The 72,089-nt window shown below is 41.9% G+C and overlaps 1 protein-coding gene and 1 pseudogene across 2 annotated transcripts; one reads left to right on the plus strand and one right to left on the minus strand.

Moving 5' to 3' along the window:
• The first annotated feature begins 3,386 nt into the window (after window positions 1-3,386).
• On the plus strand, window positions 3,387-24,453 carry LOC135587042 (phosphatidylinositol N-acetylglucosaminyltransferase subunit C-like; annotated as a pseudogene).
• Window positions 24,454-25,906: 1,453 nt separating this feature from the next.
• On the minus strand, window positions 25,907-29,095 carry LOC135677246 (uncharacterized). 2 transcript variants are annotated; one of them, XM_065189347.1, is made up of 3 exons: window positions 28,586-29,095; window positions 27,441-27,596; window positions 25,907-27,098 (listed from the first exon to the last, which is right to left on the minus strand). In XM_065189347.1, exons 1-3 carry the CDS (start codon window positions 28,698-28,700, stop codon window positions 26,200-26,202), a joined length of 1,170 nt encoding a protein of 389 aa, XP_065045419.1. In that variant the 5' UTR covers window positions 28,701-29,095; the 3' UTR covers window positions 25,907-26,199. The 2 variants fall into 2 exon arrangements, with proteins under 2 accessions (XP_065045419.1, XP_065045429.1); XM_065189357.1 differs by lacking the exon at window positions 27,441-27,596 and having other exon boundaries at window positions 28,586-29,091.
• Window positions 29,096-72,089: the final 42,994 nt, after the last annotated feature.

A 72,089-nucleotide genomic window follows, 5' to 3' on the forward strand; every position in this document is an offset into this window, starting at 1 on the left:
ATTACAATGGTTCATTGGAAGAGAAGACTTTTGAAAACCAAATTCGAATATGTGCCATAAATCGAGATTCAATGAAAACAAGAAAACTCTCATTCGAGTTTTCCAATATATGTAGTCCGTCCCATTGAAAAAGGGAGGGAGAATGAGAGAGTGACCCTCTTGAAAGCCAAAAAGAGCCATTTCAATTTGGGTGTTAAACCAAATATGAAAAATGAGGCTCTGATATAAATTGTTAGGATCAAGAGGTTGGCACTAAGAGGGGGGGTGAATTAGTATAGCGGTAAAATCACGTCTTCAAAACTTTTCGTTTCGATTAAAACCGATTCCGATGAAAATCGATTTCGGAAACTTAACTTTGAAAGTGTACGTTTATGAAGTGAATGCAGTAGGCAAGTAAAGATTCAGTTTGCAGTATGTAAATGGCAGGAACTAAATGCAAACCAGAGAATACGCCAATTTTATAGTGGTTCGGTTGTCGTGACCTATATCCACTCCACCGATTCCTCTTCCATTGAGGCCACCGGCATCCACTATCGATCTTCCTTTAATAGGTGAAGATCAACCTCCTTCTTACACCCCTCTTCTCCTTTTACTAGGTTTAGGAGACAACCCTTACAAGCACTCACTCGTCTCTTACAAAATTCTAACACTTAGACTAGAGGAGGATTCTCACAAGAGATTTCTACAGCGTTTTTCTACTTTTAAACTCTTTGTGCTTGTATGCTTTAACCAGGGATGAGAGGGGTATATATAGGCTTCAAGTTGATTCAAACTTAGAGCCTAAAACTTTCTCATCCCAGGTTCCCCGGGCATGGGCGGTACCACCGCCCAATGTCAGTCTGACACTAACATTGCCCTAGGAGGTACCACCGCCCAGGTTTGGCGGTACCATCGCCTAGGGGGCAGTGATGGGTGGTACCACCGCTTAGACTGGCAGTACCACTGCCTGGCACCCTGCTAGGGGCGGTACAACCGCCCAGACTGGTGGTACCATCGCCTGACATAGTCTTGAAGACTATGCCATGATGGTGAGACTTATTGGGGCACTGTTTGGGCCTCTCATTGGGCCCAACATAGTCCTTACATGGGCCTAGCTGGCCCCTAATTGGGTTGGCCTAAATCCAAATCCAATTACGTGCTAACTATGATTCCTAAGACATTTATTAAGCTAAATAAGTCCTTACATCTTGGTTTCTTCCGGCAAGCTTCCGGCGAACTTCAGATGATCTCTCGATAATGTTCCGGTGGACTCTCGGTAAGCTCTTGGACTTCACGTCAATCTTCTTAGTGAGTTCCGATGAGCTTCTTTGGCAAGCTCCGAGACTTCTTGGCTGGTTCCGCTAGAACTTCTGACGAACGTCCGGACTTCCGACGAACTCCTGAACTCCCAATGAAATCACGTCCTTGACTCCGAGACTTCATTTTGCTTCATGCCTTACTATCGTAGTTAATCTAGCACATGTAAAAACATACTTCAATCTAGACAATTAATACTAAGCATTAATCATGTTGTCCGGCATGTCATTGGTCCCTCGACGCTTCGTCCGATTCTTCGGCGCATCGTCCTCTCTTGTGGCCTATTACCTAATCGGCCAGTTGACTCCGCAACTCTGATATCCTTGGCATAATATCTGTTCTTCTTGGCCCGATGCCCGAATCCATGGCCCGAAGCCTTCTATCGATACGTCGACCGATCCTCCGGCCCGACGTCTAATCTTCTGACATGTTTTCCCTCGGCACAACATGATTCTTCCTGCTTTAATTGTCTCATCCTGATTGAAGCATCCTGCGTCACTCAAAACATAGATTAAATTATAAACACTTATCAATTGGTTTTATCATCAAAATACGAGATTCAATAATCTTCATTAGTTCCCACACCTTCATGATCGGAGTCCAACTCTTCTGCTTCTGGTTCCTCTCCAATTCGCTCAATCATCAAAAGTTACCCTTGGTTGGGAATAGATGAGGAGGGTGGCTTGTTGATCACCTATTTATTGACACCTTTGTTTCGATGGTATTCTAAGCTAATTTTTTTCTCATGCAGGCATGCAAATGAAATCATAGCTATCATGGTTCGGGGTTGACGAGTCTTAACTTCACACTGAATCTCTAGATTAAGCCATTCAATAAATATACCCAAAAGTTATCGTTCCGGCCAATCTCTAGCTTGATTTCACAATATTTCAAACTTGCTCTGATATTCCAACACTATAGAAGTCTGACGAATTTTGATGAGCTGTCCACCAACATTCTCATATTCTGATGGGCTAAAGCGAACAATAAGCCCTCTTTTGAATTGCTCCTATGAAGGAACTCCGTGAAAAGTTTCATACTAATTGTACCATTGGATTGTATCTCTATTGAGCTGGATTGAGGCTATTTCTACCTTAAATTCTTTTGGGGTTATGTGAAAATGAAAAAAATTTTCTATCCTAAAGATCCAACTGGTCAGATTTCCATCTTTCCGTCTCAAATATTTCACCTTCATGTGTGAGTAGTTTGTCATAATCTTGGAGCCATTTTCCTATATTTTCATATTTGTGCAATGTAGAACTTGAGCCCCCATTTTGTTGAAATTTATTGAGGCTCTTCAATAGGCTCTTTTTGAAATCATTAAGTGTTTCTTGCTGTCGATTCTCAATTCTGATTTCCAATGCTTCCATTTGTGTTTTCACTAAGTTATCGGTGTTCATTGCGTAAGACTACAAATCTATAATCTCAACTCTTGTTTTTGATGCCGGTCAAGGGTATTGGCATTGTCGATGCAAAGTTGCCAAGGAGGTGGACGCAGAGGGCAGTGCTGCGGTCGCTGCGTTGGAAGAAGAGTTGCTGCCCTATTTCTGTCGCTGCGTGGGGTGAGAGCGCTGAGGGCTGGAAGGCGACTGCGTCAGTGTGGCTACAGCTACTACGACCCAACAGGGCGATCACTAAGCAGTCGGGTTGAGGCTGCGATGATGGCAACCTGAAGCGATGGTTGCGATGATTGTGTGGCTAGGGGCAGTGTTGCTGCGGTGGCTACGATGGCGCGGATGGAAGGCAGCGTTGTTCTGTCTCTAGTGCACTACTGAAGGAGGTGCTGGTGACGCCGAGGGATCACGTGCGGTTGAGGAAATGGTGGTGGCTACGACGGTCGTGGTTGCCTTGTTTTGATCGCTGCAAGAAGGGATGGTCGAGTGACTATGGCTGCGACCTAAGGGGGGGCAGTGATGGTGGTGCGGTTGGGGCAATGTCGCCGACGGTAGAAGTGACAAGGGGGTGATCCGTTGGCTATGAAGTAGCGGCCATGGCCCTTCTCGCTCGAGCGAGATGGGGCAGCAAGGAGGCGAAGGCCGCTAGCCGGGGAGCAGCGGCAGCGGTGGTCAAGCGGTCGGGAAGCAGTGGCGATGGTGGAGTTGCCTTCCAGCGGCGCTGGGGAAGAAGGGAAGCAGCGGTATAGCGGGCTGAAGCAAAGGTGCGACGAGCTGAAGCAGGGGTGCGGGCTACCAGGAAGCAGGGGCGGCGGTGTGCTGGAGAGGGGAAGGTTGGTGGCCGGGGAGCAGCGACGGCGGTGGTTGAGTGGCCGGGAAGCAGTGGCGGTGGTGGAGAAGGAGAAGGAGGCCGAGGGTCACGGCTGCGATCGGCGAGGGCTGCGACAACAGAGAAAGCTCTGTTTCTGCAACTACTGCAAGGAGGGGCTGCAGCAACTGGTAGCTACAGCTGCGAGCAAGATCATTGAAGGTGAGGAGCAGAAAAGGAGCGCCGAGGCCAGGTGCTACCAGCGGGTGGTCGTTGGCCAGAAATAGCGCTGGCAGCCCTTTCTTGGTTGCCCTATTTTGGTCGCCGCAAGGAGGGGAGGTCGAGCGGCTGCGGCTGTGACCCAAGGGGAGGCGGGCGACGGTGGAGAAGGAGGCAATGGTGGTGGCGCGATTGGGAGCAGCGTCACCAATGATCACCGAGGAGGGGAGGTCGAGCGATTGCGGCTGCGACCCTAGGGTAGTCGGGCGGCAGTGGAGAAGGAGGCAGCGGTGGTGGCTCGGGTGGGAGGTGACTGAATGAACGATCGGCGGTGAGCGGTCGGGGCGCAACAGTAGCAGTGGAGTCACCTTGCAGCGGCAGGTGGCAGTGAGCTAGCCGGAAGCAGGGGTGCGTGGCTGCGGCTTCTTCTTCCCTAATTTTTTTTTTTTTAGAACGCAACGAGAACAGCGACAATGCCAAGGATTACTGCTCGCCTTGCAGTGGCGGCAGTGGTGGAGAAGGAAAGCAGCAGGGGTGCGGTTGACGACTGCCGACCTCTTCTCTCTCTTTCTTTCTTTCTTTCTTTCTTTCTTTCTTTCTTTTCTGAGATTACGATAGCGAGAACTTGAAGAATCACCACTCTGATACCAAATGATAAGATTCTAGAGTTTTATCATCAAAGAAAGAAAATAAAAGGGGAGAAAAGGGAATGATCGCTTCGAGGGGATCGGCCTCCTTGATCACTTTGAGGGGATCAGCCTCCTTGATCGCTTCGAGGGGATCGGCCTCCTAGGGTTTGTCATAACAAATTGGAATAATATTTTATTGATTGATTGATTGATTGATTCCTTAAAAGAAAGGGTTATATCACTATTTATAGAGTTCCACCTAGGGTCTACTAGGACTTGGACTCTTAATAATAAATAAATATTAAATATATCTCTACCTGACTCTAACTAAACCAAACAGAATCAATAAACAACTGAACTAAACAGACTCAATAAACATTATTCAAAAGCTTATAAAAAGAGTTGTAACATCTATATGTTGAGAAAAGTGTTCAAGATTAACTACAATAGCAATAAAACATAAAGCAGGTGTTATGCCAAAGTTAAGATCGAGATCTCGTTGGGAGTTCAAGAGTTCATCGAAAGTTCAGACATTTGATAGAAATTCTGCCAGAACCAACTGAGAATTCTAGGAGCTTACCAAAGAAGCTCGTCATAACTTGCCAAGAAGATCATCGTAAAGTCTAAGAGCTTGCCGGGAGTCCACCAGAACATTGTCGAGAGTTCGTCGGAAGTTCGCCGGAAGATCGTTGGAAGCTCGCTGGAAGAGCAATTGATGTACCGCAATAAGAGTGTTTTGATTATGTCTTAATTATTGTAGTTAGACCATAAATTAAGTTAGGATTGGGAGGTATTCCCACTAACTTAGTTAGGGGCCAATTGGGCCCTTAATAGGGCTGAATTGGGTCGGATTGAACAGCCCATTTAGCATCTAAAATCATGGTCGACGGTGGCATTGCTTGGGAGACCCAGTCTCCTAGGTGGCCTGACCGATGGTACCACCCAGACTGAGCACTGGTACCGTTGGCAATCAATGCTGCCAATGGTGGTACCGCCCTTGTCAGGCGATGGTACCACTAGAGCTCGGTCTCCGAGCTCTATAAGGCGGTCGTACCACCCAGTGTCAGACTGCAGGCGATGGTATTGCCTAGTAATGGCGGTGGTACCACCAGTACTCCAAAATCCATGGATATGACACTTTTTGGCTCCAATTTTGAAGCCATTGGGGCCTATAAAAATCTCGCCCTTTTTTACATGAAAGGGCATACAAGTATTGGTATAATCTTGAGTTATTGGGGTATAAAAGTATTGTAAAAGTGCAAGAGTCCTCCTCCTCCCTTTCTAAGTGTTGAGATCATTCAAGAGAGGTGTGAGGCTTGTAAGGGTTATCTCCTAAACCCGTGAAAAGGAGAAAGCATTGTAAAGAGGTGGTTTGTCTTCGCCTATTGAAGAAGGACCATTAGTGGACGCCGATGACCTCGACGGAGGAGGAATCAGAAGTGGATGTAGGTCACAATGATCGAACCACTATAAATTCCGATGTATTCTTTCCTTACTATAAATTTTCTTTACTGCATTCAACTTTACTACATTGCAAACTGCCCTACCTCATCTTCTCTACTTATTCAAAGTGAAACGACGATTTGAGTCAGAATCAATTTTTATGACATGAAAATTTTTAAATCGACGTGATTTTTCTATTGCACTAATTCACCCCCCTCTTAGTGCCGCTCTTGATCCTAACCATTGGTATTAGAGTAAGGTCATTCTCATTTGGTTTTAAACCTAAGAGAGATACCATTTACCGGTAACCAAGAGGGTCATTCAATCATACGTCCTCCAATGTTCAATAGGACGGATTATACTAGAATGAGAATCTTTCTGATTTCTATAGATTTTGAGCTATAGAACATTATCGAAAATGATTTTCAAAAGTCTTCTCTTCTAATGAACGATTGGAATGAGTTGGAGAGGAACACTTTCGCTTTATATGCCAAGGCTATGAATGTCTTGTTTTGTGCTTTGGACAAAAACGAGTTCAATCGAGTGTCCATTTATGAAATGACTTTTGATATTTGGCACATACTTAAAGTTACTCACGAAGGTACTAGTAGAGTAAAGGGGTCGAAAATTAACTTTTTAGTACATACTTATGAGTTGTTTCAGATGAAACCGAGTGAGACCATTGGAGACATGTACACCCGATTTACGAATGTTGTCAATGGTCTAGAAGAACTTGGTAAAAGTTTCTCGAATTTTGAACTTGTTAATAAAATCTTAAGATCCCTTCCAAAGAGTTGGGATCCTAAAGTAACGATCATTCAAGAAGCCAAGGATTTCAATAACTTTCCTCTCGAAGAACTAATCGAGTCACTGATGACCTATGAGATTACTTGTAATGCTTATGAAGAGCTTGAGAATACCTTTCTAAAGAATAGTAAGGATATGACACTAAGAACTCAAGAAGACCATTTGAAAGAAAATTCAAGTGATGAGGACTATGATGATGACTTGGTACTCTTGACAAGAAAGTTCAAAAAATTCATAAAAAGAAATAAATTTAAAAATAACTCTAAAAATAAATTTAAACCCAAGAAAGAACAAGTTATTTGCTACGAATGCAAGAAGTCGGGACATTTCAAGAGCGAATGTCCCCAAGTAAAGAAGAAGCAACCAAAGAAGAAGAAGGCTCTTAAAGTAACATGGGACGACTCAAGTGCATCCGAAGAAGAGCAAACTAACACCGAGCAAGTTGCTCACTATGCGCTAATGGCTATTGGAGATGAGGTAAGCAGTTCATTAGATGCAAGTTTATATTTTGATGAATTACTAAGCGCTTTTCATGATTTATTCGATAAATATAAATTAGTTAGTAAAAAATATTAATTATTAAAAAATGAGCATGCTTATCTTGTTAGTAATTTTGATAGACTAATAATTGAGCATGATAGTCTAGCTCATTGTACAAAATGCGATTAATTAGAAATGTTTAAAAAGGAAAATTCACAACTACATGAAACCTTAAAAAAATTTGAAATATGTAGCAAATCCTTAAACATGATTCTGGCAAGAAAAAATCATGTTCATAGAGGAGATGGAAATGGCTTTGTGAGTAACACTCAGAAAAATCCAACCATCTTTGTTAATGGTCCAACCTTGTATGTTTTACCTCGAAACAAATATAACTTTTGTTACAAATTTGGACATCTTGCTTATCAATGTCGATTTATGAAATGTAGACCACACAATTTGATTTGGGTTTTTAAAGGAATCGTAAAGAACTCCATGCAAATTGATAAGTTAAATCGATCGATTTTTGAGGCACCTAAGGTCAAATGGGTACCTAAAAATCATCCTTTTTTGTAGAAACATTTACCATCACAAGCTAGGAGCACGAGATGGTACCTTGATAGTGGATGCTCAAGACATATGACCAAAGACCCAAAATAACTCATAAAGCTCTCTAGCCAAAAAAAAAAATAAAGAAAAGATCATTAGAATTAAAACTATCAGTTACAAAATGATACTTATATTCCATAAGATCATGTTTGATGACTTGATGATGCAATCATTATTTGAAACCTTAAGTGATAAACACTTGATCATGATCTCTCACTATTTGAAACTTGAGAATTTTTATGCATGAGTTCCTTTCTCATAGTTTCCAGATTTTTAGATTTCTCGACATTTGAAAATTGAGTCTTCATTTGCTATTATTTCTTCTCATTACAAAAAGGGAAATATGATTCATGGAACATTGGTATGATTGGTCTATTATGAATTAATAATTTCAGTGAGAGTTCTCCCTCCCATTTACAAAAATTGAACTTCATTTTAACTTGGTACGATATTTACGTGAATAAGTATTCGCACCACAAAATGACTATAATCTTGCTTTAAAGAGTAGGCAAGAATTCTTACCTATTGAGAAGCAATAGTGCTTAATAAAGAAAAGCAATAAGTTAAGGAAAACAATGCATCGACGGTGGCACCGCCGAACTGGCGATAGCACCGCTAGTTAGCACTGGTTGTAGGCGGTGGTATTGCCCGCAACTCTACCCTATAAAAAGGCATTTAGGGCCGACGGTAGAACCGACTCCAAGCCCTCCTACATCCCTTCCTCACACCTCTAAACACCTCTTCAACCCTCATTCTCCTTGATCCTCCTCTAGAAACTAAAGGAAATCCTCTTCTTCAAATCTAAGGATCAATCTCAACCTTTCAAGAGGATCACTACAAGGGTAATTCTCAAATCTCTTCTCTCAATTCATTGATAGATCTTGCCTCTTATGTGTAATTCTCTTATTATTTATGTATTTAGTCTCATGGCTTCTAGAAGACTTGTTAGGTTGTTTTACAATAACTTGCATGTGGATGAACACGATAGGGTCTCCACTTATCTCTTAGGACATCATATATCCATTACGGATAGCGTAATTTGTAACCTCATAAGAATTGCCGAAAAAAGGAGAGGTTGTTACTTTAAAGGACAATGAGACGAAGAATCGGTTGGGACCACTTATTTAGATGCCTTAGGAATAATTTTTGGTAATCCAAACTTATCTATCATTCCAAAAAGTTATGAACATTTACTACCTTTCAATACCAAATTACTTCATCACATCTTGATAAGTATTATACTCCCAAAATAATATCATCATGATAAAGTTAGCCAAATGAAATTAGGAACGATGTATTGGATTATGAAAGGACATGACAATTGTTTTGGTTACTTGATACAATAAAACATAATTGAACTATCAAAAAAGGATATGATGCTTCTATATGGTGGCTTGATCACTAGACTAATCCGTGCATATGATATAGTCATTTCACCTGATGAAGAAATCTTAAAACTAGATATGTTTAATATCATCAATGGAAACTTATTAAGGAGGTTAAGATACGTAGTAAGAAATGGAATTTAGATTAGATTACCTAGGAGGATTGAACCTCCCCCACCTGAACTAGAATCATAAACACCTCTTTATAGGGAAAGTTATTCTCCTCCTGCTAGTCCCCTCAAGGCAGCGCCTCTAATAAAGCAAGCACCCTCCTCATCTGTCGATCCAATAGTGACTCGACTGGATCAAATTGAACTACGTTAAGAGCAGATTGAACTACATCAAGATCAAATCTTAACCGAGACGCAGCAAATTCGTCGGCAACTGAACACCTTGTTTAGGCATTTTGATCTACCACCACTTGAATAGATTATGTATTTCCATTTGCTGATCAAAGGAAGTAGAAAACTAAAAAGTATCATGATAAGTTGTATACTATACTTTTATATGATGTAACCTTTGATGTCATGTGCTTTTTAATGATCTACTTCTCGATGATGGTTTAATTCTTGTAAAATTAGACTTGATAAATATTTTGAAAGCTTAAATTCCTTGATACATTTTTTGAATTTCTCGGTTTTCTCTTTAACTAAGGAAAGTTTCTTCTATGTGATTGGATCATAGATTATTTGTTGAATTATAATATTATCAATTTTATGTTAGGTTCAACCCTCTTGAATGAAGATTAAATTCAGGGGGCATGATATAAAAGAACCACAAATATTAGATTATAGTATCCAAAATCTGAGAACTTTGAACTAATTGGTTATGCTGATGTGGATTTTGCTAGATGCAGATTAGATAGAAAACGCATATTTGGAACATGTCAATTTTTAGGACACGCACTTGTTTCTTGGTCTTCCAAGAAACAAAACTCGGTTGCACTGTCTACAACCGAAGCTAAGTACATTGCAGCTAGTGCATATTGTGCACAAGTTGTGTGGAAGAAAAATACTTTAGAGGATTATAAGATTTATCTCAAAAATATTCCCATAAAATATGACAACACAAGTGTAATATATTTAACAAAAAATTTTATTCAACACTCTAGAATTAAACATATTGATATTAGGCATCACTTTATATGAGATCATATTAATAATCATGATGTAATCTTAGAGTTTATTGATACAAAACATCAATTAGCCGATATTTTTACAAAGCCCTTAAGTGAAGAATAATTTGATTTTATTAGAAGAGAATTAGGAATGTTAATTTGTCCGAATGCATAAATTTATTAAATATTATTTTTAGACTTTCTTGATTCTTTAGATCACTCACTTAAATATTCTCCTCTTTTGATGCTGAAAATTGTTTACCTTGATGTTGTAAACTTAAAATGTTGTTTACTTTGATGTTGGAATTCTTTACTTTGATGCTGAAAATGTCTATGATGTTGTAATCCCTTACAACTCTTTCTCATTTTCATGGGTTCAGGAGATAACCTTTATAACTCTTAAGGTAACCCTCGTACACCTCCCTTAAAATAACCTCTAAGCTCAAGGAAGAGGGAACTCAATCTTTTCAACACTCTTATAACTCAGAATTCTTTCCCCTTTCGGAATGGGTGGAGTATTTATAGACCCCAAATGACTTTAATTATAGAGCCAAAAAAGGCCTCATCCTGGGTTTCCCGGGTCTTGGCGGTGCCACCGATTGTGTTGGGTGGTACTATTGCTTGTAGCACTGACATGCTAGTCATAGGTGCCCTGCAAGCCAATCACATGAGTGATGGCACGTGTGACTTGACGCACAGAATTTTTGCTTATTATTATTATTTAGTATTTTATCACTTTATATTGCTTGTTGCTTGAATATATTTTGATGTATATGAATCTATGCAATGAGAATCTGATCGTGATGAGATCACGATAATGAGACCGATTTGGCTCTAAATACATATCCTAAATAATCCCGATCATAGGTTACTCGAGAGGGACATCGAGATAACCAGATAGACTAGTGTGTTTTATACCTGTCCATATGATGGATGGAGTTGGTCTTATAGCTGCTTGTATGAGGACACTAGAGATACAATACAAGTGCTCATTGGAGAATGAGTTCACTAATTGATTTGCTTACGGAATGTTGGATGGTTGATGATGCCTTATTGTCAGACATCGATTCCATAGTCCGAGTGGTGTATCTAGTCCTTAGACTGGAGACACCAAGGATGTCTTGTATGAGTGCTCCATTCTTTGATACCAAACTTATAGGTCTGGAGGTTCTAGATATAGCACAACTAGTCATCGAGAGTAGTAGCCAACCTTACGAGGACTATTGAGTGTCGATAGAGGATTATCCACTTTCGGTGTCATGAGGAGAATATCTCATGTGTTCTTGCTCGGACAAATCCTTGGCCAGGGTCATTCGGATTGAGAGAAAAAGAGTTTTCCGAGAGAATTCGATTAGAGTGAGACTCGAGTAGAAACCATATGGGTCTGACAACTCTATGCCCGGTATGGTATCTGAGATATTAGACGGATGAGGGACTATAGGTTTATGGTAACTGAGGACAAACATGTCCAATAGATTGGATTCACTTGTATCGTCTAGGGACTACGACGTAGTGGCCTAGTACGTCCGCAGTCGATGAGTTGAGTGAATTATTATGGAGATAATAATTCACTGAGTTAAAAGGAGTTCTGATAGGTATGACTCACGGGCAGCTTGATATTAGGCCTAGAGAGTCACACACATATGGTAGGCGTTGTGAAAAGTAGAGGTTTAGATATAAAATATCCGTAGGAGCCCCTATCTTATTAGATATCTAATAAGCCTATGAATTATTGGATCCTATAGAAGAGATCCAATAAGAGCCACTGAGAGATTATTGGATGGAGATCCACTAATCTAAGAGGCTTAGGTAGTTGGATGGAGATCTAATACCAAATAGGGCAAGATCCATTAGGGTTAAGTTGATAGGGGACCTCTATAAATAAGAGGGAACCAATGGTTCATAGGCTAGAGTCTCTTTGGGTTGCCATCTCCTATTCTCCTCCCCTTCTCCTTAGATAGCTGGCCTAGAGTTTTGAGGAGCATCCTCATAGCCCTACTGTGTGGATCATTGCTAGAGAGGAGGGCGCTTGGCTTCCTTCATCCTCTCCTACAGGTCTATAGGGATTTAGGGATATATAATCTTCCTAGGTAATACACCTATCTCATGCGTGGTTTTTAAATTTCATGAATTTTATGTACTAATCTTCGCACGATGACGAACATATCAATGGAAAATTTAGAGATTTTATTTTTATGTTATTCCACTACGCATGTGATAGTCCCTAAGATTTCCCTACAATGGTATCAGAGGCAGGTTGTTTATGCAAAAGATTGGTTTTGAACTGTGTGTGTTGTATTTTGGAGAAGCTTTTGACGTCAAAACTATTGACGCAAAAGCGAGAAAGGGCAACAACTATTGCTGCCCTTGCTGATGTCATCTGCGTGTGTGCAGCCGCTTGCAATGGTAGCCACAAGCAGGCAGCACAGCATCGGTGCACGCGCAGGTGTTGCACCAACAACAATCAACCGATGGCCTACTTGCAGTAGCCTTACTGCCGGCGGGGGCTGGCAGCCCACGGGTGCCCCACCCCCGCCAGCGTTGCTTTTGAATCTCGTATTTTGATGATGAAACTACTTGATATATGTTTATGATTTAATCTGCGTTTTGAGTGACGCAGGATGCTTCGATCAAGATGAGACAATTAAAGCAGGAAAATCATGTTGTGCCGGAGGAACATGTCAGAAGATTGGACGTCGGGCCGGTGGATCGGTCGACGTATCGACAGAAGGCTTCGGGTCGTGGACTCAGGCATCGGGCCAAGAAGAGCGGGTATTGTGCCAAGGATATCGGAGTTGCGGAGTCAATTGGCCGATTGGGCAATAGGCTGCAGGAGAGGACGATGCGCCGAAGAATCGGACGAAGCATCGAGGGACCAATGACATGCCGGACAACTTGGTTAATTGCTTAGAATTAATTGTCTCGATCGAAGTTTTGTTTTAAGTGTCAGGATTAACTACGATGGAAGAAAGACATGTAGCAGGAGTTACGCCGGAGTCAAGACAATGATCACGTTGGGAGTTCGAGAGTTCGACGAAAGTTCGAACAGTCGTCGGAGGTTCTGTGGGAACAAATCCGAGAAGTCCATAAGCTTGCCAACAAAGCTCGTCGGAACTCGCCAAGTGAATTGTCGCAAGTCCAGGAGTTTGCCGGAAGTCCGCAGGAGCATCACCGAGGGTTCATCGGATGATCGACGGAAGTTCGCCGGAAGCTCGCCGGAAGAAGCGATTGATGCACCGGAGCAAGCTGCAGTAAATGTCTTAGGAAAAATCGTAGTTAGCACATTAATTAAGTTGGAAATGGGAGGTGATCCCATTAACTTAATCTTGGGGCAATTGGGCCCCTGAAAAACCCAAATTGGGCCGAATGGATCAACCCATTCGGACCTTGATTTCTGCCAGGCGGTTGAACCGCCTAAGGCAGGAGGTTGCACCGCCTGGGCTCAGTCTTCGAGCGAGACTGGGAGGTGCAACCGCTCCAGCCAGGCGGTGGCACCGCTTGGGGCTCAGTCTCCGAGCGAGACTGGGCGGTGCAACCTCCCCTGACAAGAGGTAGCACCGCCTGAGCTCAGTCTTCGAGCTCTGCCAGGCGGTGCAACCGCCTCAGTCAGGAGGTGCAACCGCCTGAGCTCGGTCTTCGAGCTCTGTCAGGAGGTGCAACCGCCCCTGACAGGAGGTAGCACCGCCTAGAGGCTCAGTCTTCGAGCTCTGCCAAGCGGTGCAACCGCTCCAGTCAGGAGGTGCAACCGTCTGATCCCGGAATTCCGGGAATTGACAGTTTTGAGCTCCAAATTTGAACTGGGTTGGGGCCTATAAATACTCCACCCATTCAACACTGAAAGGCAATGAACTAACACTGAAATCTTGATCCTTTTCTGTGATTTTTAGAGCTCAAAATTGTTATAAAGGCCAAAAGTTCTTCTCCCTCTGTTCTTCCAAGTTCTAAGTTGTAAAGAAAGGAGAGAAAATTTCTCTAAGGGTTGTCTCCTAAGCCCGTCAAAAGGAGTGAAACTGTAAAAGGGTGTTTGGCCTTCGCCTATTGAAGGAAGGCCTCTAGTTGACGTCGGTGACCTCGTCGGTGGAGGAAGCCAAAAGTGGGGTAGGTCAAGATTGACCGAACCTCTCTAAATCTCGGTTTGCATTTACTTTGAGTATATTTTCTTTACTGCAAACCTCCTCTAAAGCTTACTGCTTTCTGCGCATATACGATCGGGTTTCAAGCTTTGCACTTTCCGAATCAGCGTTTAGACGTAAATCTGCTTTTTCGTATGATCATCATATTTCAGATTATGTTTACGTCTTGATTTCTACCATAACTGCAAACTACCTTTATACCCTTGCTTAAACTGCATCTCGCCTAATCATGTGATTTACAAATCAGCATTTAGACGTAAATCAGTTTCTTCATATGAACGTCATATTTCAGTTTGCGCTTATATTCTGGTTTTCATCATAACTGCAAACTGCCTTAATAGATTGACTTTAACATCATCTTGCTTGATCTTAAGTTAAAGTAATCTTAGAATCGGCTTTCAAACAGAAATCGTTTTTATCGTTCGAACGCAGTTTCGTTTTAATCGTAGAAAGTTTTCCGCTGCACTAATTCACCCCCCCCCTCTTAGTGCTCTTGATCCTAACAGTTGCCTGCGAGCACAACACCTGTAGGGGCAATGCAGCCCATTGGCGACCCGCTTATAGGGGCAACGCTCACCCACGGGTGAGCAGCCTACAAGAGTGGCACTCGCCCACAGGTGAGCTGCTTGTAGGGGTGGTGCTCACCCACGGGAGTCCGCAAGGGCACCTGCCCACATGGGGTGACGCTGCCCATAGTCGAACCGCTAGGGCAGAGGTGGCGCCCCTGCCCCTCCTCCTATAGCTATCGTTGCCGGTAGGGTGGTGGCGACTTTAGCATAGTAAAGGAGATGGGGAGGGTTAGTTTTTTTTTGGCAAAATATAGTTTTGCCCCTTAGAATTTCAAAAATTCTGAATTCTATTATTTTATCCAAATTATCAAAATACCCCTCATAATTCAAAAAATTATTTACATATCCTTAATTTTATAAAATATTAATTAATTAAAAATTTTAATTAATTAATATTATTATTATCTAGTAGTCCTATATGATGTGGATGGATGATCATAGACCATGTGATGTGTGTGTACTTATGATTATTATTACTAGGGCCTACGAGCCTCCATTTTATTTCTCGTTTATTGTCGGGCCTGCATGCCTATGTTTAAGTTGTAATCATAAGATGAGACACAGTAGGAGCGTGGAAGGGATAGCGAGACCCACAAGACGGACGATTGTGATGCATGGAGATGCGTCGAGATGCCGACAGAATCGATGAGGATGAGATGGATGATCACAGAGCATAGAGATGCACCGCTACACATATAGATCTTGATGTGAGTGATTAGGCCCACTAGCTCGGGCCTGATCATATTAAGTTGTGGTTCATGATCATCTGGTGTGATTGCTCATATGATGTGTGATTGCTTGTACACCTACTAGATATGTATATATATTAAATATGTATGTGTGTGACATGTCATATTAGGAGACCAAATCAAAATCTCCTCTCTCAATAATATTAAGTCGGTAAACGTGAGACAATTAGATTGACCCACATGGCCTTCCATCATTATAGGTAGGGACCGATTCTTGATGTAGGTTGAGTTTGTCGAGTCCCTCGAGGCTCACCTATAACGCGATTCGCTATCTTGCCTATGACATAGAAATGTCACCGGTGACCTGAGGACATGGTATACTTGGTCGAGTCCCTCAAGGGTATATCATCAAATTAGACTCATCTTCTAACGATGGTATTGACTTAACATGACATTATGGTTGGTCGAGTCCCTCAAGACCATAATGGTTCGGAGGTTGAATAGGACGAGAATCACAAGGAGTTGTGATCGGCAAGAGTTGCCTGCCTTTTGGGCTTAGTGTGATTGGTTGAGTCCCTCGAGGTTACACTAAGATACTAAGGATCCTAATCTCCACTAGAAGTCTGCCGAAGGCTTCCATTTCACGTGCTGAGGGTGTTACGTGACTCGCTAGTAAAATAATGGGAGTTAATTAAGATAGAAGTCTATATTTTATTTTATTTATATAAAATCTGCATGTTATTTATTTCTACTACATCTTTATTTTCAGAATATATCGCTTTCAAATCTCTTACATGGCATACTTGATGTCAATCGCCTCACTGGTCCGAATTATACGGATTGGCTCCATAACTTGAGAATTGTTCTCATGGCGAAGAAAATCACGTACGTCCTTGATACAATAATTCTTATGCCCGAGGAAGCGGCAAGCGAGGATGAGATCGCTAGTTATGTGAAGTACATATATGACTCTACTCTTGCTCAGTGTGACATGTTGGGCTCCATGACTCTTGAGTTATAGAGACAACATGAAAAGATGGATGCCAAATCCATTCTCCTATATGTCCGCAAATTGTTTGAGGAACAAGGAAGAACTCAGCGATATGAGATATTCAAAAGCCTCTTCTATACTAGGATGACTGAGAGGATACTGGTTCAGAACTATGTCCTAAAGATGATTGAGTGGATAGAGAAACTCATAGGTTTAAGAATGGTCCTAGAGGATAACTTGTGTGTGGATATTATACTTCAGTCCCTACCAGATTCCTTTTCACAGTCCATAATAAATTTTAATATGAATAAGCTTAAGGTGAATCTCCTTGAGCTCCTCAATATGTTGAAAGAGACAAAGAGCACTATCTAGAAAGAGAAGCCAGTTCTCTATACTAGTAAGACCAAAAAGAAAAGGAAAGTAGAAAAATCCCTTAACAAGGGCAAGGGTAGATCGGGTAAAGTAAATGTTGCTAAGAAAGACCCGACAAAGGACGAAGGCCAGTATTTTCACTACAGCAAAGATGAGCACCGGAAGAGAAATTATAAAGAGTACCTTACAGAGAGGGCAAAACAGAAGCTTGGAGAAGCTTCAGGTACATTCATGATCAGTCACCATTTGTCAGACACTTATGATAACACATAGGTATTAGATATCGGTAGTGCTTATTATATTTGTAATTCATTGTAGGTTTTGACAAAACCCCTAGGAAATTAAAGAGAGGCGAGATGGATCTTAAGATGGGCAATGGAGTAAAAGTTACTGTAGTAGCCATTGGCAAGGTCACCCTATATCTATTTAATTGAGCTATTATTATATTAGATGCATACTATTTTGTTCCTTCTATTATCAAAAATATTATTTCCATTTCCTGTTTGACAATTAGTGGATATAAATTAGTTTTTGATAACAATAGTTGTTCAATATTATTAGATGATGAGACAATAACGAGAATAGCATTACATAATGGTTTGTTTATGCTAGACACTACTCCACATATCATGAATGAAAGTGTGTCCAAGAGGAAACGAGATGAGGTGAATAATGTATACTTGGGGCATTATAGGCTAGGTTACATCCATGAGAGAAGAATCCAAAAGTTACTAAAGGATGGATATTTAGATTCATTTGACTATGAATTATATGCAACTTGCGAGCCTTGCCTTTGTGAAAAATTGACCAACTCTCTATTTAGTGGAACTGGAGAAAGAGCCACTGAGCTACTAAAACTCATACATAGTGATGTATATGGACCCATGTCAACTCATGTCATCGGTAGTTACTCTGACTTCATTACCTTTATTGATGATTTCTCAAGGTATGGACATGTATACTTAATGAAGTACAAGTCCAAGGCCTTTGAGAAATTCAAAGAGTATAAGAATGAAGTGGAGAACTAGACTGGAAAGAGTATCAAGACTCTTCGATCAGATCGAGGAGATGAGTACTTAAGTACAGAGTTTACCCAGTTCCTCAAGGGCCATGGGATTCTATCTCAATAGACACCTCCTTATATACCTCAGCTCAATGGTGTATCTGAAAGGAGGAATCATACGCTGTTATATATGGTACGGTCCATGATGAGTTTCGGTAACCTACCCATCTTCTTCTAGGGATATGCCCTAGAGACCGCAGCTTACCTTCTGAACAGAGTTCCAACTAAGTTGGTAATGTCTACACCATATGAGATATGAAAATGGAAGAAGCTTGATCTTAAGGTTATTAAGATTTGGGGCTGCCCTACCCACGTTAAAAGATACAACCCCGATAAGTTGGAATCAAGGATGGAGCGGTGCAAGTTCATGGGATAACCTAAGGAAACTTATGGGTATTATTTCTATCATCTCGAGGACCAAAAGGTCTTTATAGCCAAAAGAACGATGTTCCTTAAGAAGGAACACATTCTTGGCAGAGACAATGGGAGCATGATAGAGTTGAGTGAGGTTGGAGAACCTAGCTCAAGCACCACTCTACAGCCCGAGTTTATTCAGGTACCTAACACACAAGTTCCAACTTTACATAGGTCTGGTAGAGTATCTCATCCTCCTGAGAGATATGTGGGACATATTGAAGGAGAGGATGTTGAGGATATTGATCCTTAGACCTACGAGGAGGCTACTATGAGTATAGACTCTGAGAAGTGGCAAGAAGCCATGAATTCTGAGATGGATTCCATGTACTCCAACAAGGTTTGGAACCTAGTTGATGCATACAAGGGTATTATACCGATCGGTTGTAAGTGGATCATTAAGAAAAAGATCAAAGTAGATGAAAATGTAGAGACCTATAAAACAAGGCTAGTGGCTAAGGGGTATCATCAAAGGCAAGGTGTTGACTATGACGAAACCTTCTCACCCATAGCCATTCTAAAATACATCTGAATTCTATTGGCTATTGTAGCACACTATGATTATGAGATCTGATAGATAGACGTGAAAATCGCATTCCTTAATGACAACTTCGATGAGGAGGTATAAATAATATAACCCGAGGGATTCGTGTCCAAGGACTGCTCAGATTAAGTGTTTAGGTTGCTTAGATCCATTTATGGACTAAAACAAGCTTCCCGAAGTTGGAACATAAAATTTGATGAGGCATCTTATAACTTCGTTAAAAGCAAAGATAAGCCTTGTGTATACAGGAAGATAAGTGGGAGCGGTATCACCTTCTTGTTGTTATATATGGATGACATCCTGATCATTGGGAATGATGTAGGAAAGCTATCTATAGTAAAGACTTGGTTATCTAGACACTTCTCCATGAGGGACTAAGGGGAAACATCCTATATCTTGGGGATTCGGATCTATAGAGATAGATATAAGAGGATGCTTAGCTTTTCCCAGTCCATGTACATAAATACCATTGTCAAAAGGTTTGGTATGAAAAATTCTAAGAGAAGTCTCATATCGATGAGACATGAGATATCGCTTTCTAGGAGTATATCCCCAAAGACTCCTGAAAAAAGGGCAAACATAGATATGATACCTGATAGAGTTTATCATGTATGACATGCTATGTACTAGGCCTGATATAGTGCATGCTCTAAGTGTCACGAGCATATATCAGGCGGATCCAAGCTTGGAGCACTAGAAAGTAGTAAAGTGTATTCTTAAGAACTTGAGAAGGATTAAGGATCTTTTACTGGTATTTGAAGGCAGTAGCCTTAGGGTTGAAGGCTACACAGACTCAAGTTTCTAGTCCGATGTCGATTATAATAAGTTAAATTCTAGGTACGTGTACACCATGAATGGAGGAGTAGTATGCTGGTAGAGTTCTAAGTAAGATACTGCTGTTGACTCGACCACAAAGGTGGAGTATATTACTACAGCAGAGGCAGCAAAGGAGGGAGTTTGGATGAAGAAGTTCATCACAGATTTGAGAGTCATGCCGGGCAAAGAGGAGTCGATTCCCTGATATTATGACAACAATGGGGCGATTGCTCAAAAGAGGGAACATGGGTCTCATCAGAAGTGTTCTAAGGAGGTTCCACATGATCAGAGAGATCGTAACCCGATGAGTTGTAGCAATGGAAATAGTTTCATCCAAAGATTGCTAGTCATATATGCCTTGCAAGCCAATCATGTGAGTGATGACATGTGTGACTTGACATGTAATCTTTTTGCTTATTATACTTTGACATATATCCCTTTATATTGCTTGTTGCAAATATATATATATATATATTGTGATGTCCTTGGATCTGTGCAATGGGAATCGGATCGTGATGAGATCACGATAATGAAATCGATTCGCCTTTAAACACAGATCCTAAATAATCTCGGTCATAGGTTACTCGAGAGGGACATCGAGATAACCAGTTAGACTGATGTGCTGTATACCCGTCCATATGATGGATGCAGTTAGTCTCATAGTTGCTCGTGTGGGGACACTATGGATACAATATAAGTTCTCATTGGAGAATGAGTTCACTGATTGATCCGTTTATGGAATGCTGAGTGGCTGATGATGCCTTATTGTTAAACAGTGATTCTGTAGTCCTAGTGGTGTATCTGGTACTTAGGCTTGAGACATCAAGGATGTGCTATATTAGTACTCCACTCTTTGATACCAGACTTATAGGTTTTGATGTCTCATATCTAACATAGTTATTCATCGGGAGTGGTAGCCAACCATACCAGGACTATTGAGTGTCGATAGAGGATCATTCACTCTCGGTGTCATGAGAGGAATGTCCCATGTATTCTTACTCAGAAAAATCCTTGGCTAAGGTCATTCGGATTGAGAGAGAAAAAATTCTCTAGGAGAATCCAATTAGAGTGAGACTCGAGTAGAAACCGTATGGGTCTGATAGCACCATGTCTGGTATACAATCTCTAGGATATTAGATGGATGAGGGACTATAAGTACATGGTAACTAAGGACAGACAGGTCTAATGGATTGGATTCCCCTATATCGACTAGGGATTGTGGCATAGTGGCCTAGTACGTCCGTAGTCGATGAGTCGAGTGAATTATTATAGAGATAATAATTCACTGAACTAGAAAGAGTTCTAACAGGTATGACTCATGACTAACTCGACATTAGGCCTAGAGGGTCACACACATATAGTAGGCATTACGATTAGTAGAAGTTCGGATATAAGATATCTGTCAAAGCCCTTATCTTATTGGATACCCAATAAGCCCCTGAATTATTGGATTCTATGGATGAGATCCAATAAGCACCCATGAGAGATTATTGGATAGAGATCCACTAATCTAATAAGCTTGGATAGTTGGATGGAGATCCAATACCCAATAGGGTAGGATCCATTAGGGTTAAGTTGATAGGGGACCTATATAAATAGGAGGGAATCAGTGGTTCATAGGCTAGAGCCTTTTGCTTGCCTCCAATTCTCCTCCCCCTCTCCACCTCAGTGCAGGCTTGGAGTTTTAAGGAGTGTCGTCACCGCCCTACTATGTAGATCACCGCTAGAGAGGAGGGCGCTTGACCTCCTTCACCCTCTCCTAGAGATCTGTATGGATTCAGAGCTATACGATCTCCCTAGGTAACACAATCTATCTTATATGTGGTTTTCTATTTCGTTGATTTTTGCGCACCAATCTTCGTACGACGATGAACATCTTTTTGAGACTTGGGGATTTTGTTTTCTATTCTTCCATTGCGCTTGTGATGTCATCCCCCAAGATTTTCCAATAGTGGTATCAGAGCTAGGTTGTTCATGCGAACGATTGGTTTTGAACTACATGTGTTGTGTTTCTGTAATACTGTTGACATCAAAATTATTGATACAAAAGCCGAGAAAGGGTAGCAACTATTGCTGCCCTTATTGCGTTCGAAGATGGCAGCCTTGATGCCATCTTCGTGTAGGTAGGCCGTCCGCAGCGGTGGCCGCAAGCAGGCAGCACTACACCATCGCACGCGCAAGCGCTGTGCCTATAGTAGCTTGTCAACAGCCTGCTGGCAATAGGCCTGCAGCCAACGGGTGGGGGCTGGGAGCCCGCGGGTGCCCCACCCGCGGGCGTCGACTGCGGGCTCAGCGCTTGTAGGGGCGACACCGCTATATATATATATATATATATATATATATATATATTCCTCATGTTTAGCTCATGATAATCATATCATTTAAAATATACTTTTCAAAATACATTATGAATATGATAATTTATACAACTATTACTTTATATTAAATTAAACTTATACTTACTTGATTGAACTCAAAAATGAAGATATAAATGGAAGACTACATTTCTGAATGATCGAGAGTGCTAAAGAGGGATACACCAATCAAATTGAAAGTATAGGGTTATTAAGAACCCTATCTCTTGAATTGTTGATTTATAATAACTCATCGTAATAATTTTTAGAAAAATTTTGATAAAATTCCTAATAAAATAGACTATACTCAACCTAAAATTTTATTTAGATTCCACTATTAATCTTTCAATAGTTCACTTTATAATCGATGATGCATAATTCTATGAAGAAATTTTACTTCACTATTTTAACTTATCAAATAATCTTGAATTATCATGAAATTTAGTAAAACACTAGGAGACATATAGATCTAAATACACACTAATTTTTAGTTTATAATAGAATCATTTGGAGGTTAAACTACCCTCTTGATTTACTACTAATACTTATTCTATTCTGCTGAAACTGGGTTAGGATTATCTGAACTTACAAAGCCTCATATCTTAGTGCACAAAGGTGGTATTTACTCAATTCTGATCTCATAGAATAAAGAGAATTTTTTAAAATATATCTAAAGGATAGAACTTAATCATATCTCTAAGTGGGTCAATTCAGTTCAAATAGAATCATTTTTCAAAAAATAAAAGATTTTGAGTACCTACGATCATTACTTTTGCATCGATTTCAGATTATGGACATATTAGAGGCTTTGGAGCTATAAGAGAATTATACAAATATATCTTAAAATCAAATATTAATTCAAAATCTAGGTTACTTAAAAGTATCTAAAAAAATTAGTCTGTAAACTTGAAATCCAATGTATAGCAAGAGAAGAATTAGTTTTTTCTTATCCCAATCTTCCTTAAAGTTGGGGTTTCTTGTCTACGTACAAAATACTAAGAGAATAGCTAAAAAAGAAGAGAAAAGGCTATGGTTATCATATTGATAAAAATGATGAAGCTAAAATAAGATAGAGGTACTTAAGATATTACCTTGAGATTTAGGATTCAATTCCATTACGTCTCATTTCAAGTTTTTTTATTAATATAATTTTAATATTGCAACAACTTCAAGTGAGTTTAATTTTGTTTAACAAAGACATTTTTGATATAAATTTATCTTTCAATATTACTTATGTATCTCAACATTTAGTATAATACTCCTATTTGATTTATATCTTTAATTAATTTAATATTATTTCATTCATGCCTCAGTACTTTATGATCCTTCACATATATAATGTTTAAAATTCAAACTTCCTTATGTTAATCATAATTAAACTCATTTTAAGCCTTAAGATTTACTTAAGACCGATTAAAATTCAATCGTCAATTCTAATTATTATATATATATATATGCTTATTGCCAAATCTCATATTAAGTTTGTTATCATACTTTGATTTATTATGTTATGCTTAAAATAAATATTAATGCTAATATATATTCAATCAATATTTCATAAATTATTAAAAATGATATTTTTAGAAAAAATATATTTCTACATTAAAAATAAAAAAAATATAAGTATGTCAGTTATCATATTTATGGAACACATGTATCATAAATTATATCAATTATAATAATATGATAAGCATATCATTTATCATATTTATGATGATAATAAATTTATGTTATTTATATTTTTATTGACTAATTATAATTCAAGATTCGGCAATATAACAAATCAACTCAGCCCTCTGTGCAGCTTCTCTCACGGTATTTTCTTAACATTTCCTCTTTCATATGTATATGTGGCCTTTGGCACCCATCTGTCATACTCTCGCTTGGTCTATCGGTTCAGATTCAATAGTGGCGCTAACTGTATCGCTTCTCATCATCATCTTTTCCTGCACGATTCTTCTGGTTCCACGATAAGACCCCAGGTGTTAAAAAGAACCCAAATCTGGCAAATAACATCACTTTGAATGCATCAATCGTGGCATCAGTTCTTGTGGCTTCTCGTCTCTCATCAACGCTTCAACGTCTGTGCCATAATGCTCGTCTTTGCAAATCTTTCTTTTTGTACCACTCATCACGTTTTGCATCAAGAAATACTCCAACAGGATGCATCTGGACTTTTCATTTGCATTAATAAGTGTGCTCTTTTGTTCTCTTGTTAGGTCTTCTACTGTTCATCTGTCGGTTGCCCTTACCGGCTTATAAGGATACAGGAATACAAGTTTGAGATAAACGGTCCACGGGATGAAGCTAAACTGTGTTGAACTGACTAAGCATCACTTAATGTACAAAGCCAAAAGCAATGGGCCCCATATTGCTCTTATTACTCATCGTTTTCAGCGTTATTCAAATTTAGTATTCATTTATGTACAGTGTTTTGTGGTATTTTCTTTTATGTAAATTGAAGTGTTTCCATCAAAAGTATGGAGTTTCTGATTAGTCAAAACTCCTTCAATAATAACTCAAAGTAGTCATGCTGCTTAGAATTCTCGTGTTGCTTCTTAACTGTAATTTCTTCATGTCTTTCACCATAAGAGAAAAATGAAGAAAATGGATATGGCTTGTATGACAGTGGTTGAGGATGAGTCTCCTGTCACTGCTGTGTGGAGTGGGGTGGAAGTTCAGACGACAGATCTTCTTCGTTATGACGTGAAGCAGATTTCTCTGGAATCATGTAAGTTACACTTTTTAGTGTAATCAATTGCCCTGAAAGGTCACCGGTCATCTTTCAAATATAGGATTTTGTATGCATTTGTGTGATTATGAAATATGTGTTGTTATAAAGCCTTTTTCTGTAACTTTGTTGACGAAAATTTGTCAATGGCCAACGGTGGTTTGTCATCATAGGATTAAAGCTTCTTGAATTAGTGTTGAAGAATTACACATTATCTTGGATTTCTTTATCGGACAATGTTGTAACGAATGAGGGTCCTTTTCGTTTTTTTTTGGCTAAGAATAGGTGGAATAGGTTAGTCAATACATTCAAAGCAAAAGTTGAGAGAAGAAATTTTCAATCCAAAAGGCAAGATTTTATAATTTTCTTTACTCAACTTTTCCAGATTAATTTAATTGATTACAGAAGTTGATCACAGATTTTATAATTTTCAATCCAAAAGTTGATCACAGATTAATTTAATTGGTTCCAACGAAAAAACAAAAACGTAGTACTTTAACTAAGCAAAAGAACAGCCTTAATGCTTCAAAAGGCTGATAAAGATGAAGAACAGCCTTATTGTTATTAGAAAGATTCATCCTCACACACCCAACAAAAGCAAATTCAAAATTTCTACGAGCCTAAACAATGGAGTAGATATAGCTAATTATCAAAGGAGCACACTACAGAGCATAAGGATGGCAAATAACATATCATATCATGTAACAATTACCAGGTTACAGACATTTATTTTTGTATATAGCCAGACAACATCAAGCAAGGGTAGCTGCTCCCGATTGACCTTTCAAGGTTTGGACAGAGTATGATTCGGTTAATTCTCAACCCAACCATGCAAGGTTTTGGACAGATGATGCTTCACTTTAATTCTCAAACCAACTCATGCCTGGATGACGACAGAGAAGCTTGAAAAGAAAAACACCAAACAAGGTACCAGCCAGGCTCCAAAACTGACGGATCGACAAAACATTTATACCGACTGTAAACAACGAGGCTACTCAGGGATGAAATGGCCATAGAGTGCGACTTCTAAACAAAACATCAAATGAAATATATGAGATGTCAATTTAGGCACCAACATTAGCTTATCTTTTTTGCATCACACTTGCATAAAATTCATTTAGCACACATGTTTTAGATGAATTACCAGCCACACAACCTAAATGCAGACCATATTTCTCTAGTCATTACCTGCTAAAATGTCCTTTATACAAAATAACCAAAATTTGAAGCACAACCAGCATATCAGGACACAGGTTTATCTGATTCACCTGATCCGAACATCTCACTGGACTACATCGTTGTGGCTCAAGACGCAAGGATGTTTGTAGTGCTCGAGTCAGTGATGTCGATACTCGTTCCTCTTCCTTCCTCTGCAATTTCTCCAGCTATTTGTTTGATGATCTTCCACCTGGTCCTTTGGACAAGCATGTCTCAGGCTAAAACGACCAACATTCCTCTTCCTGCTAAACCTTCCAACTGATTCAGTATTCCTGTGCTCCCTACGATCCCATGATGTGTCCCTTCCATTACCTCTTGAAGTATCCCTAACATCTTCCCATGATTTATCATGTACAAATTGTTTTTCCAGCTCGTAGGGATTCCATGCATTCTCGCTGATGTCCTTATTTAAAGGGTTTTCATGAACATTTCGGGAATCAAAATTCTTGTAAACACCTGTATCCTTGGTAGCTAAATACGACAGATTGCCAACTAAAGCATTATTATAGGACATTGCAGAATGAGGCTCGGTGGTGATGTTGTTTGTCAGTACAGGATCCTCTGAATGTCTGCATCGAGTGGGAGCTGGACACGATGCACCCAACCAGCCGGTTGGAACAGGATCCTCGTCACCCCATCCGGAGGCTGGAACTGGTCTATATGCAAAAATAAAGGAATCCCAGCCACAACTAGCATCTCTTTCACCATCATCTAGTGTCGGCGGCTGCTTATACAAATCTTCCACCAGCTGAGGATTGACAAAGGCTTCCTGGTTAACCACATCAATGTACATATCAGGATCCGGCAAAGGGATGTCACATGGGAGACCATTGATCTCTGCCCAGAAGCGGGCCTTTGCATCTTTAAAAGCCTCTTCCCCTGCTGAGTCATTCCATTGAACCACATTCTCATACATAGACATCACTCTCTTGGTTTCACATAGCTTCCTCCATGGTATCAAGCACACGTCAGTACAGAACTTCTTCTCCCACTGAGGAACTGTCTGGCACCACAAGCCTGAATCCATCAAAAACAGAAAACAAAGGATCAGCAAGGATTCAAAAGGTTTGATCAGTCATCCTTTCCCCTTTCTGTGGTCAACCAATAACAAATAATTCAATTGCTGCAAAAATTACAATTTCCAATGGCTTTGCTATTGCCGACTTCTTTTATTTCCACAGCTATCGTGAAAATAAGAAAGTCTAGTGACAATATAGAGACCACCAAGATTAACTGAACCTAAGTAAATCTAGAACATAATAAGACAACACTTCACTAAGAGGATGTATGAGGCATCTTATTATAGAAGGCATATGTTAAACAGAAGTTCTTAATCCTATTGCAGAATAAGAGGCCAGCCTTGGTGCATTGCTTCTTCGCAATCTGTGACCAAGATTTGAGTCAAGAAAAAAAGCCTTCCTGCTTGCAAGGGAATCCCGCATTGCCAAGAGTCTTGTGCTTTCGGCCACGAAATGTAATAGATTGGCTGCACACAAATGACCAAACCTACATGTACTGCAGAAATGCAAATTAATGATATCTCCTACATCCCATGATGCATCCATTGAAATAAAAGCTAGTTACATGGGTTAAGTACACTTTTAAAACTGCATATAGCCTTGCAACATCAATTTAAAAACTCAAGAGAAAAGAAGATATCAAGTTGATAAGACACACCAAAAGTGAAAACTAATGTCAAAATAGTATATCTATCTTCGAAAGGAAAAACAGAACACATGCTGGAATTGATAGGCAAATAAGTTCTCACTGATGAAACCAACACAAACAGTAAAAAACTCTAATATGTGAAGATAAGCAATTTCTCCATAATGGTGATGTCTTGAGCACAGAAGAATCACTAAAGTGGACAATCTTTCAAGAACAGGCGCGAAGCTGAGCACAGCAGCTTGTATTAGAAGGAAAAAAGAACGATAATATCATCTCCAATACTTGAACAAACTATCGAAACAATCGAGGGTACCTACTCAAAGCAAAGAACAAAATATCATTTAATTAAATCCAAATCAACAAAAGATTATTCTCCCACATGAAACTATCATCCCCAAAATCATAAGTTTCAACAACGAAGAACATGGAAGATTTATACGCGCTGCACATGCAGAACCAAAAAATTCAGCCATTATAATGTTTAGCAGAACGAAGGGGAAACTATTGGAAGCTAGAGAGATCGAATATGGAAAGGAAGAAAAAGAACGAGTGGAACTTCCATGACCAATCAACAGACGATATACCATCCATGATAAAGGAATCAATCTCTACAATCAACATCCTACCTCCCAATCTGACTACCAAATTCGAAGAAACACCAATAATCCTAACTTTACCACGACAAACGCGACCAATACAGTCGATCGATCGGCCAACACAACAACAAGAAAAAAATCGAACCGGGAAGATTCAAAACCCTAAGAAAAAAAAAGGAAAAGAAATCAAGGAACACACGCGACAAAATCCAAGAAGAGATCCCTTTGAGGAAAGATTACCAGCGGGCGAAGGCGGCTGCCGGCCGTACTTCTTGCCCGAATGCCGGTTGGTGGGCCCCCACCACCCCCCTTCCTCCTCCTGCTGCTGTCGCCGCCTCCCCCTCCACTCCATCATTCCCTCTCCCTCTAATTAATATTAATATCAACTACCACTACTACTATTATTAATACAATCGAAGCTCCCAAAATGACAACAACAGTACCGATGATTGATGAGAAGAACAAGGCCCAATAAAATAAACCAGAAGTATCAGAAGAATCTCACTTTCTCTCTCTAACTCTGACAGCTTACGAGCAACCAAAAACGCTAAACAAAGGGAAACCGATCGAAAACCCCTAAAAACACGATTTTTAGCCGAAATACGCAGTAAAGATCGAAACTTGACAAGGGTGATTTGGGAGCGAGTGATGGTATCAGCAGGGCACGAGCGAACGGTGTCCAAAAAGAGGAAGTTGAACAATTGATGGATAGTAGGGAAACAAAAGCGTCCTCTCACGTGCTGCCCAAAATTAGTCTTTAAGACTCTTTACCATATTTTCTTTTCTTTTTCTTTAGAAATATTTATAACAAATAAGAACAAGTCAATCATCATCGTCTGATCCAAAGAATTCCCCGTCTCAGGTTTTGGCTATTCGCGGTTTTGCCATTCTTCCGGCTCTTATCTTCCTGTGGGCTGTCGTACCCCATGTGTCGCGCAAAGGTCGTGTTTCGTAGCACTTGTCACTAGCGAACCGGACCGACACCGGTGCGACTCGTTACTACGACCAAGATGGTGGGGTGCTGCGTGAGTTCGTACAGGGGAGCGGGGTGTCGCTGGCCGGTGTCGGTCAACTCACGGTTCTCAGGAGCTTGGTCAATTTTGGTCGGTCGGTGACAGTGGCATGGATGGTTGAACTGTTGACTTCACGGCTCGCCTACGGGGCGGGGTTAGGATTGGTGGTCCAAAACTGGGGGGGCCGGAAGTCGACTTTAAGCGCTCCGTTCTCACCGCCGCCGTTGGACGAGACGTGCTACTTCGATGTCGTGGTCCGATGCGTCCGCAGCAATGGCCGCGGCACTGCCTTCCCCGCAGCCATCTTCCCAGGAAAGCTGGATGGTAGTTGGGCTACTGATATATAATGTAATAAAATACAAACATATACAGATATTATAATTTTTCACACCTAATGATTTGACATCCTATTAAGATAATCTAAAGTCAAAACCATGAAACTAATCTAATATGGTTTTTCCTACTTAAATGCTGAATTCAATATGTTCAGTAAACCTTGACAACAAAGAAAAGCTCGATCTAATGCTTTATTTCTACTAGATCCTTCCTGATTCAACATTCGAAATATATTGATTATTTGTTATAATCAAATATTTTTTTCCATAAATATTATATATTTAATTGCATTTATAAATTTATTTTCTTATCTAGAGTTCTTATAAATCAACTTCGATATCATTTGTTATAATGGGATAACTAAATAATTAAATTTGTTATTGGTCTTAAATACTTAAGTCACCTATTAATTTTGTTGTGTTTGAACACTAATTAAAATGCTTACACCCAAGCCACAGATAAAAGACCAATTTATGCCCATTCAAATTTTCATCTACACGAAAATGAAGTATTACATTATGCACTTTCATTTAGTCATATTTGTGGTTGTTAGAAGAATAAAATTGAGATATACACCATAAACCAATTCATTAATTATAGTTTAAAGACCTCATTTGACCCCTAATATGAGCTGAGGGATACTTGATTGGAAAATATGCATTCATAAGTTGAAAGATAGTAGATGGTTTAGGTTATGTTATTGTGTTTTCTCCATAAAGGATGAGTATCATTATATGTTAATCCCACAAATAATAGTTTCTTATATATGTATATTTCTCTCTCATATACTACTTAAAATGTGCATCGGGCCCATTAATATAGTTCATGGATTTAGACATGTATATTTCTTATATATATATTTCTTTTGTAGTTAGCGGTGATGGAACTAATTGTAATCTTCTTTATATAAGTTCAAGAGTAAATACAATCCTAGATTAAAAAGATTTAACATAAATTGAACTATTGCCTCTTGAGCTTGAAAATAATTCTTTACAATCTCTTTTCTATTTTCTTAGATAACCATCTTATTCCTACTTTTCGAAGGTTCAAAGATGACCCTTTATAGCTCTCGTTTTTTACGTTCGTAAAAGAAATCCTTTGACATGTAATATAACAAGAAAATTTAAACAATAAATTTGGGTAGTGGAAGCTCAGAAAAGAGATTGTAAAAAAATTCAAAGCTTAAATGTGCAAGTTAAACTAAAAAAATTGTAAAGGTTATATGCTCACGTGCATATCTCAGTTGTTTTAAGAAAATGAAAGTATGTTTTACTCAAGAAAATAGATCATTATAAGATCACGCGCATATCTCAATTTTATATGAAATCCTTATATGTGGTTTTATTGTACGATGAATTCTCATAAAAAGTCTATATCTTTTGAAATTTTTTTATAAAATGTCTTAATTTGTAAAAAATTTTGTTGAGCATCTTTTATGTTGAATCTCATATTTTGATGATGAAATCAGTTGATAAATTAATAATCTAATTTATATATTGAGATAAGTGATGCAGAACTAATTACAATCATAAGATAGGCAAAATGATAAAAGAAGAATCCAATGTTGGGACGGAGTTTATCGAAAGCTCATCGGAAGTTCGTCGGGAGTTCACCGAAAGTTTGCCAGAAGTTTTCTAGGAGTTCACCAAAAGCTCGCCAAAAGATCATCGGGAGTTTGCTGGAAGTTCACCAAGAGTTTGGTTGAACAATTAACGTATTGGACAACTTAAATTCCTTGTATTGTAAATTATTTTAGTCTTAACTATCGTAGTTAGGATTTTAATTTGAGTTAGTTTTGGAAGAAATCCTACTAACTCAATTTGGGGTTAACTTAGCCCTAAACAAGGTTGAATTGGGCCGGTTGGATGGCCTATTCAGTCACTTGGAGCCACGTCAAGCGGTAGCACTTGTTAAATCTCGGATTTTAATGATGAAATAAATTGATAGAGTTTATGGTCTAATCTATGTTTTGAGTGACACAGAACTAGCTTTGATCATGAAGAGATAATTAAATCATGAAGAATCAATGTTGGGCTGGAGTGGAACATGTCAAAAGATAGGACGTCGAGCCGGAGGATCGATCGACGTGTCGGTAGAAGACTTTGTGTCATGAGTTCAGGCATCAGGCTTAGAAGAGCGAATATTGCGCTAAGGAGATTGGAGTTGCAGAGGTCAACATGTCGATTGGGTAAAAGATCACAAAAGAGGATGATACACCGAAGGATTGGATGAAGCACGACACACCAGACAATATGAGATTAATGCTTTGTAATAATTGTTTAGATCGAAATAGTTTTAAGTTGTAATTGGGTTGGAATTATGCCAACTCAATTAGGTGGCCATTATGCCTAAGTTAGAGCTGAGTTGGGTTGGATGGATAGCCCACTCGACCACTTGGAGCCATGTCAAGCGGTGGCACCACCCAGACTAGGCAGTGGTACCACCGGTAGTTAATGCTGTCAGGCGGTGGTACCGCTCTATCAGGCGATGGTACTACTAGAACCCAGTCTTCGAGACTCTATCAAGCGGTAATACCACAAGATTGGGCGTTAGTATTGCTTAATGTCAGTGCTGCAAGCGGTAGTACTGCCTAGCACAAGCGGTGGTACTGCTAGGACCTAGGAAACCCGGTATGAGACCTTTTTTGGCTCTATTTTTTAAACCATTTGGGGTCTATAAATACCTTAGATATTTTTTCTTGTCATAGCATAAAATTAAGTTGAAAGGAAGAAAAGAATACTTGAAAAAAATTGGAAACTCTATTATGATTTAGAGTCTCTTCCTCCTAGAGTTAGAAGTTTTCTAAGGGAGGAGTGAGGTCTAAAAGAGAGGTGCAAAGGTTCTATAAAAGTTCTCTCCTGAGCTTGTGAAAAGGAGAAAGAGTGTAAAAGGGTAGTTGATCTTTTCTCATTGAAAGAAGATCGGTAGTGGAAGCCGGTGGCCTCGAGTGAAGAGGAATCGGGAGTGGATATAGGTCATGACGATCGAACCACTATAAAACTAGGTTTATATTGTTGAATCTTGGATTTTGATGATGAAGTTAATTGTCATTTGTTATCTAATCTATATGTTGAGATAAGTGTGCAGGATTAACTACGATGAAAATAAGATATGCAGCAGGAGTTGCGTCGGAGTCAAGACAATGATCACGTTGGGAGTTCGAGAGTTCGACGGAAGTTCAGACAGTCGTCGGAGGTTCTGCGGGAACAAATCCGAGAAGTCCATGAGCTTGCCAAAGAAGCTCGTCGGAACTCGCCAAGTGGATCGTCGCAAGTCCAGGAGTTTGCCGGAAGTCCGCAGGAGCATCACCGAGGGTTCATCGGATGATCGACGGAAGTTCACCGGAAGCTCACCGGAAGAAGCGATTGACGCACCGGAGCAAGTTGCAGTAAATGTATTAGGAAATATCGTAGTTAGCACAATGATTAAGTTGAAAATGGGAGGTGATCTCATTAACTTAATCTTGGAGCAATTGGGCCCCTGAAAAACCCAAATTGGGCCAAATGGATCAACCCATTCGGACCTTGATTTCTGCCAAGCGGTTGAACCGCCTAAGCTAGGCGGTGGCACCGCCTGGGCTCAGTCCCCGAGCGAGACTGGGCGGTGCAACCGCCCCTGACAAGAGGTGGCACCGCTTGGGCTCGATCTCCGAGCTCTGGCTGAGCGGTGCAACCACCTCAGTCAGGCGATGGCACCGTCTGAGCTTGGTCTTCGAGCTCTGGCAGGAGGTGCAACCGCCCCTGACAGGAGGTGGCATCGCCCAGAGGCTCAGTCTTCGAGCTCTGCTAGGCGGTGCAACCGCCAGATCCCGAAAATCCGGGAATTGACAGTTTTGAGCTCCAAATTCAAACTAGGTTGGGGCCTATAAATACCCCACCCTTTCAGCACTGAAAGGGCACCAAAAAACCACCGAAATTCTGATTTTACTTTGTGATTTTTAGAGCTCAAAAGTGTTGTATGAGTTGAAAGTTCTTCTTCCTCTTTTCTTCCAAGTTCTAATCTGTTGAGAGAGGAAAGGAAATTCTGTAAGGGTTATCTCCTAAGCCCGTCAAAAGGAGTGAAACTATAAAAGGGTGGTTGGCCTTCGCCTATTGAAGGAAGGCCTCTAGTTGACGTCGGTGACCTCGTCGGTGGAGGAAGCCAAAAGTGGAGTAGGTCAAGATTGACCGAACCACTCTAAATCTTGGTTTGCATTTACTTTGAGCATATTATCTTTACTGTAAACCACCTTAAAAGCTTACTGCTTTCTGCGCATATACGATTGGGTTTCAAGCTTTGCACTTTCCGAATCGGTGTTTAGATGTAAATCAGTTTTATCGTACGATCATCATATTTCAGTTTGCGCTTACATTTTGATTTCTATCATAACTGCAAACTACCTTTATATCCTTGCTTTAACTGCATCTCGCTTAATCAAGTGATTTACGAATCAGCATTTAGACGTAAATCAGTTTTTTCGTACGAATATCATATTTCAGTTTGCGCCTACTATCTGATTTGAACCATAATTGCAAACTGCATTTATATCTTTGCTGCATCTCGCTTAATTAAAAGTTAAAGTGATTTACGAATCGGCTTTCTTACTGAAATCACTTTTATCGAACGAACGCAGTTTTTTTTTTTTTTTAATCGTAGAAGGTTTTCCACTGCACTAATTCACCCCCCCCCCCCCCTCTTAGTTCTCTTGATCCTAACAATTGGTATCAGAGCGGGGTTAACTCTCAAACGGATTAAAACCCAAGAGAGATGGCATACGCCGGAAACCAAGAGGGCCATTCTATTATACGTCCACCCATGTTCAATGGGACGGACTACACCTATTGGAAGACCCGAATGAGGATCTTTCTTATTTCTATAGATTTTAAACTTTGGAATCTTGTCGAAAATGGATTTTCGAAGTCTTGTCTTCCAATGATCAATTGGAATGAATTGGAGAAGAAGGCTTTCGCTCTTAATGCAAAGGCTATGAATGCCTTATTTTGTGCACTTGATAAAAATGAGTTCAACCGTGTTTCGGTTTGTGAAACCGCATTTGATATTTGGCACACACTCGAAGTGACTCACGAAGGCACAAGTAGAGTGAAAGAGTCAAAAATCAATCTTTTGTTACATTCTTTCGAACTTTTCCGGATGAAACCGAGTGAGACTATTGGCGACATGTTTACCCGTTTCACGGATGTCATCAACGATCTAAAAGGACTTGAAAAAAGTTTTTTAGATTTTGAGCTCGTAAATAAGATTCTATGATCCCTTCCTAAGAGTTGGGATCCTAAAGTCACTACTATTCAAGAGGCGAAAGATCTAAACAACTTCCCTCTTAAAGAACTAATCGGGTCATTAATGACCTACGAGATGATTTGCAAAACTCATGAAGAGCAAGAAGACATCCTTCCAAAGAACAAGAAGGATATGACACTTAGAACTTCAGAAGACCACTTGAGAGAAAACTCAAGTGATGAGGACTGTGACGATGACTTAGCACTTCTAACAAGAAAATTTAAAAAATTCATTAAAAGAAACAAGTTTAAGAATGACACAAAAAATAAACTTGAACCCAAGAAGGACCAAGTTATTTGCTACGAGTGCAAAAAGCCGGGACACTACAAAAGTGATTGTCCCCAAGTCAAAAAGAGAACATCAAAGAAGAAGGCACTCAAAGCAACGTGGGATGACTTGAGCGCGTCCGAAGAAGAGGAGTCCAACACCGAGCAAGTTGCTCATTACGTCTTAATGGCCATTGGAGAGGAGGTAACGAATTTAATAGATGCAGATTTATCATTTGATGAATTATTAAATATCTTCCATGACTTATTTGATGAATGCAAGATTATTAGTAGAAAATATAAATTATTAAAAAAGGAGCATGATAGTCTTACTTATAATTTTGATAAGTTAAAAACTGAATATCATGATAGTTTAGGTTCATGAATAAAATGCCATGATCTAGAAACTCTCCAAAAGGAAAACTTGCTACTTAAGGACACCTTGAAGAAATTCGAGGTTGGTAGCAAGTCCTTGAACATGATCCTTGCAAACAAGGGTTACGTTCCCAAAAGAAGTGGAATCGGATTTGTGAGAAGTCCTCACCAAAATCCAACCACCTTCATAAAAGGCCCCATCTTACATGTTCGACACCAAAGCAAATGCAACTTTTGTTGCAAACTTGGACACAAAACGCATTATTGTCCATTCAAGAAAATTAGTCTGAACAAATTAATTTGGGTTCCTAAAGGAACCATGATAAATTCTATGCAAAATGATAAACAATGTAGATCTATTTTTGAGGCACCCAAAAGCAAATGGGTACCTAAAGATCATCCTTTCTTGTAGAAACCTATACCATCGCAAGCTAGGAGCAAGAGATGGTACCTTGATAGTGGATGCTCAAGGTATATGACCGGAGATCCATCTCAATTCTCTAAGCTCACTAGCATAGACGAAGGCTATGTCACATTCGAAGACAACAACAAGGGTAAAATCATTGGCAAAGGAACCATAGGTAACAAATCCAACTTCTTTATCGAAGATGTTTTGTTAGTTGATGGTTTAAAACATAACCTCTTGAGCATTAGTCAATTATGTGATAAAGGATATATTGTCAGATTCGAATCTAATGCTTGCATCATTGAATAACCATACAAAAACACGTCTATGATTGCATTAAAACAAAATAACGTATACACTATTGACATCAACGATTTGTGTAATGAAATGTGTTTTTCGGTTTTGAATGAGGATGCTTGGCTATGGCATAGAAGATTAGGTCATGCTAGCATGAAACTAATCACTCAAATATCATCTAAAGAACTTGTAAGAGGAATTCCTCATATCAAGTTCATCAAAGATAATGTATGTGATGCTTACCAATTAGGTAAACAAATTAAGGGTAGTTTCAAATCTAAGAATCAAATAAGCACCTCTAGGCCCTTACAATTGATCCATATGGACTTGTTTGGACCAATCTCTACATCAAGCCTAGGAGGTAGCAAATACGCCTTCGTCATTATGGATGACTATAGTAGATACACATGGACTTACTTCTTAAAACAGAAGAATGAATGCTTTAGATATTTTACCAAGTTTTGTAAACTTGTTCAAAATGAGAAGGGTTCTATGATTTCATCAATTATAAGTGATCACGGTGATGAATTTCAAAACCATGATTTCCAAGAATTTTGTGAACTCAATGGATACAACCATAATTTCTCTACTCCAAGAAATCCTCAACAAAATGGAGTAGTAGAAAAAAAAAATCGAAATTTATAAGAAATGGCAAGAACCATGTTGAATGAACATAGCCTACCCAAATATTTTTGGGCCGAAGCCATAAATACTGCATGCTATATTTTGAATAGAGTTCTAGTAAGACCCTTACTCACCAAAACTCCATATGAGTTATGGAACAACAAAAAACCCAATGTTTCATATTTTAAAGTCTTTGGGTGTAAGTGTTTTATCTTGAATGAAAAAGATAACTTAGGAAAATTTGATGCTAAATCCGATGAAGGAATCTTTCTAGGTTATTCTTCGGTTTCTAAAGCTTTTCGTATCTTCAATAAAAGAACTTTAATTATTGAAGAATCAATTCATGTTGTTTTCAATGAGATTTCCGAAATCAGGAAAAACGATTTCGATAATGATGTTAATTTTGATTTCTTGAATTTAAATGAAACCCCGTCTCCAACTAGCAACTTGGATGCATTCACTTCCGAAACATCCTTACCTAAGGATTGGAAGTATGTAGATGCTCATCCTAAGGAGCTAATCTTAGGAGACTCATCAAAGGGGGTTCAAACACGTTCTTCTCTTAAAAATTTTTGTTCCAACGGTGCTTTACTCTCCCAAATTGAACCCAAATGTGTTGACGAAGCCATGAAAGATGATTCATGGATTATCACAATGCAAGATGAATTAAATCAATTTGAGAGAAATGAGGTGTGGAAGCTTGTTCCTAGGCCAAATGACCATTTAGTTATTGGTACTAAATAAGTTTTTAGAAACAAGCAAGATGAATATGGTATCGTGGTTAGAAACAAGGCTAGATTAGTGGCCAAAGGTTTCAACCAAGAAGAAGGTATCGATTACGAAGAAACCTTCGCTCCTGTGGCTCGATTAGAAGCCATAAGGATGCTCCTTGCCTATGCTAGTAATAATAATTTTAAGTTGTTTCAAATGGATGTTAAAAGCGCTTTTCTTAATGACTTTATTTCTGAAGAAGTCTATGTTGAACAACCTCCTGGATTTGAAAATAATAGCCTCCCTAATCATGTGTTTAGATTAACTAAAGCTCTCTATGGTTTAAAAGGGCTTGGTATGAGAGACTTAGTTCTTTTCTTATTGAAAATAATTTCACAAAAGGCAAGGTTGATACTACATTTGTTACGGTAAGTAACTTTTTTAGCCGTGACCTGGGGGTCGATGCGGCTGGTTCAGGGGTCCGAACGACTAGGATCAGGCGAGGCTGCCGGGCTTGAGATCTCGGGACGGCCGATCACGGGGAATAAGGCCGGGATGCTCCACGCTGCTGGGTCGGCTTTCCCCGAATACCTGCACAAAGGTCGGGTCGGCGATTCGGCCCGACCCCTCCAACGGTCAAGTTAGTGGTGTAGAGGGGAGTTTTAGGGGAAAATCGTGTGCTTGTCTGCTTACCTCGCCGGCTGGGAGCCCGTGGGTATTTATGTGTGAGCTCGATGTTACCTGACGCCACCCCGCCGGGGCAGAGCCGTACTCCTGATCGCGTCTGTTGCCGTTGTGGGCGTTGCGCAGTAAGGTCGATTGTAGGGTGTGGCAAGCCTTGGCCGACGCCTTCCCCTGCTCTGTCCGGTCGTATTGTCACGGACAAACTTCTAAACAAGGTGTTTGATGTAATGCTTATGTATGTCCGTGTCGTTTGGCATGTTCATGCCTTGTACAGAATGTAAAGGGGCAGCCGAAGGCTTATAAGTCCCATTTTAGTTGGGTTGGTGGCCTCTTTAGGCTTGTAAATAAAGGTTGTGTCATGTGGACACGTGCGAGAGCTTTTCGGTCTGTAATGGACCATTTTACCCTTTGTTGTGCCACTGTTCAGAGCTTGTAAAGTCTGTTTGTAATTTGCATTGTCTATGAAGTGTTTTTCGGAGATGTTTGCTTGTGGATCCCGTTGGAGGCGTTCTCTCTAACCCGTTCTCTCTTTTGGTGGTCCTAAGGGACAATGGGAGGCTTCGGGGAGGCTGACCTTTGCGGACGGACGCGCGAGGGTGCCGCACGACTTAGGCAAATCCAGCTAAGTCCGTGTCATATGGTATCAGAGCGGGACAAGCACTCATAGAAACACTTGACATGCAAACGTGGGGGACCTAGCGGGGCTACGTTGAGGGCAGTCAGCAACGCGCGACCGTTTGAGGGAAAACGGGCATGGAGATGTAGGGAAAAGAGTCGCTCAGAGGAGCGGGCATCTAACATTGGCATTCAGAGGAATGGCCAACCCTTCGCGCAAGAGGCACCACGAGAACAGGCAAGCTTGGAAGAATGCGGAGCGCACAAAGGTTGGGATGGCTGAGTTTGAGCTACGGCTCAACGTTGACAACTTTACTTGATGGTGCTCAAGGCAAGCGAGGCGCTTGGCAAAGGACGAGACCATGCAAAGTTGAATGAGTTGCTCAGCGACCGAAAGAGTTGTGCGAAACTCACAGAGGTGAGGGGAATTGCTAACTCGAAGAATTTGGTACTCATGCATGGGCTTGTATGCGAACGATGGAATGTTCGTGGCCATCCCAAGGCGACCGAGACTCGGCGCCATGGAGCATTGAAACTTTCTCTTCGGCATGTGAAGGATACGTCCGTAGGAGGCTGAAGTGTGCAATGAGTTCAGCATGTTGCTAGGCCTTGAGGGGCGCAGTGGGGGCTGTATTGACGGGGAGGTGCAATCTAGCAAGTGCGTTTGCAGGAGGCAGAACAATGCACAGTTTGTTCAGCAGATCGGAGTAGTCCAAGGGGATGGTGGTCTCCGAAACGAAGAGAGATGTTGCTCAAATGGGATAGTTATCCAGGAGGGATAAGTACCGACTCTCCAGTGGGAGAATCATGTGCGACGGACTGCACATGTTGAGGAGGAGTACCTCAACAAACAACAACTCCACGAAGCTTGATGGACTGAGCAAGCGGCGAGGAGTCGTCGCATGATCTCGCTTGAGAGAATGCATTGGTGGATGCATTGCGAGATTAAGTGGGGGAGCAATCCAAAGCAACTCAAATAGAGGCACACTTGGAGTCGATATGGAGATCGGACTCAAGGGAGGGCTGACCCGTGGAATGGTGGGCACGAGGGCCACCATCGACTCAATGCAAAAAACGAGGAGCGGAGCAACTTGGGTGTAACTTGGCGAAGTACCCAAGCCGCATGAAGGGAGCCAGCATAGAAGTTGGAACATGGAGCAGAGGCACAGTGCTTTCCCTAGACAGAGGTCAAGGACATGAACTCTTGCAGAGACAGGAGTAGAATCATACTGTTCCATGGGTCCTTCATTTTGACAGAGCGGACTCATCTTGCATGGTGCCAAAGACGAAGGGAGCTTCGGGGCACATGCACCTTATCTCGGAGGAGCATTTGATGGAGGAACTAAGGCGACTCAATTTGCGAAGGCGAAGTTGGGTTCAGAAGGCCTTAGCACGGGGCAAGAGGACGCGGAGGCGGGTACTCTTGAAGAATATGCCACAGTGTTGCCATTCAAGTTGCCATGAGGGAAGCGGTGCGCAGCGGAGATTGTGCTGGTTGGGGCAGAGGCCCAGGATCCAGACAATGGTGCACTAATTGCAGCGAAGTCGGGGGACTTCGGGAGCTACTAGGCGACGGACTGTCCTAGAGTGGTGCTTCATCTAGGTGTGACCCAAGAGTGGGTGGATGAAGGTCGATTGCCAAAGGAGCGAACAAAATCGAAGGTGGAGGAGACCCTGCGATGTATTGGCAGAGGCCACACATGGAGGGTTCACAATTCAAGTTTATTCCACAAGGATCAGAATGCAATGGAGATGTCACCAGGAGGCGACATGGTGCAGCGGATCGTGGTGGAACAGTTCGTGGCAATGCGACACACACGACACAGTCCCGGGAGGGACTAGATCATATGGAGGTATGATCGGGAGCTACTGGGAGCTCCACTTCGGTGAACAACACGACGGCAAGAAGGGCTATGGATTCAAGGAGTGAAGGCCATGGTACTGCAGAGGCGGGTCTTCCGTGCGTGCATCGAATTTTGCTTCGGATGAAAGCCTTGGTCATCAGCATATGGGGGCTGGGTTCCACCAAGGGAAAAGTTCGAATGCAAGTACCAGTGAGTTCCATGGGAGGAACTTGATCATGCAGAGGTATGATCGAAGCAGCTGGAGAGTTGGACTGCTCCAGAGCTCATATTCGCTTAAGGGAGCCCGGCAAGTCAGAGGACAAGGCCGAGTAAGCGAACGTCGCTACCAAGGAAGCTAAGGAGAACAGAATCGGTGCAAACCCTACAACGTGATGGCAGAGGCCATGCATGGGAGTTGCAGTCTGTCTTTCCATCGACCAAACAAACTGCTTGGAGAACACAAAGGTGTTGAAGCAGGAGGTCGAAAGGGGCGAGGAAGCGACGACGAGTCCAGAGGGACTTAGCTACCTAAAATCAAGCAATCAGTTAGAATGGAGGTGGACTCGGAGGTGTGTCACGGAGGCATATCTACTGATTGTGAAGAAAAGGGATGGAGATGCGAGGCGACGGATAGTAGTGCCATGGCCATGACAGCGCCATGGTACCGCAGAGGCGGGACTTCCGTGAAGGTCATTGATCCCTTGCTCTCACGGAGGGAGAGCGCTTGGTCGTGAAAGGGGCCGAGGAGGTGGAGCATGCAGAGGCAATCTCCAAGTACCGAGACAAGGCTGAAGGGCAGAGGCCAAGAAACTTCGTAAGACCGGTGTCAACAAGTTTCTCATCAAGATAGCCGTAAGTGAAGGACTTCAGGTCATGCAAGAGTGCACGACCAAGGAACGAAGCAGGCAATACGTGGTGTTGTACCTTTGCTACTCAGTGGAGTAGGCGGCAGGGTTGATGGAGAAGACGGTACAATCCCAGAGGCGACCTCATCTATCAGAGAATTACTCCAAGTTGGGGTGAAAACTTCCTGCATTCCAGAAGTTCAATGGCATTGAGAAGGTGAATCACAGTAGCTAACTCAACGCAAGGAGTGCAAACACTTCAAGTGCTTCAGAAGTGTGAGCAAAGAGCAGGCGAAGGCCAGTAACCAGCTCGATGCATGAAGTACAACCTCGAGGAGGCGGGCGAAGTCAAGTAACCTTTGCCTTCTCAACTCTTAAGAGAATGGGCGAAACCGAGTACCCCAGTTCTCTTATCTATCCAGCAGAGGAGCTCTGCACAAGTTCAAAGACCCTTCGAAGATAATGGAAGACAATAGTTGTCAAATCCTCACCAACGGTGATCAGTGCTACTGAGAGTAGATTGTCCGCTTCATTTCCCAACGAAATGCTAATCGAAAGCGGAAGTGATGCGAACCTACTTGGATGTGACAACTAACTGAAAGAAGAGTCAATGAGCAGATTTTGTGGAGGAAGGACCCAAAACTTCAGAAGTTTGTGAGGCGATGCTCGTTAAAGCTCCAATAAGCATCCACCCAGTTCAAGCAGCATGTGGAAATTTTGAGAAACTGGCGCAGTAAGAATGGTCTTTTCCTTCATTTGGTGGATCCGTAAGAATCAACAATGATCAACACAACTCAGCCAACCCCACACCAGAGTCAAGAGTCATTGGTGAGTTGAAGCAGCATGGCGGATCAAAGGTTCGACTACTCAGAAACAGCAGCGGAGAGCAGTTGGGAGCCAGGAGGCGCATTGCAGCTAGAGCAGAAGATTGAAGACTCAGCAAAGGTGAAGAGTTGCAGTGTTCACAAAGGCTTCGACGAGGACGTCGAAGGGATAAGTGGGGGAGAATGTCACGGACAAACTTCTAAACAAGGTGTTTGATGTAATGCTTATGTATGTCCGTGTCGTTTGGCATGTTCATGCCTTGTACAGAATGTAAAGGGGCAGCCGAAGGCTTATAAGTCCCATTTTAGTTGGGTTGGTGGCCTCTTTAGGCTTGTAAATAAAGGTTGCGTCATGTGGACACGTGCGAGAGCTTTTCGGTCTGTAATGGACCATTTTACCCTTTGTTGTGCCACTGTTCAGAGCTTGTAAAGTCTGTTTGTAATTTGCATTGTCTATGAAGTGTTTTTCGGAGATGTTTGCTTGTGGATCCCGTTGGAGGCGTTCTCTCTAACCCGTTCTCTCTTTTGGTGGTCCTAAGGGACAATGGGAGGCTTCGGGGAGGCTGACCTTTGCGGACGGACGCGCGAGGGTGCCGCACGACTTAGGCAAATCCAGCTAAGTCCGTGTCAGTACGGGGTCAGCAAGACGAGGCCGTGCGGGTACGGTCGGTGAGGGTGCGCGTTACGCTGGTATTAATGCTTGTCCCTTGGCGTGGTGCGCCGTTTGGGGCGGTTGTCATGGGGCAGTGTTACGTCAAATCCGGTGCGTCGTGTCCTATTCGTTTTTACCCCTATCATATTCCCCCCCCGGAAGGAGCTATGCGTCGGTTTTCGCATGCAGGGAGGGGCCCGAGGAATGGCTCCTATCACTGGGTGACTTGGCCACGCGGGTCTAAGGGGCGAGTTGTCGGCGGGTCGGTCGGACGGGGCTAAACTTGATGACCATAGAGCCGAAAAGGGTCGGGTAGTATGATGCGATCGGGTTATAGTGCCGTCGTGGCCTCGGGAGGCGTGCGGCTTAGGGCCGAAGAGCACGGCGCAGGCGGGTTACCGCACAGGCATGGTCTTGGGAGGCGTGCAGCCGAGGGCCGAGGAGCACGGCGCAGGCATGGTCTCGGGAGGCGTGCAGCCGAGGGCCGAGGAGCACGGCGCAAGCGGGTTATCGCGCGGGCGTGGTCTCGGGAGGCGTGCAGCCGAGGGCCGAGGAGCACGGCGCAGGCGGGTTACCGCGCAGGCGTGGTCTCGGGAGGCGTGCAGTCGAGGGCCGAGGAGCACAGCGCAGGCGGGTTACCGCGCAGGCATGGTCTCGGGAGACGTGCACCCGAGGGCGGAGGAGCACGGCGCAGGCGGGTTACCGCGCAGGCGTGGTCTCGGGAGGCGTGTAGCCGAGGGCCGAGGAGCACGGCGCAGGCGAGTTACCGCGCAGGCGTGGTCTCGGGAGGCGTGCAGCCGAGGGCCGAGGAGCACGGCGCAGGTGGGTTACCGCGCAAGCGTGGTCTCGGGAGGTGTGCAGCCGAGGGCCGAGGAGCACGGCGCAGGCAGGTTACCGCGCAGGCGTGGTCTCGGGAGGCGTGCAGCCTAGGCCTTGCTTTTGATTTTTGGCGGCGGTGGGGCCGAAAAGTTACCGTATTTAATCCCGCCTTGAGAAAGGGCGGGTTGGCTCGTTGTTGAGGTCGAGGCGCCCGGCTGTTGCCGCTTCAGCGGGGTCACCACGTCATGCCTTCATTAAGGCGAAGGGCCTTTTGGTGTCTTCCGATGCGACGCGACGGCTGGGCGCGTGCGTGGGTGAGCTGTTGTCCATTCTTGGGAGGCGAAGGGGCCTTGATTCTGGCGGGACATCACCCTTAAATAGCGGACGCCGAAGCTTGTCTCTATCTTCTGCTACGACGTTTCCTCCTTCGAGCTCTGCCGTTGCCTCCCCGACTCTCTTCCCGGTCTCCTGCGTAGTCTTTTCCTCCTCCTAAGGTCAGTTGGGATGTCGTCCTCTTCTCCTCCTTTGTCCCTTTCGTCCTCTTCTTCTTCTTCTTCCTCTCCATCCCCTTCCCCCCCCCCCCTATCCTCGGGGCTGGAGAGGGGAACCCCGCTTCGTCCCCCATTGAGTCTTCTGACGGAGAAGCAGCACGAGCCCTCGAGGCTCTGATGTGGCCACACGACCTGGACTCCGTCGTGAGCGGGTCTTTACTGGAAGGGCTCCGGGATTGTTATCATATCCCGGGGGACTGTATCCTCTGCGCCCCCGAGCTGGGGCAAAGGGCGTATGATCCCGTCCCGAAGGGCTTCGCCCTATCCCTTGACGCCCTGGAAGCGGGCTTGCGCTTTCCTCTCCATCCACTCATCGTATCTTGCCTGTCCTTTTGGCGGATCTCGCCGTCTCAGGTGACGCCGAACTCCTGGCGTTACCTAGTGGCATTCCTAGGGGAATGTCATTATGCCGGCATCACCCCTACCCTCGATCTCTTTCTCTCTTGTTACCGTCTTTGCAAGAGCTTGGGGGGCTACTTCCTGTCGGCCCGAACGGGCTTTCGCGTGGGGGGTGCCCCTTCCAACAACAAGGGATGGAAGGGGAGGTTTTTCTATATCAGCCGTGAGCAGGACTGGGGCTTCGGAGTCCGCTGGTCCGCGCGGGCGATTGATAACACCACCCCCTGCTTGGGCGATGCGGAGCGCCACGCTTTGGGGAGGCTGAGAGAGATCCTCCCTAAGTCGCAGGCCATCCGGGCCATGACCGAACAGTGGCTGGTCGAGGCGGGCCTTAGCCCGGTGCCTCTGGGTACGTTTAACGGTGCTTGGATTGGGGTTTTGGCGTGGCTGATTCTAGGTACTAACCCGTTCCATCTTTTGCAGAAATGGTGAAGCTCCGATCATTCCTGGAGGTTCAGGCGCCGCAACCTCTTCACCCCACTACGTCGGGCGACCCGGCACCTTCTCTCCCAACTCAGCCGGACGACCCGCAGCCCGGCATGGAGGCCGCCCCACTGGAGGTTGAGGCTGAGCGTCCTTCGAAGAGGGCGAAGACAACCCCGTCGAGGGGCCCTGAGGCAGGCCCCCGTCGCGGCGGGGCCGGGTCTAGTCGGCGGTCATCGGGGAAGGGCCCGTGCCCTGTCTCCGTGCGCGACCTGTGCCGACTCCCGGCTGGAGACGGGGAGCCGTTTCTAACACGGCTGGCGAGCGAGATCCCACTTGCTGGGGCCGCTGAGCCCTTGGTGGCCCGTTGGGAAGGCCTGTCCCGAGGAGACAGGGTGTGGGCCGGTGGAGATCCCTCAGCGGCATTTCTCCGAGGCGCGCTTCACCCCGACATGGCTCGGGACCTGTACACCCACCCTTCGGATGTGCTGCTCAATAAGTCCGCCCAGTCTTTGGTCTGGGTACGTTTTCGCTTTCAGGGCTTGTCTGTCCGGCGCCGGCCTTCTTGACCCGATTTTCCTCGTGTAGGGGCTCCATTATGCGACGGCCCTGATGGACAGGGTGCGTGACGCCGGCCGGGTCATCGGGGGCCTTGCCAACCGCAACGCCGAGCTCGTCCGCCAAGTCGAGGAGGTTCGATCCGGCTCTGGTCCGGAGGCCGTGGCGGCTGCCCAGCAGCGGGCGGCGGATTTGGAAGCGGAGGCTGCACGCCTCCGATCGGAGCTCGAGGCCTCTAATAAGGCGAACGAGGGGCTCCAGAAGACAATAAGGGTGGAATGGATAGAGCTCCGCCTGGTGAAAACGGAGGCGAGTTCCCTCAGCAAGAAGTTGGAGGAGGCGAAGGCCGAAGTGAAGTCGGCCTCGGAGGTGCTAGAGGAGGCGAAGGCCGAAGCGAAGTCGGCCTCGGAGACACTGGAGGAGGAGACCTGGCTTCGACCTGTGAGAGACAAGGAGCTCCTCGAGGCCTACAAGAAGTCGGAGGGGTTCGAGCTCGGGCTTACGCGGACGGGGCGGGTGTCCTTTGAGTACGGCTACCGTATCGCCACCTCCCGCTTCCGCGCTCGCCACCCCGGTCTTGAGGTAGAGGAGAACCCCTTCGCTCCTCACCCCGAGGACCGGGGGGTGGATATGCCCGAGGAGGTTCCCTTTGATGATCGCCTGGAGGAGCCTGGGCAATGAAAAAAGTGTCCTGTATTTTATTTTGCCAGTCGGTCGATTTTTTGTAAGTCGGGTCCTGTATTTTATTTTGCCAGTCGGTCGATTTTTTGTAAGTCGGGTCCTGTATCTTGGCTTGGTTTCTTAAAGGCTTTTTCCCTTCCATTTTATCAACTCCCTCCTCTCTTCCTAGGCGAAGGCTTCCGTCCTTTGGGAGAAAAACTTTTGAACGAAGAAGTTCTACCTCTTCAAACGAAAAGGTTTCTTTGCCTCAAACGAAAAACTTCTTGAGGTTCCCGATGTTCCATGTTCTCGGTACGCGAGAATCGTCCATTGATGTGAGTCGGTACGTACCCGGCCGGATCACCTCTACGACCCGATAAGGTCCTTCCCACTTGGGGGCTAGCTTCCCCCTGGCTCGGGCTGGGTTACTGACCTCAGTCCTTCGGAGGACTAGGTCGTCTAACTTTATCGGTCGAGGTCGTACCTTCCTGTTGTAGACCCTCGCGACGGCTTTCTGGTAAGAAAGGGCCTTTAGGTGCGCGTCCGCGCGTCGTTCCTCGAGCATGTCGAGGCTGGTGCGAAGTCCTTCGTTCGAAACTTCTTCGACGAAGCTCCTCGTCCGGAGGGTGGAGATGGTTACCTCGGGTGGAAGGACAGCCTCGGTTCCGAACGTCAGGCAGTACGGGGATTCCCCAGTCACGGTCTTGGGTGTGGTGCATAGTGACCATAGGACGCTAGGGAGTTCGTCGGCCCAGGTCGACCGGGCCGCGGACACCCTTCTTTTGAGTCCGTCCAGGATGGACCGGTTGGTCACCTCTGCCAGTCTGTTCGTCTAAGGGTGTGCTACCGAGCTGAACCTTAGTTGGATGCCATGACCTGCGCAGAACTCCCTGAACCTTCTACCCGCGAACTGCGGTCCGTTATCCGTAATAATGGCCCTGGGCACCCCGAACCGAGTCACTATGTTTCTCCATACGAACTTCTCCATTTGGTGCTCCGTGATCGTCGCCAATGGCTCGGCCTCGACCCACTTTGTGAAGTAATCTACCCCCACGATGATATATTTCCGTTGTCCCGAAGCCGGCGGGAAAGGGCCGAGGAGGTCTAACCCCCACTGCGCGAACGGCCATGCGCACGTGACGGGGTTGAGAGGGATAGCGGGCTGTCGGGGCGCGCGGGCGTGTTCTTGGCATGCGCCGCAACGCTGAGCGTAAGCTTTTGCGTCCCGGCACATGCTCGGCCAGTAGTACCCCTGGCGAAGCAATTTGTGCGCCAGGGTTCGCCCTCCGCTATGCTCTCCGCAGACCCCTTCGTGGACTTCAGCCAGGACCGTCTGGGCCTCCTCCGGCTCTAGGCACCGTAAGAGGGGATAGGTGAAGGACCGCCTATAAAGCCGGCCACCTTCTTCGGCGTACCACGCGTGCGTACGGCGCAGCCGTCGAGCCGCTACCTCGTCGCGGGGAAGGATCCCATCCCGCTTGAAACGCAGCAGCTCCTGTACCCACGTGATCGGGGCATTTCCGGGGGCCGTAATCGCTATTTCGATGGCGCGGGCAGGAAGCTCCTCGATCTCTGGGCGTGTTTTGCAGGTCGGTTTCGACGCCAGCTTGGCCAATGCGTCGGCCCGCTCGTTCTCCCCCCTTGGGACATTGGATAATGTGAAATAAGGGAACTTAGCATTCAGGTCCCTCACCTGTGCCAGGTATTTCACCATGGTTGGGTCCCGAGCCTCATATGCGCCGCTGAGCTGTTCGGCCACCAGCTACGAGTCAGTGAGGACGTGTACAGCGGCCACCTGCATCTCGAGGGCCAGCCTGAGTCCTGCCAGGAGCGCTTTGTATTCTGCCTCGTTGTTAGTGGCCTTGAACCCGAAGCGGAGGGAGCGCTCGAACGAGTGGCCGTCGGGGGCGAGGAGGACCAGTCCCGCGCCGGTGCCCTTTGAGTTGGATGAGCCGTCCACGTGTAGGATCCAAGCTTCGGGAGGCTGCTCTAGATCCTCGCCCATCACCTGGGTTAGCTCTGCGATGAAGTCGGCCACCGCCTGTGCTTTGATGGCGGTCCTGGGCACGTATCTTATATCATGCTCGCCTAGCTCTACTGCCCACTTGAGAAGCCGACCTGCAACATCGAATTTAGATAAAACCTGCCGCAGGGGTTGGTCGGTGATGACCTCAACTGGGTGCGCCTGGAAGTAGGGACGCAACTTCCGAGCCGACAGCACCAGGGCGAGCGCGAGTTTCTCTATCGGCGGGTAGCGCCCCTCCGGTCCGCTCAGGATGTGGCTAATGTAGTAGATCGGAAGCTGTTTGCCCGAGCTTTCTTTAATCAGGACGGAACTGACTGCATGGGGCGAGGCCGCCAGATAGAGGCCCAGCTTTTCGCCGGGAGAAACAGAGGCGAGCCGGGGGAGGTCCGCCAGGCGCTGCTTTACCTGTTTGAAGGCTTCTTCGCACTCCGTTGTCCATCGGAAGTTTTTCGAGTCCTTGAGCGCCCTGAAGAAGGGGAGGCAGTGATCTCCCAACCGGGCAAGGAATCGGGATATGGCAACAATCCTTCCGTTCAGTCGTTGCAGGTCTTTGATCGTCCGGGGCGACTGCATGTTGATGATCGCTTGGACTTTCTCTAGGTTGGCGTCAATTCCCCTTTCATGTATAATGAACCCGAGGAATTTCCCGGAGGTGACCCCGAAGGCGCATTTTGTGGGGTTGAGCCGCATGCCGAACTTACGTAGTGTGTCGAACGCCTCGGCCAGGTCGGCAATATGTGCTTCGGTCTTTTGGCTTTTTACGATCATGTCATCCACGTATACTTCCATGTTCCTTCCGATCTGATGGGCGAACATTTTGTTCACCGTCCTCTGGTACGTGGCCCCGGCGTTCTTCAACCCGAACGGCATGACCTTATAGAAGTACACCCCCCGGTCGGTGAGGAAGGCCGTGTGCTTGCTGTCCTCGGGCGCCATCCTGATCTGGTTATATCCTGAATAGGCGTCCATGAAAGAGAGGCGCGCGTGTCCTACTGTTGCATCGACCAACTGGTCGATTCTTGGGAGGGGGTAACAATCTTTTGGGCATGCATTGTTGAGACTGGTATAGTCAACGCACATCCTCTAGCCTCCATTGTGTTTTTTCACGAGGACTACATTGGACAGCCATTGAGGATACTTGGCTTCCTCTATGAAGCCTGCTGCTAAGAGACGGGTCACCTCCTCTTGTATAGCCTGCTGCCGATCAGGGGCCTGCCGTCTGGGTCTTTGTTTTACCGGGCGAGCGTCAAGTGGGATGTTAAGGTGGTGCTGCGCCACCCCTGGGTCGACGCCCGTCATATCAGACGGGGACCAGGCGAAGATATCGGCGTTTTCCCATAGGAGTCCGACGAGCTGCTCTCGTTCCCGCTCGGGTAGCTCCGATCCTACCTTGACCGTCCGGTCGGGTCGGGCTTCTTGTAATGGTACATCAATGGTGGGCCCCTTCGGCTCGGGATGAGGGGCCGGTCTTTTTGTCTCCCGTGGGTCCTCCAGCGGTGGCTCGACTCTGGTCCTCTTGTGTAGTGAAACGGCGGTTAGGTAGCACCGTCTGGACTCACGGGGGCTCCCGATGACTTCTCCGACCCCTGCGTGAGTCGGGAATTTGATGGTTTGGTAGTAGGTCGAGACAAAGGCTCTGGTTTTATTGAGGGTCGGCCGTCCCAGTATGGCATTATAGGCCGTGGGAAGGTCGACCACCAAAAAGGCGGTCATCACCGTTTTTGACCTCGGCGGGACGCCCAGGGTTAAGGGCAAAGTGATGGCCCCCAAAGGTGATATTGATTCTCCCGTGAACCCGGTGAGCGTTGAACCGATCGGGCGCATGCTTTCCTTGGCTAAGCCGAGCTTCTGGAAGGCACCGAAGTAAAGTATATCGGCCGAGCTTCCCGTGTCGACCATGATCCTTCTTACCTATGCATTGGCTATCCTGGCTGATATTACTAGGGCGTCGTCGTGGTCAGGTCGCTCGGCAGCTTCGGTTGGGAAGGTAATCTCAGGCTCGGGCTCGTATCCCGAGGCTTCGTCAGGAGCGGCCCAGGCATACGCCTTTCTGCCCGACGCGGAACCCCCCCCCGCCGCGGGCCCCCCGGCTATCATGTCGATGTGTCGTTCAACGGGGCCTTCCGGGCGAGGTGACGGCTCCTTGACCGGCGGAAGGTAGTGGCCGAGATGCCCTCGGCGGACAAGCTCCTCGATCTGCCTTTTTAGCTCACGGCACTGCTCAGTGTCGTGCCCATGCTGCCGATGAAAACGACAGTATTTCGAGCGGTCCGCGAGCTCTCGCGGGCTCCTCATCGGGTGGGGCTCCTTGAGTAATCCTTTCCCCTTCTCATGGCGAAGTATTTCCGTCTGCGAAGAACTCAAGACAGGGAGAGGAGACCTCGGGTCGGATCTATCCAACCTGCGATGGGAGGCGGGGGGCTGCTGCTGTCGGGGCGGCTCCGTCTTGACTTTCTTGTGTTGCTCCCGCTTCCCAGCCATCCACGTCTCTGCGGCGATGAACTGGCCAGCAAGCTGAATCATTTCGGGAACCGCGGCAGGGGGTCGCTCCACGAGGGACCAGAAGAACCGGGAAGGTCGCAGGCCTGTCATGAATGCCTGCATCAATAGAGAGGGGTGAGCATCCGACAGTCCGCGAATTTGTGTCGTGAAGCGGTTCACAAAATGGGAGAGGGGCTCGTCCTCCCTCTGGTTGAGTCCGAGGAGTAATGCCACGGACGGTTTCGGTCGAGCGTAAGCCAAGAAACTGAGCGAGTTGGTCGAAGGAGGCGATGGTCCCGGCCTTCAGGCTGCTGTACCACGCGCGGGCCGGACCCCGTAGGGTCGTCGGGAATGCCCTGCACATCAAGGCGTCGGAAGTCCCGTATAGCGCCATCTGGGCGCGAAAAGTGGCCACGTGGTCCGCTGGGTCGGCGGTGCCGTCGTATGCGTCCAGCGAGGGGAGGCGGAAGTGTGACGGGATCGCCTGATCTTGGATCTCGGGGGTGAACGGGGATCCTTGCTATCTGTCCACCCCGAGGTCCCCTTTGGACCTATGGACCTCCTACTGTACTTCGTCGAGTCTTCGACTGACGAGGCACAGTTGGGCTCGTAGGGCATTTGTAGAATCGGCGGACGGAGCCTCGCGCTCGGGACGGCTCGTCGTATCCTCCGCCTCCCGGCTCCCGGGCCGAACCGTCGGGTTCTGGGGTGAGCCAGGGAGCCCGGAGAGGGGCATGTGAGCCCGGACGAGGGTTTCCCGTTGCTGCGAAGGGTGAGCCCCGTGCGGGGGGGTTCGCTGCGAGATAATCGGGATGATGGTCTGCACCATACTCGTTATGGCTCGGACTTGGTGAGTGAGGTCGTGAAAGGCCTCCGGAGATACCGGCGGCGGGTCGGTGGGGGCGCCGTCGGGAGGTGACAAACCTCGGTCGTTGAACAATCGCCAGTAACGCTCCGCCGCCGCTGCGGGGTGTTCGTCGCGAGCTTCATCGTGCGGGGGGTGTTCCCCTGGGGCGGGGAACCCAACGGCTGGGGGCTCGCCAAGGCGGGTTTGCTGATCGTTTGTCATTCGGAGGCCCTTCCTCTAGCGCCAATCTGTTACGGTAAGTAATTTTTTAGCCGTGACCTGGGGGTCGACGCGGCTGGTTCAGGGGTCCGAACGACTAGGATCAGGCGAGGCTACCGGACTTGAGATCTCGGGACGGCCGATCACGGGGAATAAGGCTGGGATGCTCCGCGCTGCTGGGTCGGCTTTCCCCGAATACCTGCACAAAGGTCGGGTCGGCGATTCGGCCCGACCCCTCCAACGGTCAAGTTAGTGGTGTAGAGGGGAGTTTTAGGGGAAAATCGTGTGCTTGTCTGCTTACCTCGCCGGCTGGGAGCCCGTGGGTATTTATGTGTGAGCTCGATGTTACCTGACGCCACCCCGCCGGGGCAGAGCCGTACTCCTGATCACGTCTGTTGCCGTTGTGGGCGTTGCGCAGTAAGGTCGAGTTGTAGGGTGTGGCAAGCCTTGGCCGACGCCTTCCCCTGCTCTGTCCGGTCGTACGGGGTCAGCAAGACGAGGCCGTGCGGGTACGGTCGGTGAGGGTGCGCATTACGCTGGTATTAATGCTTGTCCCTTGGCGTGGTGCGCTGTTTGGGGCGGTTGTCATGGGGCAGTGTTACGTCAAATCCGGTGCGTCGTGTCCTATTCGTTTTTACCCCTATCAACATTGTTCATCAAGAATTTTGAAAATAATTTTCTCATTGTTCAGATTTATGTTGATGATATTATCTTTGGTTCTACGAATGAATCTCTTTGTGAATCTTTTACTAAAACTATGAGTCTTGAATTCGAAATGAGTTTAATGGGAGAATTAACATTCTTTTTAGGCTTACAAATCAAACAACTAAGCAATGACATCTTTATTAGTCAAACTAAATATGCTATGAATTTGCTAAAAAAGTTTAATATGAATAGCTCAAAAGCTATTAACACTCCTATGAGCACCTCCACTGAGTTAGAAATTGATGAAAGTGGAGAATGCTTCGATCAAAAAACTTATAGGGGCATGATAAAAAGTTTACTTTACCTCACTGCAACTAGACCAGATATCATGTTCAGTGTAGGACTTTGTGCTAGATTTCAATCAAACCCTAAGATATCTCATCTCAAAGTAGTTAAAAGAATACTTAGATATCTTAATGGTACCATAAATCTAGGATTATGGTACCCAAAATCAGAGAATCTTGAGTTAATTGCTTATGCTGATGTGGACTTTGCTGGCTGTAGACTAGATAGAAAAAGCACATCAGGAACATGTCAATTTTTAGGATATGCCCTTGTTTCCCGGTCATCTAAGAAACAAAATTCGGCTGCACTATCAACAACCGAAGCTGAATATATTGCAGTAAGTGCATGCTGTGCATAAGTTGTATGGATGAAAAATACCTTAGAAGATTATAAAGTTCATCTTAAAAATATTCCCATTAAATGTGATAACACAAGTGCAATATGTTTAACAAAGAATCATATACAACACTCAAGAATAAAACATATTGATATTAGACATCACTTTATACGAGATCATGTTACTAATCATGATGTAATCATAGAGTTCATTGACACTAAACATCAACTAGCTGATATTTTTACAAAACCTCTAAGTGAAGAACAATTTGATTTCATAAGAAGAGAATTAGGAATGTTGATGTGTCCGAATACATAAACTTGTTGAAATTATTTTTTGGACTTTATTGATTGTTTGATCAATTTCACTTAATTGCTATGATGATTTTACACAATTACATGTTAGAAATTATGTGTATGAATATAAAAATTTCCATGATGATAAGCATATTTTGTCTTCATGATCATATTTGAAAATCAATAGCACAGTCTCATCCGAATGTATAAAAGTCTTAATTTCATTTTCGGATTCTCTTAAAAATCGGAGTTTCTCGATATATTATCCTCTTCCGGACTTAATAAAGCATATGTCATAACGAGTTTAATTCTCATCATTGTTGACATATGAAATACATCTCTCATACATCTATATGAAGAACATTTTTTAAAGAAATGGATTTAATAAAATGATTCCTGATTATATGAATGATAGTGCTTTTACTTGCAAAGATTCGTTTTTGATACATATCTTGATCCTTGTCAAAATGAAGCAAGATTTAATCTCTCATCAATTTTAACTTCATTTAAAGTAAACTCACAAATAGATGGCGGAGATGCGGGGTAAAAACAGAATTGATATCTCCATGTCATGGTTGCATAATTGACTCACTATTGAAAATGACATGAACCTAGTAAAGGCATCATACTTATGCTCAAAATTCGCTTATATTATTCTCTTGGTATCACAATTACCATGCTTTTTGTTGATGACAAAGGGGGAGAAATATATGAATATTAATGCCATGCTTGCATCACCAAGAGATATATGAATTGATGCTATGATTGCTATAATTTGCATTATGCCTTGTTTGTATCATGTAATGATATCAAAATCTTACTTCGTAGTTTTACATGTTGATATCTTACACTACTATTACCATCATTCAAACTTGTTATGTAAAATTTGAAAATGAATATCAAGCCTTGACATCATCTTCAGAGAGAAACATCATGATGGGAATCATGATGGGAGTATTGATAAGTTTAAATGATTTTAACTTATCAATATGTCTCTTGAATTCAAAGGTTTTGAATTCAAGAATGACTTATCTCAAGTATGGCATATAGACAAGGGGAGTTAAGGTTAACTCCATTATCAATTGATTATCATCATCAAAAAGGGGGAGACTATTGAATCTCGGATTTTGATGATGACGTCAATTGTCATTTGTTATCTAATCTATATGTTGAGATAAGTGTGCAGGATTAACTACGATGAAAATAAGATATGCAGCAGGAGTTGCGCCGGAGTCAAGACAATGATCACGTTGGGAGTTCGAGAGTTCGACGGAAGTTCGGACAGTCGTCGGAGGTTCTGCGGGAACAAATCCGAGAAGTCCATGAGCTTGCCAAAGAAGCTCGTCGGAACTCGCCAAGTGGATCGTCGCAAGTCCAGGAGTTTGCCGGAAGTCCGCAGGAGCATCACCGAGGGTTCATCGGATGATCGACGGAAGTTCGCCGGAAGCTCACCGGAAGAAGCGATTTACGCACCGGAGCAAGTTGCAGTAAATGTCTTAGGAAATATCGTAGTTAGCACAATGATTAAGTTAGAAATAGAAGGTGATCCCATTAACTTAATCTTGGGGCAATTGGGCCCCTGAAAAACCCAAATTGGGCCGAATTGATCAACCCATTCGGACCCTGATTTCTGCCAGACGGTTGAACCGCCCAAGCCAGACGGTGGCACCACCTGGGCTCAGTCTCCTAGCGAGACTAGGCGGTGCAACCGCCCCTGACAAGAGGTGGCACCGCCTGGGCTCGGTCTCCTAGCTCTGGCTGAGTGGTGCAACAGCCTCAATCAAGCAATGGCACCGCCTGAGCTTGGTCTTCGAGCACTGGCAGGAGGTGCAACCGCTCCTGACAGGAGGTGGCACCGCCCAGAGGCTCAGTCTTCGAGCTTTGCTAGGCGGTGCAACTGTAAGATCCCGGAATTCTGGGAATTGATAATTTTGAGCTCCAAATTCAAACTGGGTTGGGGCCTATAAATACCCCACCCTTTCAGCACTGAAAGGGCACCCAAAAACCACCGAAATTCTGATTTTACTTTGTGATTTTTAGAGCTCAAAAGTGTTGTATGAGTTGAAAGTTCTTCTTCCTCTTTTCTTCCAAGTTCTAATCTGTTGAGAGAGGAAAGGAAATTATGTAAGGGTTGTCTCCTAAGCCCGTCAAAAGGAGTGAAACTGTAAAAGGGTGGTTGGCCTTCACCTATTGAAGGAAGGCCTCTAGTTGACGTCGGTGACCTCGTTGGTGGAGGAAGCCAAAAGTGGAGTAGGTCAAGATTGACTGAACCACTCTAAATCTCGGTTTGTATTTACTTTGAGCATATTATCTTTACTGCAAACCTCCTTAAAAGCTTACTGCTTTCTGCGCATATACGATTGGGTTTCAAGCTTTGTACTTTCCGAATCGGCGTTTAGACGTAAATCAGTTTTATCGTACGATCATCATATTTCAGTTTGCGCTTACATTTTGATTTCTATCATAATTGCAAACTGCCTTTATATCCTTGCTTTAACTGCATCTCGCTTAATCAAGTGATTTACGAATCAGCATTTAGACGTAAATCAATATTTTCGTACGAATATCATATTTCAGTTTGCGCCTACTATCTGATTTGAACCATAACTGCAAACTGCATTTATATTTTTGCTGCATCTCGCTTAATCAAAAGTTAAAGTGATTTACGAATCGGCTTTCTTATTGAAATCACTTTTATCGAACGAACGTAGTTTTTTTTTTTTTTATAATCGTAGAAGGTTTTCCGCTGCACTAATTCACCCCCCCCCCCCCCCCCCCCTCTTAGTGCTCTTGATCCTAACATATATTTCTTTCATTCTTTTTATTTATATTACAAACTGATTTACTTGCTTATTACTTTCACTACGCTTACAAACACGCTTTCAAGTCAAGTACATTTCCATTGGTCTAACACCCAAGATAGATGGCTTTTCTCGGTAATCAAGAGGTTTTTCTATCACTCCTTCTATATTCAATGGAACTGACTACATGTATTAGAAAACTTGAATGAGATGTTTCTTATTTTCTTTATATTTCAATTTATAAAATATCATTGAAAATAGATTTCAAAAGTCTTTTAATTCAATGAACAAATAGAAAGATTTAGAGAAGAAAACTTTTTCTTTGAATGCTAAAGCGATAAACACTTTATTTTGTGCTCTAGATAAAAATGAATTTAATCGGGTTTCTATTTGCGAAACTGCGCACGATATTTGGCACACTCTTGAAATCACACACGAAGGCACTAGTAGAGTTAAAGATTCTAAAATAAATCTTTTGATGCATGATTTTGAGTTATTTCTTATGAAACCAAACGAAACCATTAGAGATATGTACACCTGATTTACGGATGTTGTCAATGGTTTAAAAGCTCTTGGCAAATACTTTTCGAATATTAAACTTATTAATAAAGTTTTACGATCTCTTTCTAAAAATTAGAATTCAAAAGTAACTGCAATACAAGAGGGAAAAGACTTAAACAAGTTTCTACTTGAAGAACTTATTGGTGTTAGGAACGACTCGACACTAAGAGGGGGGAGTGAATTAGTGCAGCGGTAAAAACGTCGGTTCTGAAAATTCTTTCGTATGTTGAAAATCATTTTTGAAAACTTGAAAGCATATACGAGTGTAGGCATAGTAAAAGCACAGTAAAGTGGAGAGGCAGTTGGCTATAAAAGTAAAGTGCTCAAAGGAAACGCAAACCAGATTTTTATAGTGGTTCGGTCATCGTGACCTACATCCACTCACTGATTCCTCTTCCGTCGATGCCATTAGCATCCACTATTGGTCCTCTTTCAATAGGCGAAGACCAACCACCTTTTACACCCTTCTTCTCCTTTTCACAAGTTTAGGAGACAACCTTTACAAGCACACACTCCTAAACAGAATTCTAAACTTAGACTATAGGAGGGGATTTCTCTAATGATTGCAACAATGTTTTCTCACTTTTAAATACTCTATGCTTATGTATGTTAACCAGGGATGAAAGGAGTATTTATAGGCTTCAAGTTGATTCAAACTTGGAGCCTAGAAAGGTCTCATCCTAGGTTTCCTGGGTACTAGCGGTACCACTGCCATTCCTAGGCGGTACTACCGTAGCAGGATCTGACTCTAGGAGGTACCACCACCGAATAGGGGTAGTACCACTACTGGCAGCATTACTATCGGTGGTACCACTGCCCAGCCTGGGCAGTACGACTACCTAGGTTTCCTAGGGTGCTATTCCCCAAGCGGTGTCACCGTCGGCCCTAGCGACGCCACCGCCGGCCAGGGTTTCAGCACCCTGGTTGGGCCTTGAATTCAGCCCAAACCAGTCTAACTTCGGGCCTAGTTGGCCTCTAACAGAGTTGATGGGATTACCTCCCAATCCCAACTCCAATTATGTACTAACTATGATTCATAAGAGATAATCTAAGCAAGATAAGTCTGGTTTCTTCCGGTGATCTTCCGATGAACTTCCGACGATCTCTTGGCAATATTCCGGTAAGCTCCTGGACTTCACGATGATCTTCTTAATGAGTTCTGACAAGCTTCTTTGGCAAGCTTCTGGATTTCTCGGTTAGTTCCGGTAGAACTTCCGACGAATGTTCGGACTTTCAACAAACTCTCGAACTCCCAATGAAATCGCGTTCTTGACTCCGGGACTTCATTTTGCTTTATGCCTTGCTATCGTAGTTAGTCCTGCACACACAAAAACATACTTTGATCTAGACAATTATTATTAAGCATGAATCATGTTGTCCGACATGTCATTGGTCTATCGACACTTCGTCCGATTCTTCGGTGCATCATCCAATCTTGTGGCCTATTACCTAATCGGCTAGTTGACCTCCACAATTCCGATATCCTTGGCGCAATATCCGTTCTTCTTGGACCGATGCCCGAATCCATGGCCTTCTATCGATACGTCGACCGATCCTCCGACCCAACGTCCAATCTTCTGACACGTTTTTCTCCGGCCCAACATGATTCTTCCTACTTTAATTATCTCTCCCTGATCGAAACATCATGTGTCACTCAAAACATAGATCAAATCATAAATACTATCAATTGGTTTCATCATCAAAATCCGAGATTCAATAATCTTCCCCTTTTTGATGATGACAACCAATTGATGATGGAGTTAATCTTAACTCTCAGAGTTTAAACAAACTCCCCCTATCAATATGCCGTATTGATAGAACCTTGAATTCAAGCTAAATTCAAGTCATTGCAAATTTCATTATGAATATTTGCAACACGTCATAACATGATCATACTTCTCCCCCTTTGTCATCAACAAAAAGGAGAAGTTCCAACTATCAAGTGTTTGAGATATAATGTCAAATCATTGCATGAAAAATATAATATCAAGTTTTATATATGCAAGATAGTAAGATAACAAGTTTATACAAGCTAGCAAAAATTTCAAAAGCAAATATAAGATAACTTTCTTATTGAAGTGTGTAAGCTGGCGATTCTTGCTTTCTATGGCAATGTGCAAGTTGCAAGTTTTGCTCCTTGAGATTGGCAAGATAGTGATGTTCAAGATCGCAAACTCTTTCTTCTATTTTGATAAGTGCCATTTTTGCTTCCTTTGCAAAGTGTAAGTTAGCAAAATTTTATAACATTTTAAAACATGCAAGCTAGCAATTTTGAGATGTTCAAGAAAGTAACTCTTGCTATAAGTTTTGCTAGATGTGCAAGTTAACATTTTTTGCCTCTTGAGATAGACAAGATAGCACTTCTTGGTGATGTTTAAGATAGCAAGTTCTACATTATGCAAGCTAGTGAATCTTACAACATTTTAGAACATGCATAATAATCAAATCATCATAAATTTTAATGATGTGCAAAATTATAAATTTTACAAGTTTGCATTTGTGCGTCTTGAGATTTGCAAGATAGCACTTCTTGCTTCTCTTTTGAGATGAGCAAGATAGCAAGTTTGCTTCTTTTGTAATGTGTAAGTTTCCAAATTTTAAATCTTGAGCTAGCAATTTTTCTCCTCCTTTGTCATTGTCAAAAAGAAAGAAAAAATAATGTTTTGTATCTCTTTTTCCATTTACAATAATTTTCAAATCATGACAAAGGATGAATAATAAAAAAATCAAGTTATGAATGTCAAAATAATTTTTTATCATGAATATTTTATCATTGCATGCATCATTATTATAAGTTGAAGTATTGCATGCATAATATCAAATCATCATTCATAATTACATTAATGTTTCAATCATTATTTCAATATGTTTGTGCACTATTATGGTTTCAATTTACAACATACACAATTTCAAAACTTTGCATATGGTATCCTTACTTCATGCATAACATAAATAAATCAATCACCATGGGCATATCATACATGATATTCACGCATTCATGATACATCATTTTGGTAATAAATCATAACATTTCAGATCATGATGGTATCTAAATGTCAAATTATATTACATCCTATCATGCATGATCATAATTTCTCATTTGTTTGCATAAATTCATGAGTATTTCATGCATAATTTCATATCATTACATGAAAAATATTAAGAGAATTTTGGTGATGAGATATACAAATCATGAAGACAAATTGTGAATATCAAGAGACATATTATGATTCTTTTTGGATAACTCAAATAGCGAAAAGAAAAAATCATAGTAGACAATCTCAATTTATAAAAAGAATTTTCAAGTTATAATTTTGAGAAATTAAGAGAAACCATGATTTATTTTAATAAATCTCCTCTTAAATAAATAACGAAAAGAATTCTTAGGAAATCATGATATAGATAAAATTCATTCAATCTTGTAGGAGAACAAGATATTAATTCATGCATATAAAATCTCTCAATTCATTATGAATCATAAAAATTATAATTCCGAAAAATCATGATTCATTTAGGAAATTTTCCGCTTTAGTAAATGATAAGAAGAAATATGGGAGTTCAAAAAACAAGATTGTGATTCATAAACGATTTCAAGTTATAAATCACGAGAAATCAAGATCATGATTTCGATAAAATCCATTAAATTTAAATCATTTTCATAATCCATGAGATTCATTAAAGCATAATATATATGGATTCATTAATGAAAAATCAATAAGATGGAAAATGTATTCCTCCTTCACCCCCCCTCCCCCCCCCCCTTTCCCCCTTTTTTATATATTTCATTTGAAGTTGTTTATTTCATACAAGCATGCCTTTGTCTTTTTCACATGAAAACCATACATCATGATTTAAAATAAAAAAAGTAAATCTCATCATAGAAATCATCAAGATCAATAAACCATAAAGCATAATTTAAATGTAAAATCATCAAGCATGATTCTTACATTATTTTATTTAAGCATGCCTTTGTCATTTATGCCAAATCAAGACATGTATCCTTTATAAAAATGAAAAAGCCACTTTCATTATGGTAAAAATCGATAATCCATAAATCGCAAGAATCATCATGCATAAATTCGAAACATAAACTTATTGAGCATGATATCAAATTATTACTTCAAATGAAAACTTGATTTCATTAATCATAGAGCATCTTTAATTAAAATTGAGAAACAATATAATTAATCTTGTTAAGTGTACAAGCATTAGATTTATATTTAACATTTTATTGCTTTAACATAAAATATATAATTTTTATTATCATTTTTAAAATTACTAGCATGATCCCAATATTTACATTTTTATTACATTATTAAACAAGCAATTTTTAAAAAGAAATTTAGATAAATTTTTTAATTTAAAAAAAAACTATATTAAAAATAATTCATGAAGAACATCAAGTAATTTCAAAGTAAACTAAGGGAGTTTCGTTTGAGTTGTTTACCTTGTTGTAGAAAGCCGTTAAGGTATAGTTTACCACTTTGCCTTTATTGATTTTCTACTTGTTTTCGGAGGAGCTTGATTCGTCCTAAAAAGCTTCCTTCTTCTTGCATTCATAACAAATAGTTATATTTGTTAGGATCAAGAGCACTAAGAGGTGGGGTGGGGGGGAGAGGGGGGGGGGGGGTGGGGGGGTGAATTAGTGCAGCGAAAAAACTTTCAACAATTAAAACTGCGTTCGTACGATGAAATCGTTTCCGACGTAAAACCGTTTTCAGAAACTTAACTTGAAAGCGAGTTCGTAAGGGAGTGTAGTAAAAGTAATAAGGAAGTAAAGCACATATAGAGGTTTGCAGTAAGGTAAGCAGCAAGAAAAAATACAACCCAGAGAGCACCGCAATTTTAGAGTGGTTCGGTCAATCTTGACCTACATCCACTTTTGGCTTCCTCCTCCGACGAGGTCACCAACGTCCACTAGAGGTCTTCCTTCAATAGGTGAAAGCCAATCACTCTTTTATAGTTTCACTCCTTTTGACAGACTTAGGAGATAACCTTTACAGAATTTTCACTCCTCTCTTGAATGATCGAAACTTGGAAGAAAAGAGGAATGAGAACTTTTAGCTTATACAACACTTTTGAGCTCTAAAAATCACAGAGTAAATTGGATTTTCGGTGTCCTTTCATGCAGGAAAGGGTGGGGTTTATATAGGCCCTAAACTGGTTTGAATTTGGAGCTAAAAAATGTCATCTCTTGGATTTCCGGGGTCCTGGTGGTACTACCGCCATAATTGGGCGGTACTACCTCTCGGAGACTGAGCTCAGGCGGTACCACCACCTGACAGGGGCGGGCGGTACCATTGCCCAGTCTCGCTCAAAGACTGCGCCCAAGCGGTACCACCGCCTGATAGGGGCGGTACCACTGCCCAATCTCGCTCGGAGACTAAACCCAGGCGGTACCACTGTTTGACCTAGGTGGTTGCATCGCCCAGCTTTCCTGAGCTCTTGGGCAGTGCCACCGTCGGCTAGGAAATCTAGGTCCGAATGGGCTGATCCATTTGGCCCAATTTGGGTCTGTCAAGGGCCTAATTGCCCCCAAATTAAGTTAATGGGATCACCTCCCATTCCTAGCTTAATCTATATTCTAACTACGATATTTCTTAAGACATTTACTGCAACTTGCTCCGGTGCATCAATCGCTTCTTCCGGCGAGCTTCTGGCGAACTTCCGGTGAACATCTGATGAACCCTCAACGATGCTCCGGAGGACTTTCGGCAAACTCTTGGACTTGCGACGATCCACTTGGCGAGTTCCGACGAGCTTCTTTGGCAAACTCCTGGACTTCTCGGATTTGTTCTCGCAGAACCTCCGACGACCGTCCGTTCTTCCGTCGAACTCTCAAACCCCCAACGTGATCATGGTCTTGACTCTGGCGCAACTCCTACTGCATGTCTTACTGCCATCGTAGTTAATCCTACACACTTATCTCAATATATGGATTAGATAACAAATGACAGTTGACTTCATCATCAAAATCTGAGATTCGATAATCTCCCCCTTTTTTATGATGATAATCAATTGATAATGGAGTTAACCTTAACTCCTCCTATCTATATGCCATACTTGAGATAAGTCATTTTTGAATTCAAAGCCTTTGAATTCAAGAGACATATTGATAAGTTAAGATCATTTAACCTTATCAATACTCCCATCATGATTCCTATCATGATGTATTTCTCTGAAAATGATGATGTCAAGGCTTGACATCCATTTTCAGGTTTTACATTTCAAATGTAAAAGATAGCAATTATAGCAATTCATCATATGGTAAGATATCAACATGTAAAATTACGATGTAAATTCTTGATATCTTAACATAATATAAATATTTCAAGTATTTAGCAATCATAGCATTTCATCACATGACTAGATATCAATTTGTAGAATTACAATGTAAGCTCTAGATATCTTAACATAGTTCAAATATGGTAATAACATAGTGCAAATATGGCATAGTGCAAATATGGCAATCATAGCAATTCTATCACCAATTTTCATATATTTCAATGCAAGCTTTTGATATCTCAACATAATTCAAATTTAAGTATTGCACTCATAACATCAATTCATATAGCATTAAATTCAAATATGGCACTCATAACATCAATTCATATATTTCTTATTTAAATATGATACTCATAGTATCAATTCATATATTTCTCCCCCTTTGTCATCAACAAAAAGGAGAATGATATAAGCAAATTTTAACTTGACTTATGTTATTTTTCAACAATGAGGGATAGGATACCAATTATACAAATATCTCAAGATATGGAGATAACTTTTATTACTTCTTCCTTTTTATTTGTTATTATCTTTTTGCATGAACGAGGAAAGTTATTTGTGAGATTACCCGAAGTTAAAATTGATAAGATATTAAAGCACGCTTCATTTTTACAAGGATCAAGATATGTCTGAAAATCCTTGCACGTAAAACTATTTCTCAAAAGATATAAGAAGGAATTATCAAATCCATTCGAAAGATATTTTTCACATGATAAGTCTATGAGAGATGCATTTGCTAGTTGATTCCATATATCAAAAATCAATAATGTGAATCAAACTTAATATAACATATGTTTATTAAGTCCGGAAGAGAATAATGTATCAAAAAAATCCGATTGTTAGGATCAAGAAGATTCGAAAATGAAATTTAATACTTTCATACATTCGGACAAGGTTTTGCTATAGATTTTCAAATTCAATCATGAAGATAAAACATACTTATTATTATGAAAATTTTTGTATCCAAAACACATAATTTCCAACATGTAATTAAGGCATGTAATTATGTAAAATCATTATGGAAATTAAGTGATTTGATCATTAAATCAAAAAAGTTTGAAAAATAATCTTAACAAGTTCATGCATTCGGACATATTAACATTCCTAATTTTCTTCTAATGAAATCAAATTGTTCTTCACTTAGAGGTTTTGTAAAAATATCAACTAGTTGATGCTTAGTATCAATGAACTCTATGATTACATCATGATTAATGACATGATCTCGTATAAAGTGATATCTAATATCAATATATTTTGTTCTTAAGTGTTGAATGTGATTCTTTGTTAAACATATTGCACTTGTGTTATTACATTTAATGAAAATATTTTTAAAATGGACTTTATAATCTTCTAAGGTGTTTTTCATCTATACAACTTGTGCACAGCATGCACTAACTGCAATATACTTAGCTTCGGTTGTTGATAGTGCAACCAAGTTTTGTTTCTTAGATGACTAGGAAACAAGAGAATATCCCAAAAATTGACATGTTCTTGATGTGCTTTTTCTATCTAGTCTACACCCAGCAAAATCCACATCAGCATAAGCAATTAACTCAAAATTCTCGATTTTTGGATACCATAATCCTAGATTTGTGGTACCTTTAAGATATCTAAGTATTCTTTTAATCGCTTTGAGATTAGATATCTTAAGGTTTGATTGAAACTTAGCACAATGTCCTACACTGAACATGATATCTGGTCTAGTTGCAGTGAGGTAAAGTAAACTTCCTATCATACCCCTATAAGTTTTTTGATCGAAGCTTTCTTCACTTTCATCAACTTCTAACTTAATGGAGGTGCTCATAGGAGTGTTAATAGCTTTTGAGCTATCCATATTAAATCTTTTCAGCAGATCTAAAGTATATTTAGTTTGACTAATAAAGAGGTCATTGCTTAGTTGCTTAATTTGTAAGCCTAAGAAAAAAGTTAATTCTCCTATCAAACTCATTTCAAATTTGAGACTCATGGTTTTAGCAAAAGATTCATAAAGAGATTCATTCGTAGAACTGAAGATAATATCATCAACATAAATCTAAACAATAAGAAAATTATTTTTAAAATTCTTGATAAACAATGTAGTATCGACCTTACCTTTTGTGAAATTATTTTCAATAAGAAAAGTACTAAGTCTCTCATACCAAGCCCTTGGGGCTTGTTTTAAACCGTATAGAGCTTTAGTTAATTTAAATACATGATTAGGGAGGCTATTATTTTTAAATCTGGGAGGTTGTTTAACATAAACTTCTTCAGAAATAAAGCTATTAAGAAAAGCACTTTTAACATCCATTTGAAACAACTTCAAATTATTATTATTAGCATAGGCAAGGAGCATCCTTATGACTTCTAATCTAGCCACAGGAGTGAAGGTTTCTTTGTAATCGATATCTTCTTCTTGGTTGAAACCTTTGGCCACTAATCTAGCCTTGTTTCTAACCACGATACCATATTCATCTTGTTTATTTCTAAAGACCCATTTAGTACCAATAACTAAATGATCATTTGGCCAAGGAACAAGCTTCCACACCTCATTTCTCTCAAATTGATTTAACTCATCTTGCATTGCAATAATCCATGAATCATCTTTCATGGCTTCGTCAATACATTTAGGTTCAATTTGGGAGAGAAAAGCGGCGTTGGCACAAAAATTTTTAAGAGAAAACATGTTTGAACCCCCTTAGATGTGTCTCCTAGAATTAGTTCCTTAGGATAAGCATCAACATACTTCCAATCCTTGGGTAAGGATGTTTCGAAAGTGGATGCATCCGAGTTGCTAGTTGGAGAAGGGGTTTCATTTAAATTCAAAGAATCGAAATTAACAACATTATCAAAATCATTTTTCTTGATTTTGAAAATCTCATTGAAAATAGCATGAATGGATTCTTCTATAATTAAAGTTCTTTTATTGAAAATACGAAAAGCTTTAGAAACAGAAGAATAACCAAGAAAAATTCCTTCATCGGATTTAGCATCAAATTTTCCTAAGACATCTTTTTCATTCGAGATAAAACACTTACACCCAAAAACTTTAAAATATAAAACATTGGGTTTTTTTATTGTTCCATAACTCATAGGGAGTTTTGGTGAGTAAGAGTCTTACTAGAACTCTATTCAATATATAGCATACAGTGTTTACAGCTTTGGCCCAAAAATATTTGGGTAGGCTATATTCATTCAACATGGTTCTTGTCATTTCTTACAAATTTCTATTCTTTCTTTCTACTACTCTATTTTGTTGAGGATTTCTTGAAGTAGAGAAATTATTGTTGTATCCATTAGATTCACAAAATTCTTGGAAATACGGTTTTGAAATTCACTACTGTGATCACTTCGAATTGATGAAATCATAAAACCCTTTTCATTTTGAACAAGTTTACAAAACTTGGTGAAATATCTAAAGTATTAATTTTTGTGTTTCAAGAAATAAGTCCATGTATATCTACTATAGTCATCTACAATGACGAAGGCGTATTTGCTACCTCCTAGGCTTGATATAGAGATTGGTCCGAACAAGTCCATATGGATCAATTGTAAGGGCCTAGAGGTGCTTATTTGATTCTTAGATTTGAAACTACCCTTAATTTATTTTCCTAAATGACAAGCATCACACACATTATCTTTGACGAACTTGATATGAGGAATTTCTCGTACAAGTTCTTTGGATGATATTTGAGTGATTAGTTTTATGCTAGCATGACATAATCTCCTATGCCAAAGCCAAGCATCCTTATTCAAAATCGAGAAACACATTTCATTGCAAAGATCATTGATGTCAATGGTGTATACGTTATTATGTTTTAATGCAATCATAGATGTGTTTTTGTGTGGTTTTTTAATAATGCAAGCATTAGATTCGAATTTGACGATATATCCTTTATCATATAATTGACTAATGCTCAAGAGGTTATATTTTAAACCATCAACTAACAAAACATTTTCAATAAATAAGTTGGATTTATTACCTATGGTTCCTTTGCCAATGATTTTACCCTTGTTGTTGTCTCCGAAAGTGACATAGCCTTCGTCTATGCTAGTGAGCTTAGAGAATTGAGATGGATCTCCGGTCATATGCCTTGAGCATCCACTATCAAGGTACCATCTCTTACTCCTAGCTTGTGATTGTATGTCTCTACAAGAAAGGATAATTTTTAGGTACCCATTTACTTTTGGGTGCCTCAAAAACTAATCTACATTATTTATTATGTTGTATAGAGTTTATCATAGTTCCTTTAGGAACCCAAATCAGATTGTTCGGACTAATTTTCTTGAATGGACAATGATACATTTTATGTCCATATTTGTAACAAAAGTTGCATTTGCTTTGGTGCCGAACATATAAGATATGACCTTTTATGAAGGTGGTTGGATTTTGGTGAGGACTTCTCACAAATTCGATTCTACTTCTTTTGGGAACGTGACCCTTAATTGTAATGATCATGTTCAAAGACTTACTACCAACCTTGAATTTCTTCAAGGTATCCTTAAGTAGCAAGTTCTCTTTTTGGAGAGTTTCTATATCATGACATTTTATACATGGAGCTAAACTATCATGATATTTAGTTTTTAATTTATCGACATTACTAATAAGACTATCATGCTCCTTTTTTAACAATTTATATTTTTTACTAATTGTTTTGCATTCATCAAATAAGTCATGGAAGGCATTTAATAATTCATCAAATGATAAATCTGCATCAATTAAATTTGTTACCTCTGTTAGGATCGGAGCGGCACTAAGAGGGGGGGGGGGGGGGGTGAATTAGTGTAGCAGATTAAAACTCATAAGTTTGAAAACGATTTCGTAAATGCAAGGAGATTTTGTTTCGATAGTAACTTAAGTAGATAATAATTTCAGTAGATTGAAAACCAAAAGCTTGCAGTAGTGTAAATAATAATTTCAGGAAAGTAAGAACTCACACATTCAAGGAACACGCCAATTTAAAGTGGTTTAGTCAAAATGACCTACATCCACTTACGAAGCCTTCTTCAAAGAGGCTCTCAACTTCCACTAGCAAATCACTTTGAAGGGGAAGGACAAATACCCCTCTTACAACCTTTTACAAGTGGTTCACACTCTTATAAGTTTTCAACGAGAAAGAAGGAGGTGAACACTCAAGCAATTGAAAAACAAGACTTGCTAAAGACTTTGCTAAGACTTTATCTCAATTTCTTACTCCTCAAAAGGTTGTGTTCTTTGCTGAGAATTGAGGCGTATTTATAGGCCCCAAGAGGATTCAAATTTGGGCTCCAAAATTTGAATTCTCTTGGGTTTCCGAGGCTGGCGGTGCCATTGCCCGACCTCTCGGGTGCTGGGCGGTGCCACCGCTCAGTTCTCGGGTTCTAGGTGGTGCCACCGCCTATACTTTTTCAGCTCACTGGTTGGTCTCCAAACTTGGCCCAAACCAGTCCGAACTCAGGCCTAATTGGCCCATACTTGGGTTATAGGATTAACACCTAATCCTAACCCTAATTAATGTGCTAACTACGAATTTAAAGACATTTCCTAAGCTATTACAAAGTCCGCAAGTCAAGACTTTTTCCGACGAGCTTCCAGCGAACTTCCGGTGATCTTCCGACGAACTCTCGAAAACCATTATGCGGACTCCCAGCAAGCTCCTAGACTTCACGATTTGATCTTGGCAAGTTCCAATGAGCTTCTTCAGCAGGCTCCAATCTTTCTCGGTGAGCTCCGCGAACTTCCAACGAACTTTCCGACGAGCTTCTGAAAAACCCTTCGGCAAGCTCCCTACTCATTCTCGGCTAGTTCCGGCAGCATTCCCGACGAACCTTCGGACTTCCGTCGTACTCTCGAACTCGCAACGAATCCTTCGCGCTTGACTCTAACACTTTGTTTCACTTTATGTCTTCGTCGTTATTGTAGTTAATCCTGCACATACAAGCCAAAACTCTACTCCGATCTAGACAATTATTACAATGCGAATTGACATTCTGTTGCCCGGCACGTCATTGTTTGGCGCTTCATCCGATTCTTCAGCGCATCGTCCTCTCTTGCGGCTTGTTGCCCAATCGACGGTTGACCTCCGCAACCCTGATATCCTTGGCGCAATTCTGCTCTCCTTGGCCCGATGCCCGACGTCCGAAGCGTTCTGCCATCCAATATCCTGACGTGATCTCCTCCGGCGCAACGCCAATTCCTCTTGCTTTAATTGTCTCGTCCTGATCGAAGCATCCTGCGTCACTCAAAATGCAGATTAAATCATAAACACATATCAAGTGGTTTCATCATCAAAATACGAGATTCAACAATCTCTCCCTTTTTGATGATGACAACCACTTGATGACGGAGTTAACCTTAACTCCCGGAGTTTAAACAAACTCCCCCTATCAATATGGCTTATTGATAGAAACTCTTGGATTCAAGAATCTAAGCAACATGTCATCATAAACTTATTCATAACATGTTATGTCATCATACTTCTCCCCCTTTGTCATCAACAAAAAGGAGAAGTTCCTACTCTTATATGTTTAGAGATAAAAAGTTCCATACATTGCATGAAAAATAGTATCAAATTTTATCATCATGCAATCTAGTAATTAAAGATGTGTAAGTTTAGCATGTTTGCTTTTCTTGAGATAACAACTAATTGCTTCTTTTTAGACTACAAGCTAGCAATTTTCATGATATGCAAGTTTCAAGCTAGCAAATTTTTGCTTCCTTTGCAATGTTTGAGCTAGCAATTTTGCTTCCGTAACAAGTTAGCATGTTTTGTATTTTGAGATAGGCAAGATAGCACATTTGCTTTTTTTGAGATAGCAACTCTTTTGAGATAGTGATCTTAGCAAATTTTACATCATGCAAGGTAGCAAATTTTTGTGATGTTCAAGATAGTAAGTTCTTTCTTCTCTTTTGAGAAGTGCTATTTTTGCTTCATTTACAAAGTGCAAGCTAGCAAAGTGTTTGAAAAAGTGAGCAAGTTTTGCAACATACAAGCTAGTAAAAATTTCAAAAGCAAATACAAGATAGCTTTCTTGTTGAAGTGTGTAAGCTATTGATTCTTGCTTCCTATTGTAATGTGCAGGTTGCAAGTCTTGCTTCTTGAGATAGGCAAGATAGTGATGTTCAAGAAGACAACTTTTGCTTCTTGAAATAAGCAAGTTAGCAATCTTTGTTACTTAAGATAGGCAAGCTAGCAATCAAGTTTTTGCATCTTCTTGACTTGTGCAAGCTAGCTATCTTCCCCTTTGTCATTGTCAAAAAGAAGGGAAGACCCTTTACATCAATTATGACAAAGGTAAGTATCAATCTTATTTATGCATCATCATATTTTCAAATTAGAATATGCACATTTTCAAAAACCTTATATTCATTCATGCACGATATTGAATAAATCGATCAACATTATGAGGATATCATACATGATACTAAAATTTTTAACTATTTGTCAACATTTTGATCATGATACCAAACATTCATCATTTAGAGTATTCATGATACAAAACATTAAATCAATATTTATAATACATCATTTTAGCAACAACTCATAGTATTTTAAATCATGATTTACATCATTTGTAATACATCACATCATAATTAGAAAGCACAAGTATTGCATACATCATTGCAAATCATAAATGTTTCATATCATGATGGTATCAATTTGTCAAATTGTATCCTACCATGCATGATCAAAACTTCTCCCCATTTGTATTTCATGCATAATTTCACTTCATCACATTAGGAGTATCAAGAGGAATTAATTGGGTGATGAGATAAATATTTCATGAATACATGGAATTGTATAAAAAATCATATCATAAGTGTTTCATACATTCATATCATCACATGAAAGAATATAAACAAAAATTAGTGATGAGATATTGCTTCATGAATACAATAAAATTCATATAGCATATCATGGTTTATTAGAATTAGTCTTCCTTTTGGTGAATAGCAAAAAGAATAGTAGGAGAGCAAGATCTCAATTCATGCACATCAAATATTCAATCATCAAAATCATGATTCATCTAGAAAATTCTCCTCTTTAAATATTCAAAGAGAGAATCATGATGAACATTCTTGGTTTACATAAAGTTTCAAAACATAATTATCAAGATCATGAATACTAAAAGACTATGAAACATTTGGACAAATCTCCTTTTAAATAGAAAACAATCTTGATTCATAAAAGATTTCATGTTATAAATTTCAAGAGATCAATATTGTGATTTCGATAAAAAATTATTCAAATTTAAATCAACAAAATCATTATCAAAATCCAAGAGATTCACAAAGATGATACAAATTGATTCATCAAAATCAATAAGATTGAGCAAAATAATTTTCAAGAATGTTTTCCTCTTTTCGATTGTTTCAAAACATATGAATTTGTTTCATTTATGCCAAATAAAAATATGTATCATGTTTAAAACCGAAAGAGTAAGATTTATTATAACAAAGATCAATAAGGTACTTTCATTATGGTAAAAATCAATAATCCATAAATCATAAGATTCATCATGCATAATTTCAAGATTTATTAAGCATGATTAATATGCATGACACTAAAACATGGTTTCAAAATGTTTAATATTTTTGTTACACAATTTCATCATTATGCATCATTATATATAACTTTACATTGTCATGCATAAAATCATCAAATCATAGTATTAAAATATTAATATTTTTATTACAACTTTATGCATCATTAAGTATACAATTGTCAAGCATGACACTTCACTATTTCATATAAGCATGCCTATT

Source organism: Musa acuminata, chromosome BXJ1-1, assembly GCF_036884655.1.
Source record: "Musa acuminata AAA Group cultivar baxijiao chromosome BXJ1-1, Cavendish_Baxijiao_AAA, whole genome shotgun sequence".
NCBI classification, from domain to species: domain Eukaryota; kingdom Viridiplantae; phylum Streptophyta; class Magnoliopsida; order Zingiberales; family Musaceae; genus Musa; species Musa acuminata.

Excerpts from the sequence above, each read along its gene's own strand:
- LOC135677246 (XM_065189347.1), bottom strand. The coding sequence starts at position 28,700 with ATGATGGAGTGGAGGGGGAGGCGGCGACAGCAGCAGGAGGAGGAAGGG. Across the intron at positions 27,597-28,585 it reads GCAGCCGCCTTCGCCCGCTG|TACATGTAGGTTTGGTCATT; the intron begins GTAATCTTTCCT and ends GCATTTCTGCAG. Across the intron at positions 27,099-27,440 it reads CGAAGAAGCAATGCACCAAG|GCTTGTGGTGCCAGACAGTT; the intron begins GCTGGCCTCTTA and ends TGATGGATTCAG.